This window comes from Coffea eugenioides, chromosome 9 (genome assembly GCF_003713205.1).
Source record: "Coffea eugenioides isolate CCC68of chromosome 9, Ceug_1.0, whole genome shotgun sequence".
NCBI classification, from domain to species: domain Eukaryota; kingdom Viridiplantae; phylum Streptophyta; class Magnoliopsida; order Gentianales; family Rubiaceae; genus Coffea; species Coffea eugenioides.
The window spans coordinates 12,745,342-12,817,430 of NC_040043.1; the positions used below are offsets into that span (position 1 = coordinate 12,745,342).

At 35.1% G+C, this 72,089-nt stretch overlaps 4 protein-coding genes across 5 annotated transcripts; 2 read left to right on the plus strand and 2 right to left on the minus strand.

Moving 5' to 3' along the window:
* Positions 1-10,314: 10,314 nt before the first annotated feature.
* Positions 10,315-13,085, plus strand: LOC113782223. The gene is made up of 4 exons (XM_027328126.1): positions 10,315-10,364; positions 11,336-11,743; positions 12,001-12,223; positions 12,828-13,085. Exons 1-4 carry the CDS (start codon positions 10,315-10,317, stop codon positions 13,083-13,085), a joined length of 939 nt encoding a protein of 312 aa, XP_027183927.1.
* A 13,316-nt stretch (positions 13,086-26,401) lies between these two features.
* LOC113783164 (accelerated cell death 11) lies at positions 26,402-32,495 on the minus strand. Its single transcript, XM_027329229.1, has 4 exons — positions 32,189-32,495; positions 31,098-31,270; positions 27,820-27,965; positions 26,402-27,202 (listed from the first exon to the last, which is right to left on the minus strand). The coding sequence occupies exons 1-4, from the start codon at positions 32,396-32,398 to the stop codon at positions 27,096-27,098; spliced, it is 636 nt and encodes a 211-aa protein (XP_027185030.1). The 5' UTR covers positions 32,399-32,495; the 3' UTR covers positions 26,402-27,095.
* Positions 32,496-54,175: 21,680 nt separating this feature from the next.
* Positions 54,176-57,933, plus strand: LOC113783805 (DNA-damage-repair/toleration protein DRT111, chloroplastic). Of its 2 annotated transcripts, none has more exons than XM_027330026.1 (2): positions 54,176-55,179; positions 57,423-57,933. In XM_027330026.1, exons 1-2 carry the CDS (start codon positions 54,301-54,303, stop codon positions 57,714-57,716), a joined length of 1,173 nt encoding a protein of 390 aa, XP_027185827.1. In that variant the 5' UTR covers positions 54,176-54,300; the 3' UTR covers positions 57,717-57,933. The 2 variants fall into 2 exon arrangements, with proteins under 2 accessions (XP_027185827.1, XP_027185828.1); XM_027330027.1 differs by lacking the exon at positions 57,423-57,933 and adding an exon at positions 56,322-56,620.
* Positions 57,934-67,458: 9,525 nt separating this feature from the next.
* LOC113782224 (beta-amylase 7-like) lies at positions 67,459-68,112 on the minus strand. The gene has a single exon (XM_027328128.1). It carries the CDS (start codon positions 68,110-68,112, stop codon positions 67,459-67,461), a length of 654 nt encoding a protein of 217 aa, XP_027183929.1.
* Positions 68,113-72,089: the final 3,977 nt, after the last annotated feature.

Consider the following 72,089-nt stretch of genomic DNA (forward strand, 5'->3'; position numbering starts at 1 on the left):
GCAGAGATTTCATTGTGGTGCTAAAGGAAATGATCCTGTGCACTTCATTTAGCCGTGGACCTCACATTAAGTTAATGACTTAGTGAGCCTCTCATATAAAGGGAATGGTCCTGGCCTTTCTTTTATATTAATATATATATATATATATATATATATATATATATCATCGAATGCTTCAAGTCTCAATTTCAATCTTTGACAAGCAAGTTTTCAATTGAATCTTGAAGTGGGGGCATTTGTAGGCAAAGAAAATTTATTTAATTTATTTAGTCAAAATTAAATAAATTGAATTGATCTTGATTAAATTAAATTAAATTGTAGAAGTCCATTATGTTTTGGACTGTCAAATTGGGCCAATATTATATGGGCTATTAAATCAAATTAAATTTGTAATGCCCATTTAAGTTGGAGTGAATTAATTAATTTATTAATTTACAATGGACTATTTAGATTGGCCCACTACTTAAGCCCAAGTTAAATAGATTTCTTGAGTGACAAGTGATCCAAAATGCAGAAAGGTTCTAAGGGTTTTCTTGAAGTTTTAGCCTCCATATTTTGGCTATAAATAAAGGTTTTCCCTCATGGCAAAAAAATAGAAAAATCCCTAACATTCGGATAAACTCTGTCAAATTCTCTCAAGAGCTTTTTCTTCTATCCAAGTCCAAATCAAGTCAGACAAATCCTCTTGCCATTGGTGTTGAAGACTTAGGAGTTCCAAGTGTTCGACGTCATCATCAAGTCATTCGTTTTCTACGCCGAAATTGTAGGAAACACCCTTTCGATTGGAGAACAAGCCTTTCGGCCCTTCAATTGAAGCTATTCGAAGAGAAGAATCAGGGGATTAATTTCTTTGATTCAAGAATTTTCAGAGATTGTAACCCACTTATTATTTAATTCAATAAATTTGATATTTGTGCAAGTTTTCTTGTCTTTTATTTCAGGCAACAAAATTTGTGCATACACTCATCTGGAAAGTGAATATGGCATAATCTTGGTTTGAAACTATACAACAAATCAATTGTACAAAGAAATTGTTGGCGAGGTAAATTTAACTATTTTGACTTATAAAGTCAAAAATTCAGCTTTTCAAAAATTTCTAGATAAAGCATGCTATTATTTTCAACAACATTTTGAGTAATCACTTCTTTTCTTTTTGTAGAAAAGAATAACTACATTTTAAGAATGGTTAAAGAACAATATCAAGGAGTATTACTAAGTTTCTTATAACCATAAAATTATAGATTTATTTCTACAAAAATTTTGGTTGAGGAAAAGGCCACAAGAACTACAATAAATTATGTTTTAGATATACGAATGGTAAAGAAAAAACCACCTATGAACTTTAACATTAAAATACAAGGTATGCAATTTCTTTTCTTTTCATTTTTCTTTTTTTTTGTGGAAAAATGTACCTAGTCTTTTTTTAAAAAAAAAAAATTGAACACTTTGGCGATAAGCAAAGAATGATCTTACAAAAGTTCAGAGCACCAGCAAATGCACATATTCTTATTAGTGAATGTTGGCATCCGTACCTTGGATCCGGCCTGATTTTGATGGTCTAAAAAATTCGTTTGACAAATTATTGCATATGTAGTAAGATGTGTATTAGGATTGTAACCATGTTAGTCATTGACATATTAGTTATTCAGTTTTCACTTTATAATTTATATTTATTTGAATTAACTGTATTTATTTAAATTACACATGTTATATATGCAGAATTTCGATTTCAAATCCAAATTATTATTGGTTTTCGTGTATCTCAAATTAATAGTGTATAAAGATTAATTCTAAAAAGAATTATTTTTAGACTGAATATTAAATTTACAAATAAAAAGAAAAAGAGAAAGCTATTAATTGACATTCATTATCACTTCCCCACGAGAAGAAGGTTACAAAACTGCTTAAAGATTTGGTTGAACTTAAGTCCAAAACTTCAAGCACTTGCCAAAATGCAACACTGCATGTTCTTGGCTTCTTCTTGCAAATATTTTTGTAACTGAAGCTTCTTGTTCTTTTCCTCCTTTCATCTCTACCTCGATAGAAAACTCACTTTTAATTTCTTCTTCTTCAACTCAAAAAACTTACAAAAAGTAATGGCCAATCCAGCTCCAGCACCAGCATGAGGTAATGATGGTGGCAATGGGAACTTAGCTGATTTTGGGGTCGACTTTGACCCTACTGATGCTGAACTGCTTGGTTTCTTGACGAATAAAATCCTGAGTCGACATGAATGTTTTCAAACCACATTTCCACAGCTAATGTTATTTGGAATTGACCTTGATCTACTCGCATTTGGTAATATAAACTTTTTCCCATTTTTGTATCCGTAAATTAACATGCAGTTCTTGTTTGGGGGTTTTACTCATTTTCTGGGATTTTAATTCTGATTATTGAGTTGCATGTTCTTTATTTTAGAGGGATCTCATATCTTGAGAACTTGTTTGATAGCTTATAATGTTTTTTACGAGCAATATGTGATTTAAGTGAATTATTTTGATTCTTGATTTTTTTCTTTGGCATGCGTGTTGATATAAGTCAACTATTTTAGGCTTAATTATACGTTTATGATTGCCCCCTAGCTGTGTATAAAAATCCTGGTCATATAAATCCAATACGAAATGATTAAATTTGTGCTCTTGAATCCCTTTTCCTTTAGGGTCTGGTTTGGGAAATGGAGTTTTCTTTATTTTTCTTTAAAAATATTTGTGTTTGTTTATATCCATTATACCAGGCTCCTTGGACTAGTTAGCTTATGATTTGTTTTGGATAATGTTTGTATTTTTTGTGTGGTAAGATGCGTCGTTTTTTTTTTTTTTTTGTCAACACAGAGACATCCTAGTCATTGCCAGACTAATTCCCTGGACTGTACAGAGCCCCGCCCAAGGATGTACAGCAATTTCGCGCAGTAGGATTCGAACTGGTGACCTACGGGATATTACCACATATGGTCACCAGCTGAGTTCCCGTCGTTTGATTGTATAATTAAAACCCCCTTTTTGTTGATGAACTACAGGACACACATTAAGACTTAGGACAGTGATAGGTTACAATTTTATCATTTATTTTATTATTAATTTCCCCTATTACCTGACCCGATATGGATTAATTGCTAGATTCTACTCACTTTTGATATTTTACATTTATTTCAGGGAGTAAAACGAAAATATCATAACAAGTGCCAATTTGACAGTCATTAGAAAGGAGTTCAAATAGCAGGCGTCCAGGGGCATTTTTGAAATATCAAGACGCGACTCTTTTTGGTAATTTGCGGAAGACAGTACTGGAAAAAGGGAACAAAAGACCGAAGTCTTCCTCACCGTTGGGGGGCGCCGCACAATAGCTAGGCATTAGAGTAGGAGCATCAGATAGGAAATAGGAATAGCAGGGAACTAGCACTAAAGGAGATTTAGCTTTTGACTTTTCTTCGCATAGGCTTTTGGTAGCTTTATTCACTCGTATGTCAAGACCAATTGAAACATTGAATGATTCTCTGTGAGACTGTGACTTCGCTTTTCGTCAACATTCGACGAGTTGAATTTGCCAAATTCCCAAGACAATGGCCGCGGCTTTCTTTTCAATTTTGTATGGGTTTTTTGCATCGAATATGAACTAATTTTCTCACTCTAGTCAAGGGACAACGGAGGCTTTGGCTCGCCTAAAAATTGTGAGATCGATTTAATTTTATCCTTTCCTTTTATTTATTGGTATTCGCATATTCCTTGATTGCAGTACTTATGATTATTTAATTAATTGATTGTCTTGGATCCGGATAATTAGTTAACTTGATAATCTATTGTTAATTAGGGCATTAAATCCGTAATTGTTTAATTGCCTCAAAATAGTGTCAACTGGCATGATTAGGTTTGTATCAGGAGAATACGCGGGCTAATTTAAAATAACCCTGATAGTGCGTTATCTGGTTAGAATAGGGCTCCTCTAATATGTAAGGCAATTGGGGAATTAAATCTTACGGGCGTACCTAAAATTATTTCCTAATTAGGGCAATGATTAACGGACGTACCTTAATCACCGACACAGTAAGGAGGGGTTGACTGTCATCGCTTGTTTGACAGTTATAACATATTTATGAGTAAATAATTGGAATTGCCTTTGTTTCAATGATCAATTAGGTGAACCATTGCTGAAGTTATTTTTTGACTAGATCATTAGTTATCATTCATTTGACTTTAGTAAATTGTTATTTAATTTTTAGTAGTTTCTTGGATTTTATTTGCATTTATTTGATTGTCACCTTCTATACAAAAATACCCCCTGGTTACTGTGAATTTGAAAAGAAACAGTTACACCCAATCCCTGTGGATCGACCCTACTTACCACTATCTATAGAAATTGACTTTAGTTAAGCAGGTTTTTATTCTTGCACAGGCCCGACACCTGTCAGAGAGCTATGTTCCACCTATTGCTGACACATTTATATTGTATTCTTGTACTCCTGCTACACAAGTCTAAGAGGATAAGTACTTGACAAGATGGAGCAAGAAAGGAATTCTAAGTCTAATCTGAAAACCCTGAAAGTAAGGTTAAAAGTCTATAAGAATGTTGAGAGGATATTTACTATCAAGATCCAGTGCTATTTGGCTGTTGAATCTGATAGATCAGTTCAGAAGTGCATGGATGGGCATGCATATCAGATCATTGCCAGTTAGGTAACAATCTTTATTTGTGGCCTGATCATTTTACTGTTTTTATCTCTAGCATTCTTTAGGCAGTCCATATGTTTTTTTCCTTGTCTTTTTGGGGGATAGGTAGAACTATCTACGTCTTTGTGAAGGGTTTGCTGGATGTATAAAAATTAGGGTCAAAAAGTTGGAGAGATTTGCTATTGTTCATCCCAGTCCGTATCTTTTGATGATTACAAAACAAATGGATTTTACTAATATTCCCTAAATAGATGTTTTCATATTTGAAGCAAAACAGACTAACATACGTTGAAGCATGTGTCGGACATACAAAAAGTCTGCATCGGCCGTCCGGCAACTTTCGAGTAATTTCGGACTCATAAGGAACTCACTCTCGGACGTCCGAAGATAATAAGTCAACACGCTCTAAACTCACTGACTTCGTTCGGACGAACAACACCTGAGTATCGGATGTCCGACAAACGGTACGACACTTCGGGCGCAAAGCATTGAATTACAGGACGTCCTAAACATTTCAAGAAAACTTCTTGAACTCACTGCCTGCGATCGGACGCGAAAAACCAGCCTATCGGACGTCCGACACCACCAACGGCTAGTTGACTCTTCAGCTGCCTTCTATCCGTTAACAACATTAATTGGAGTACTTTTTGGTCTCTTATAAATAGAAAAAGGTCAACCACTTTAGAATAACTTTTGCACATTGAGACTACATCAGATTTTGAGTGATTCAAGTGTGAGAATACTCCAAAAGAAGATTTGTATTCTTAGTTGTGTAATTTTCGATAAGCTTTTCAAGTGTGTTTCAATTTCTTCAATAGTGTAGCTTTGTGAAGGTTATCCGAGAGATTGTAAAACTTCCTTGCTTGATCAAGTGAGACTTGGGGCAAGGAGGAAGTGATCATTCCTTTGTACACAAGAGATTGGTTGTAAGTTGATCAACTTGAAAAGCTTGCTATATAAAGTGATATTCAAACTCAAGTGGAGTTTTGAAACTTGGTTTGCTATTCTATCTTTTTACTTACTGTCTTGCAATATAAACTGTCTATCTCTTCTACTCCCAAGCACTTGTGCCTATTCATCAATTACTCCATTGTGTGGTCCTTTAGAAAAAGAGGGCAAATTCTAGAAAAAGTGACTCACATCTTGCGTAGTTTTTAAACTATCTAATTCACCCCCCCTCTTAGGTTGTTTTCGATCCTTACAATTGGTATCAGAACTTGGTATTCTAGAGATTAAGCTCAATCGGCTTTGGAGTAAAAATAATAAACAATAATGTCATGTTCTTTAAGGGACAATCAATCACTAGACCTCCTATGTTCAATGGATCAAATTATGTGAGTTGGAAGGAGAGGATAATTATATTATTACAATCTATTGATATTGAGTTGTGGTTTATTGTCAATGAAGGTCCATATGATGCCTCTATTATTGATGAAAATACTAATAGATCGAGACCAAAAATAAGAAGTGAGCTGACTGTTGAAGATAGAACTCATCTCACTCTAAATGCCAAGGCGATGAATGTACTATACAGTGCTTTAGATTCAAATGAGTCTATTAGAGTCAAGGGCTGCAAATCTGTAAAAGATATTTGGGATAAACTTAGAGAAATTCATGAAGGAAGTGAGAATGTGAGAGAACAGAAGAAATCCATTCTGGTCACTAAGTATGAATTTTTTCAGATGGAACCTCATGAAAATATTGACAAGATGTATTATAGATTCAATAATCTTATTAAGGATTTAGAAGTGCTTGAGAAGGATTACTCTCTAGGTGAGAAAAATAGAAAAATTCTGAATGCATTATCGAAGGATTGGGAGAGTAAAGTGACTGCCATTGAGGAAGCCAAAGATCTAAATACCTTACCTATTGAATCTCTTATTAATTCACTGACTTCTTATGAGCTAAAACTCAAGTTTAAGGTGCAAGAAGATGAAGACACAAGGGTGAGAAAGAATATTGCTCTGAAGGCTTCACAAGATGAAGATGATACAGCCTTCCTGGATGGAGATGACATGGAAGGTGATGACAGTGATATTCCACTCATCACACGAGACTTCAAAAGAATACTCAACAAGAGAAGATTCAAAAAAGGTGGACCTAACAATTCCTTCCCAAATCAGTTCAACAACTTAAGAAACAAAGGAAAGTTAGAGTTCAACAAAAAGTAAACAGATAAGTGCTTTGAATGCAGCCAACCTGGACACTATGCAAATGAGTGTCCAATGAAGAAAAAGAAGGCGAGCAAAGTTGAATGAAAATTAAAGTTCAACAATTTTCAAATCACCTGAAATGACTGCAATTCAGAAGGTGAAGTTGAAGAAGAAGAGGAATCTGCCCAAGTGACTTTCATGGCCATTGGTGATGAAGAGGTAACCACGTGTAACTCTCAAACTGATAGTGATAGTGAATCTGATGATGATGTTAATTCATTTTTGAAAAAAATGCACAACAATTTGAAAGAATCCTATGTAGAAACAAGGAACTAAAACAGAAAATTAACTTTCTGATACAAGACAATGCAAGCCTTTTTCGACAAAACAAATGTCTGAGAAATGAAAATGAGAACCTGAAAAGGATTGAAAATATTTTGCATGCTGAACTTGATAGAAAAATAAACTTCTGTAACATGCTCAAAAATGAACAAAGTAACTTGAAAAGTAGAATGGATGATCTTAGTCAGATGTTTCAACATAAGAAATAAAACTGTTTTCAAAGCAATGGCGCAAAATCTCATTTTGGTACACATCATATAAGGCTGAATCAAAATGCAAATGAGTTTGCTATCCATAGGAAAAGGCAAGTCAAATTTATTAAACCTGTTCATTTGAATAACTCTTTAACTGAATGTAGCTTCTGTTGTCAATTTGGGTACATAAAAAGCAATTGTTATGTTAAGAAAAATATGAGAAATGGCATGAGATACATATGGATGGTTAGACATAAGGCTAACTCTTAAGGACCCAAAAAGTAAAGGGTACCAAATATTATCTTGTGGATCTCTGTGTAGGTGAACCTGGTGAACACTGTTAAGGAATCAAAGTGGTTCATTGATAGTGGATGTTCAAGACATATGACTAGTGATACATCACAGTTCATCAACCTCAAGCCAAAAGCAAGCGGAAAGGTAACTTTTGGAGATGACAACAAAGTCATAATTGTTGGCATTGGTGATGTTGGTAAGAATGGTCAAACCTTTGTTCACATGTTCTTTTAATTGACAATTTGAGCTATAACTTGCTAAGTGTTAGTCAATTGTGTGATAGGAATCTGTTTGTGTTATTTAAAAAGCACGAATGCCTTGTTCTTGACTCAAAGTTCAACACTGTTCTCAAAGGAAAAAGAGTAAATGACATTTATGTAGTTATTCTTGAAAAAGTTGATTCCTCTAGCCTTAGTTATCTCAAAGCAGCAAATGAGGACCCATGGCTGTGGCATAGAAGGCTCTGTCATTTCAATATGGATTTGCCAAAAGAAATTTTCAAAAAGGAACTTGTTTGAGGGCTTCCAAAAATCAAATTTGAAAAAGACCGAATCTGTGATGCTTGCCAATTTGGAAAACAAGTCAAGGTTTCTTTTAAACCCAAGAAATGTGTTTCTACTACAAAAAATCTAGAACTTTTACATCTTGATCTATTTGGTCCTACTCAAACCACAAACCTAGGTTGCAAAAGATTTTATTTTATTGTTGTTGATGATTATTCTAGATACACTTGGTTAATTTTTCTTGCACACAAAGATGATGCTTTCAAAAACTTTGTTTCTCTATTTGCAAAAGTTCAGAATCTGATTAGTTTGAAAATCATCAAAATAAGGAGTGACAATGGCTCAGAATTTCATTTCTGTGATTTTTCAAAATTTTGTGATAACAATGGTATTACACATGAATTTTTCATTGTAAGAGTCCCCCAACAAAATGGGGTTGTTGAAAGAAAAAATAGAACTCTTCAAGAAGCTGCTAGAACCATGCTTAGTGAATGTAATTTATCAAAGTATTTTTGGACTGAAACTATAAACACAGCCTGCTATACCATGAACAGAGTACTTTTAAGACCAATTTTAAACAAAACTTTCTATGAGCTGATGTTTGATAAAAAGTCTGTTGTTAGATATTTTAAAGTCTTTTGTTGCAAATGCTTCATTCTAAATATCAAGGAACACCTTGGAAAGTTTAATAAAAAATCTGATGAGGGAATTTTTTTGGGATATTGTGAGAATAAGAGAGGTTTTAGAGTCTATAATCGCAGGACTCTGGTTATAGAGGAAGGTATACACATTACTTTTGATGAATCTAGTGGTGACATTTCCATGAGTTGTGGTGAAAATGATGATGCAGGTGTTCAAGAAGAACTAAAGAAGCTAACAATCAGTGATCAAGGCACTGCTTCACCAGAGAATGATTCAAATGAAGATGAAACTCAAGACAGTCCAGCTAGGGAAAACAACGACAGAGACACTACCACTCCTAATGATCTTCCAAGAGCCTGAAAATTTGTCCAAAACCATCCTAAGGAATTCATCATTGGTGATCCATCTGAAAAGGTCAGAACACGTTCCTCTTCTAGACAACTAATAGATAATTTTACCTTGGTCTCACACTTTGAACCCAAAAATATTGTTGATGCATTAAAAGATGAGAACTGAATTTTAGTTATGGAAGAGGAGTTAAATCAATTTGAAAGAAATAAGGTTTGGACATTAGTTGCTAGACCACAAGATCATCCTATCATTGGCACCAAATGGGTTTTTAGAAACAAAATGAATGACAAAGGTGAGTTAGTAAGAAATAAGGCCAGACTGGTAGCTAAGGGATACACTCAGGAAGAAGGAATAGATTTTGATGAATCATTTGCACCTGTAGCTAGGCTAAAATCAATTAGAATGTTTTTGGCCTTCACATGTTTCAAGAACTTTAAATTATTTCAAATGGATGTTAAAAGTGCCTTCTTAAATGGATTTATTGATCAAGAAATTTATGTTGATCAACCTCCTGGTTTTGAAAATGAAATTTATCCAAATCATGTTTTTAAACTCTCAAAAGTTTTGTATGGATTAAAACAAGCTCCAAGAGCATGGTATGAACGTTTGAGTGATTTTTTGATTGAAAATGATTTTAAAATAGACATTGTGGATACTACTCTTTTCACTAAACAAAGTTCACGTGATCTTTTAATCGTGCAAATATATGTGGATGATATCATATTTGGTGCTACTAATGAGAGTTTGTGCAAGAATTTTTCAAATATCATGCAAAAAGAGTTTGAAATGAGCATGATGGGAGAATTAAATTTTTTTCTTGGACTCCAAGTGGTTCAAACCCAAGACGAAACATTCATCATTCAAACCAAATACACCAAGGAGCTGCTAAAAAGATTTGGAATGGATGATTCAAAACAAGTTAGAACACCTATGTGCACATCTACCAAGCTTAACAAGGATGAAGAAGGTACAAAAGTTGATGAAAAGAAACATAGAGGTATGATTGGTAGTTTGCTTTACTTAACTGCTAGTAGACCTGATATTATATTTGCTATGTGCCTATGTACTCGTTTTCAGTCTTGTCCAAAGGAATCACATTTGAATGCGGTAGAAAGAATCCTTAGATATCTAAAAGGAACCATGAATTTTGGCCTTTGGTATCCTAAGTGTCATGAACTTCCTCTGTTTGGATTCTTTGATGCTGACTTTGGTAGCTGTAGGGTAGATAGAAAAAGTACAACAGGTATATGTAACTTTCTTGGAAATTGCTTAGTGTCTTGGTTTAGCAAAAAATAAAATGCTATTTCATTGCCTACAACTGAGGCTGAATATGTTGCTACTGGTGCTTGTTGTGCTCAATTGTTGTGGATGAAAAACAAATTAAATGATTTTGGTTTAGTGTATGATTGTGTGCCTATGTATTGTGATACAACTAGTGTCATCAATTTGACAAAAAATCCATTCAACACTCTAAGACTAAGTACATAGACATAAAGCATCATTTCATTCGTAATCTTGTCCACCAGGGTACAATTTGTATTCAATATGTTTGTTCTAAAGATCAAATTGTCGATATCCTCACAAAAGCCCTCCCACTGGATCAATTTGTGTATCTGAGAACAAAATTGGGTGTTTCAGAAAAAATATTCTAAGATTTTTTTCTGGTCACTCTTTATCGGACGTCCAATAGGTTAAGACGGACGTCCGACAGTGTTCTTCATTCCTGTTCCAGAAAAATTTTGGTTCGGACGGTTGTGTCGGACGCTTCACTTCGTTCGGCCGTCCGACACTCAAAAATTGTGTCTTATAAAGAGATTCTCTGCGCCATTCAATTCATTCTTACCATTCATCTAGGACGCAACTCCTCACATTCTCTCAAAGTTTAAAATTCAAATTCGTCTGTCCCTGGAACAAGTACCAAGAAATCACTATGACCGACACATTCTCACACCTATTGCGAGTTTATTGCACTTCGTAACTTCCCCTAACTGCCAACTACACTATAAATCCCAATTACTACCCGAAACCCTAAATCACAAAAACTCACTCTCTGTGGACCATTTGTGCAGCCATTGTAGTTCATACTGAACTTTTCACCGTTTGTTACTCATTTGCATCACATCACACAACACAAACACCACAGCACTTCAATCATTGTGAGGATTATAGGGGGATCCGTGAGTCACTTTCAGACTGCGTGACGAAGAGGATGAAGATGTTCAAGTTATTGAACCCTCCATCAAATCACCCAAGAAGAAAACTGGAAATCAAGGTGGAAAAACAAAACAATCTGCAAGAAAAAAGCAGAATGTGCAGACTAGAGAGCTATCTGCTGAACCATCTGATGAGCAGATAGAGGAACAGCAATCTGAAGGGCATCCAGTGAGTGACAATGCAGTGGAACCAGTGCAGCCCACCAATGCAGATGTAACAGTAACCAAATTACCCAGGAAAGGAAAGAGAACTGCCAAAAGGAAGAGCAGTGCTCAACCCAAGGAAAAACAAACTGTTGATCCTTCCGGGGATCAGCAGAATGCAAAAAAAATTGTTGAGGAACAGCAAACTGAGGAACCATCTACCAGGAGGTCACCAAGGACAAGGTCCTGAGCAGCCTGAGACTCAAACTGCTACTGAACCCACTTCTCTACCCAAGTTCATCGACGATGAACCAGAGAAAGGTTTGAATGGATCTCGCAGAAGGGTTTCATCACCCAGAGGACCATTATCCCCTACAATTCCATAAGCTTGATCTTGAACCTGTTCTCAATCTATTTGAATTCCAAAAATGGACCCATCTTTTAACTATTCCAAACACTTACTATCCTGACATGCTCCATCAATTTTTTGCTAATCTTAGGAAAGGCAGATCACATACTGATCTCATTTCTCGTGTCAACTCTGTTAACATTGAACTGAATCCTGACATTGTTAACTCTGTTTTGGAAATCAAAATTGAAAGTGGTTTTAAAGGCAAAATTGCTAACTTCTTTTCATACAAAGAATTTCCCTCTGCATACCATCACGTTCATGTTGCAAAATTAATGACATACTTTCAATCTCACTTTAATACTCTTGCTGAGGTTTGATTGGAGGATTTTAGCCCTCAGAATCTGATTATTTTCACCAAAATTTCAAACTTGTTGGTGCCCACTGATGGCCACCGAATTGATGCAAATAAAATGGAACTTTACTTGTTCTACTGTTTTCTGGAAAAAATCTAAATTGATTTTGGTTTTGTCATGTGTAAGTTTCTGCTCAAGATAAATTCTGACAGCCATAGGAAACTGTCCTATGAAAAATTTCTGACTCCTATTTTTAATCATCTTGAAATCCCTTTTACTGGCAAATCCCCAAAAGAGAGTGCATCAACTGTGTTTTCAAAGGCTTACTTTGAAAGGAAAAATCTGAAATTTTTGAAGGTCACTGATGCTACAAAGAAACTGTCTCTGAGTTTAGGAGGAAAAATCTTCATGAAACCCCCGTCACCCCTAGGATTCCTCGTGACCAGTCAATGTATGTAACACCCTTCACCATTCATCCCAGAAAATCAGCCTCTAAATTTCCTTCATCCAACCTTGAGGTCATCACTTTACTTGAGGACCTCAAACAACATATCCTGCTTCTTAAAGATGGCTTGATGATGACTATGACTTCTGATCAACAAGCCACCTTCGTTGCCAAAAGGAATCTGCTCGTACCCCCATTCCTCCAGAAAATGAAAATGCACACCGAAAGAAGCCTAGAACTGAGCCAACCACTGAGGCTACCCCAGAATACCATGCCTCCAGTTCTCAACCACAGGACAAGGGACAAGCTCCGGCAACTGAAGAAAAAACTGAAGAAAAGGATGATGATGATGAGGATGAGGACACTGAGGAAGAAGACCCTGCTCAGTTTCGTCTGGTTAGAAGAAGGCCTGGATCCTCCAAGATCACATTTTAGGCACCTCTAGGCACATGCACCTCATGGTAGTTCATAATAGGATCTTGGCATCCTTTGCGTTTCAAACTTTATGTGTTTTGTATTAAGACTTCTACTTTCCCTTTCACTGCTGGTCTGTAAGAATATTTGGATATTTTGTGTGTTTTGAATTCGTGATTTGTTATTCCTATGGTTTTGGATGAACGTCTGACACTGTTTGTTGGACAATATTTTGGATGAATGTCTGCTGGCCTGTAATGAATTTGTTATTCCTATGATTTGTTGAACTCGTGATTTGTTGGATGAATGCTGGACAATATTGTTGGTAATATGGCCATGGTTGATTTAATGATGACAAAAAGGGGGAGAAATGGAATGGATTTGAATATGAATTCTCTATGTGAGGGGGATTCATCCTTTTCTGAATAAACATGGGTGAACATTATTCTGAAGGGAAGTTGTTCTTAAATTTTGTACTTAAGCAAAGAGGGGAGATGCATTTAGTAAGAGGGAGCTGTACTTAAATTTTTTGCTTCATCCATTATTTTATCATCATCAAAAAGGGGGAGATTGTTCATCCCAATCCGTATCTTTTGATGATTACAAAACAAATGAATGTTACTAATATTTCCTAAATAGATGTTTTCAGATTTGGAGCAAAATAGGCTAACATATGTTGAAGCATGTGTCGGACGTACAAAAAGTCTGCATCGGTCGTCCGGCAACCTTCGAGTAACTTCGGACGCATAAGGAACTCACTCTCGGACGTCCGAAGATAATAAGTCAACACGCTCTAAACTTACTGACTTCGTTCGGACGAACAACACCTGAGTACCGGACGTCCGACAAACGGTGCGACACTTCGGACGCAAAGCATTGAAGTACCGGACGTCCTAAACATTTCAAGAAAACGTTTTGAACTCACTGCCTGCAATCGGACACGGAAAACCGGCCTATCGGACGTCCGACACCACCAACGGCTAGTTGACTCTTCAACTGCCTTCTATCCGTTGACAGCATTAATTGGAGTACCTTTTGGTCTCTTATAAATAGAAAAAGGTCAACCACTTTAGAATAACTTTTGCACATTGAGACCAGATCAGATCTTGAGTGATTCAAGTGTGAGAATACTCCAAAAGAAGATTTGTATTCTTAGTTGTGTAATTTTCGATAAGTTTTTCAAGTGTGTTTCAATTTCTTCAATAGTGTAGATTTGTGAGGGTTATTCGAGAGATTGTAAAACTTCCTTGCTTGACCAAGTGAGGTTTGGGGCAAGGAGGAAGTGATCCTTCCTTTGTACACAAAAGATTGGTTGTAAGTTGATCAACTTGAAGAAACTTGTTATATAAAGTGATATTCAAACTCAAGTGGAGTTTTGAAACTTGGCTTGCTATTCTATCTTTTTACATACTGTCTTGCAATATAAACTGTCTATCTCTTCTACTCCCAAGCACTTGTGCCTATTCATCAATTGTTCCATTGTGTGGTCCTTTAGAAAAAGAGGGCAAGTTCTAGAAAAAGTGACTTACATCTTGGGTAGGTTTTAAACTACCTAATTCACCCCCCTTTTAGGTTGTCTTCGATCCTTACAGCTATGTTCTACAAGAATGGAGATTATCTGATTGGTAATTGGGAAGTCTAAGAATCTTTCTTACACCAAATGAGATTTTAGTCTAGTATATTTCCCAGTCACCTATTTCTGGTTGGAAAAAGAAATAACATTGGCATTTTCCTTTTAAGCTTCTTTTCTCCTGGCACAGGGTTACAGAACACATAGCTTCACAACGTCAGAGCTCAAAGATAGCTTGAGGTTGGAGAAGTTTAAAACACAAGTCTTCAACGTCTCTTTTCCTCTTGGTAAGGTTGGAGATGCAAATGCCACTCAAATTCTTTATCTGAAACATCACTCTGTTGTAAATGTTTTTCTTATTTACTTAATTTCTATGTTCTTCTTTGTTTCACTCCCTGTACATTGACTCCTAGGTCACATTTTTAGAAACCTAATAACAGCTATGAAGCATGAACAGTGTCTTTGTTTGTTGAAACTTCTTACCAGCGGAAATGTTCTAGATCATACTTGGTAACTAATTGATAAGTGACTAATTTACGTAATAATTGTATGACATTTTATATTAATTTTAGTCACTTTGGTTATATTATTGGAAGAAAATGAATCATTTTGGCTATAATTGGTGAAAAATATTCTTAAGTGATTAAATGAGATTTTTATCACTTTTTACTTGGATTTTGTGCATTTTGATAGTTTTGACACATTTTCGTATTTTGGCAGTAACGTGAGCTACGATGATCGTATTGAGATGATTCTTGAACCCATTTGAAGATAAGAGATAGATCTACAACTTTGGTGAAGACATTTGAATCCATTTTGAAGGTTTTCCAAGTCAAAAAAACCGAATTACAGTACCTAATTTCTATTGGTCAAAGCTTGAAACAGGGCATTGAGCAGTCAAGGGTATTTCAGTCATTTCTCAGCCTACACAAATCGAAATGAGGTGATTCTTAATGCATTGGAAAGCTAACTCAAAGAGCTACAAGTTTTATGTTTTGGTCAAGAGTTAAATCAGCTTCTATCATCAAGAAAGGTTCAGTTGAAGTTGAGGCAAAATTGGAGCAGAGCTAGAAATTGAACAGAAATTGCACAAAACGTCACTGTAGCAATCTAGCCGGAAATTGGCCAGATTTATGGCCGGATTTCTGGCTGGATTGTGGTCAGAGAAGGAGGCTCTTTACGCGAAAAACTCAATTTCACCTCCAACAAGTCACATGTAATGCCAGACATGTGACAAGCACTTTGCAGCTGTAAAAGGGAGGTGTAAGCCCCATTCCTTGACTACCTTTCATCTTTATATAGCCAAAACTTGTAAGATTGAAGGAGAGACATACGGGGAGAAGCTTGGAGTCTGCAAAAATATAGTTCTTCCATTTTTCTTAGTGTAGGATAGCTTTAGTTTTAGACAGTTTATCCTTTCTTGTATGTTAGCTACATGAAGAGGAAGATGGAGAATGAAGAAGGCAAGGAAATGAACTCATGTGACAAGGGTTACATTCCTTCCAAACTCTTTATATTTTGTACTTGATTTTATTGTTTGGTTAATATACAAGTCTGGATTTTATGTTATTTATGTGTCTTTAAAGTTTATGCCTTAGGTTTGGTTGAACTTCCTACGATTATTAGTGTTTATTATTTGGCTATTTGATTGCTATTATTTGAGCAAGTTATTTAGTACTTTAACTCTTTAAAATCATGATTAATCTGGTACCATTAATTGTGATTATCTAAGGTGTTGTTTCTGCAATGAAAATTGAGATTTAACACTGGTTCAAGAAGTGCTAAATATAGGGAGTACACTCACAAGAGTAGAGGTGCACCTATGTGGTTTTAGTGATTAATTTCATGTAATTTCATTGAAAAAATGAACTTGTAGCTAATTTCATAACCATGAAAATAGGTATGGATTAGTTATAAGTATAGTTGATTCACTATGAAAGTAGGTTTCATGTGCAGAAGGAAATTATACCATAACTAGCCTAGATAGTAGTACTCAATGATCCAAATATAGCACTTGCATGAGTAGTTAGGGATACCATAACCTAAGGAGTTTTCATTTGTTATTTTGCATAAGTCCAGTAGGTTTAATTTCTTATAATTCATTGATAGTCTAAATAATAGAGAAGCTTTAGTAACACCGGTAATTGTTCAATCTTTCTCGTGGGATCAACTCGATATATACCCTAAATTACTAATTGACCTGTATACTTGCAGTAAAACGGGTGTATTTCAGATTTTTTAATTTGTACGTATAGCAAAAGCCCATCACCAATCTCCAAATCTTTCAAATTTGTCCTAGATTTTAGTCTTCCTTAAATTTAGTGGACTCAACTAGAGCCTATAATAGCTCCAACAAGTATTAGAGATCAATTTTTATGTAACATCTAATCTAATTTTGTCTTGAAGACTTCTTCTTTGCCTTATTTTATGCGTTTTCTTCATTAACTGCATTTCATCTTTAGGTTTTTTCCTCCTGTTTATCTTTCTTTGTTAATCAAGCTTCAGCATGTGATTCTTGTTGCACTCCAGGAAGGGAATGATTTTCTGCTAGGACCATAGCTCTGCAGGAAATATGCTTGAGCTGCGATTGAGGAATAAAAAGTAAGAAAAACTTTAAAAGCCCTTTTTAAGCCTTTTGTAAAAGACAATCTGATCAGTCTCCAGAAAGGTGGCAAGATGATGCTTTGTGTTATTCTTATAATCTCACTTTCTGCTTCCTTTTTTGATCAATTGCTGCAACGTGAGAAAGGGAAGAAACATAGTACATGCTACTTTGTAAAAAGAAAAGAATTAAGAGATCTTTGGACTATCATAATTAGCTTATGGAGCATCTTGCTCAACGTCACAATTATCTTACATGTTTCATTTTTTCTTGGCCATTGAGTTTTCTTGATAATTTACCATTTGAAAGGGATCACATTGGTGGAGTGAGCACCAACTTTGTAACTTTGGGAGTTCCTAAACTCTATTTATCAATGTGATACATAATTTGGCCTTTCTTATTCTAAAACCAATAACAAATTACTTGTTACTAAAAAGAGAAATTGAAGCAAATTGGGTAGAACATGTTTGACTAATCATAGATATTCTTTTATCAGTGAAAGTTTATGCACTTTGTCATTCATCTGCCGCACAGGTGTTTGTTTTTATTTTTGCCACTTTTTTCTTTTATTTGTGCAGATATTATTACTTATGGTAATGCGAAAAGATGGTTTTTTACACCATAAAGCCAACAAAACAGTAATCTGTTTAATGGAGATGCTTACTGAGGCCCTAAATCAAAACTGGGAATCCGTGTTCGTGGCATGGTGGAAGGCCGCAAAAGAGAATTCATATATTATTGTGGAATGCAACTTGAGGGAAACAGACTGACTGTGCATGCCAAGATATAGTGTAAATCCCACATTTTATGCAGCAACTGTAGTGGATAATCAAATTAAACATATGCTTATCCTCTTCCATGACTTGATGTTTCTTTTTCTATGCCAAATTAGTTCCCTTATATCTAAATTTCCATAAGAAAATGTTTTTGTGTTAGGACTGGCCTAGAAAAAAGACAAATAACAAAGACATAATAAAGAAATAGAGACATCAAAATTTTACGTGGTTCGGTCAATTTAAACTACGTCCACGGGTGAGGGAGGAGCAAAATTTCTACTATGAAGAAGGAAATACAAAAGCCGTAGGAAAGTGGTTCTTAGGCCAAAAAAGCACTTACAAAAGGTTTAAGAAATATTCCTAAACTCAAAATAAGAGAGTCTAAAATATTTGACTACAAATGGGTTAGATGACACAAGAAACTAATAGCCCATATAATGCTCTCTTGAGTGGTGCATTTAATCCTATCATAGGACCCCTATATTTATAGGTAACAAAGGAAAGAATTTCCTTTGCTTCTGTCGATGTGGGATAAGGGAGAAACTCCCTTATGCACTACCGATGTGGGACACGCCACATCAACAAATCTTCACCTTGGCGTGTCCCCAACATCGATAATAATAAAACTGCTCCACCTTCCCACATAAGTCCCAACGGGCCATATCACGAACAACGAATACCAACCAAATCCAAATAATGTTTGAACTTATAAAGTGGAAGATGTTTTGTAAACATATCGGTTGGATTGTCCTTTGTATTGATTTTCTGAATAAGGACCTTTCCCTCAGCAATGATATCCCGAATGAAGTGACACTTCACATCAATGTGCTTCGTCCGCTCATGATACATCTGATTTTTAGTCAAGTGTATGACATTTTAACTATCACAGTGAATAACAGTAACACCTTGATGTAGACTAAGCTCGCTAAACAAACTCTTCAACCACAAGGTTTCTTTGATTGCCTCGATCACAGCCATATATTTTGCTTCTGTAGTAGACAAAACTACGACAGATTGTAGAATAGCTTTCCAACTGACAGCACAACCGCCAATGCAAAATACATAGCCTGAAAATGATCTTCTCCTGTCAAGATCCCCAACATAGTCTGAGTCTATAAAACCATCCAAAGTGTTATTATTTCCTCCAAACTCCAAACATGCATTTGAAGTACCTCGCAAGTATCTGAGAATCCACTTCACACCCTGCCAATGTGCTTTACCAGGGCAAGAATCACACTTTGAAACTGCAGTTAAGTAGTGAGTTTGAAATGAAAGATTTGAGAGCAACTAAAAAAATTCTTGGCATGGATATCAAGCGAGATTGAGGAGTAGGAAAGTTGTTCTTGACCCAAAAAAATTATCTTGAGAAAGTCTTGGAGCGTTTTGGCATGAAAGATGCTAAACCAATATCTACTCCTCTTGCTAACCATATTCGATTTTCTGCTACTCAATCACCACAATCAGATGAAGAGGAAGATTATATGGTACGAGTTCCTTATTCTAATACAGTAGACAGTATTATGTATGCAATGGTTTGTACTCGTCCAAATATCTTATATGCAGTCAGTGTTGTTAGCAGATATATGTCTTGCCCTGGTAAAACACATTGGCAGGGTGTGAAGTGGATTCTCAGATACTTGCGAGGTATTTCAAATGCATGTTTGGAGTTTGGAAAAAATAATAATACTTTGGATGGCTTTGTAGACTCAGACTACGTTGGGGATTTGGACAGGAAAATATCACTTTCAGACTATGTATTTTGCATTGGCGGTTATGCTGTCAGTTGAAAAGCTACTCTACAACCTGTTGTAGCTTTGCAACCTGTCGTAACTTTGTCTACTACATAAGCAGAATATATTGCTGTGACCGAGGCAATCAAAGAAGCCTTGTGGTTGAAGAGTTTGTTTAGCGAGCTTAGTCTACATCAAGGTGTTACTGTTATTCACTGTGATAGTCAAAGTGCCATACACTTGACTAAAGATCAGATGTATCATGAGAGGACGAAACACATTGATGTGAAGTATCACTTCATTCGGGATATCATTGCTGAGGGAAAGGTTATTATTCAGAAAATCAATACCAAGGACAATCCATCCGATATGTTTACAAAATATCTTCCACTTTATAAGTTCAAACAGTACTTGGACTTGGTTGATGTTCGTTGTTCGTGATATGGCCCGTTGGGGCTTATGCGGAGAAGGTAGAGCACTTTTATTATTATCGATGTTGGGGACACGCCAAGGTAGAGATTTGTTGATGTGGCGTGTCCTACATCGGTAGTGCATAAGGGAGTTTCTCCCTTATCCCACATCAATCGAAGCAAAGAAAATTCTTTCCTTTGTTACCTATAAATATAGGGGTCCTATGATAGGATTAAGTACATCACTCAAAAGAGTATTATATGGGCCATTTGTTTCTTGGATCATCTAACCCATTTGTAGTCAAATATTTTAGACTCTCTTATTTTGAGTTTAGGAATATTTCCTAAATCTTTTGTAAGTACCTTTTTTGCTTAGGAATCATTTTCCTACGGCTTTTATATTTCCTTCTTCATAGTAGAAATTTTGCTCCTCCCTCACCTGTGGACGTAGGTTAAATTGATCGAGCCACGTAAAATTTTGGTGTCTCTATTTCTTTATTATGTCTTTGTTATTTGTCTATTTCCTTGACCAGTCCTAACAAACTCATTCACATGCATGTATGCTGGACACCCAAAAAATTTTAAATTGGAGTAATCAGCAGGAGGACCTGACCAAATTTTCTCAGGAGTTTTGAAATCAAGAGATGCAGAAGGAGAACGGTTGACAATATAACAGGTCATATTGATCGCCTCTGCCCAAAAGTCGTTTGTCAACCCTACATTGGAGATCATACATCTCGCTCTCTCTAAAAGCGTTCTGTTCATACGTTCGACCACACCATTTTGTTGAGACATCATTCTGATAGTGTGATACCAAACAATTCCTTCATTTTTGCAAAATCTATCAAATTCACCTTCACAAAATTCCATGTCATTATCTGTTCTCAACCGCTTAATATGTTTTCCTGTTTGTTTCTCAATCAAAACTTTCCATTGCTTGAAAGTTAGGAAAACATCATTTTTATACTTAAGAAAATATACCCAAATTTTTCTTGAATAATCATCAATGAAAGTCAACATGTACTTAACACCTCCTTTAGAAGGAGTATGAGAAGACCCCCAGAGGTCTGAATGAATGTAATCCAAAATTCCTTTTATCCTGTGAACTGCCGGCAACTAGAAGCTAACTCTCTTCTGCTTTCCAAAAATACAATGTTCACAGAATTCCATCTTTTCAATACTTTGACTACCAAGAAAACCTCGTTTGCATAAAATAGATAAGTCTTTCTCACTCATGTGCCCCAATCTCATGCGCCACAATTTGGTGAAATCAGAATCAGACAAAGTTGATGTTGAAACAGCAGCAATACCTGTAACAGTAGATCCATGTAAAATATACAAAGTACCAGATCTGTGTACTTTCATAACAACAAGAGCACCTCGAGTGATTTTGAGAACTCCACCTCCTGCTGAATACCTGCACCCAATAGACTCAAGAGTACCCAAAGAGATGAGATTTTTCTTCAAATCTGGAACATGTCTAACATCTGTGAGCGTCCTCACAATACCATCGTACATTTTAATTCAGATTGTACCTTTACCAACAACTTTACAAACAGCGTTGTTACCCATTAAGACAACTCCACCTTCAGTTGATTCATATGTTGAAAACCAGTCCCTATTGGGACACATACGATATGAACAATCCGAATCTAAAATCTACTCATTGTTAGATCTAAAATTATTTTCCGTTGCACAGAAAATGGTTCCATCATTCTCATCAACTGCAATACTAGTCTCGGTGGTCTCACTCTTTTTCTCCTTTTGCTTTTCTTTATTTTTCAATTTAAAGCAATCAGAGATAACATGGTCCTTCCTTTTACAATAGTTGCACGCCACATTTTTATGCCTGGATTTGGATCTACTTCTATTTTCTGTATTTTTCTTTTTAGATCTACCCCGAATAAATAAGCCATTGGCTTGACTCCTACTAGTTTTCCCAATAATATCCCTATCTATCTGCTCTTTAGATTTTAATGCATATTTAATTTTCCGATACGAAATTGTTTCTTTTTCATAAATCATAGTATCGCGAAAATGTTTAAAAGACTGGGAAAGGGAACACAAAAGTAATAGGGTCTAATCTTCATCATCAATTTTCGAATCTATATTCTCCAAATCCATAATAATGGAATCAAATTTATCAGGGTGGGAGATTATAGAAGTACCTTCAGACATCCGAAGCATATACAGACTCTGTTTCAAATATAGCCGATTCTCAACTATCTTCTTCATATACAAGGCTTTCAATTTGTCCCACATAACCTTGGTCGTAGTCTCCGTTGCTACCTCATGCAATACCTCATTGGAGAGAATTAAGATTATGCTGGATCTGGCCTTCTTATCCATTTCAACGAAATCCGCATCATTTACATCTTCTGGCTTGTTCTCAATTCCCTGAATTGCCAAATCAACTCCGTCGTGTATCAGAATTGCCTCTATCTTGAGTTGCCACATACCGAAATTGACATTCCTGTTGAATTTCTCGACAACCGTCTTTGTTATTGTCATTACTGCCACAAAATCTGTAATTATATCACCAGGTACGTGGGCCCACTGGATAAGATAGGCCCCACAGGTGGGCCCACTGGATAAGATAGGCCCTACAGGTGGACCAATTGGCCCCATAAATGGACCCCACACGGCCCCACGGAAGACCCCACAAGTGGACCCTACACGGCCCAACGGACGAATCCCACAAGCGGACCCTACACGATCCCACAAACGGGTCCTACTGGATTAACAAGCTCGAGAAAATCTTTTCTGGTGTAGAAGATCAGATTATACTGCAACCACAGAGCATACTCAGAATAATCTCAAACTCTGATACCAGTTTGTTAGGACTGGCTCAGGAAATAGACAAATAACAAAGACATAATAAAGAAATAGAGACACCAAAATTTTACGTGGTTCGATCAATTTAACCTATGTCCACGGACGAAGGAGCAAAATTTTTATTATGAAGAAGGAAATACATAAGCCAGAGGAAAGTGGCTTCTAGGCCAAAAAGGCACTCATAAAAGGTTTAGAAAATATTCCTAAACTCAAAATAAGAGAGTCTAAAATATTTGACTACAAATGGGCTAAATGACCCAAGAATCCAATAGTCCATATAATGCTCTCTTGAGTGGTGCACTTAATCCTATCATAGGAGCCCTATATTTATATGTAACAAAGAAAAGAATTTCCTTTGCTTCTCTCGATGTGGGATAAGGGAGAAACTCCCTTATGCACTACCGATGTGGGACACGTCACATCAACATTTTGTACTTCTGCCTTTTCCTTTGACTCGAACTTACCTTCAAAGTTGTGCTATATTCTCATAATTAATGGCATTGTCTTTCTTCTTACAGGTAGCAAAACTTGTGCTGTGCAAGATATTTTGAAGGACGACTCCACCCACTCAAAGCGACAGAAACAATAGAAGAAGTCGAGAGCTCTGGGACACTAGATGATCAACCATGGAGATTCTGTAAGGGGATGTTGTTTGTAACTGATGAACCTCAAACCTTTTAGTATAAACTCCTTTGACTAAGAGCCATCATGTAAGTTTTTAGCTGTTAACGTTGCTTGTCCTACCTTGTGCATCACAACATACAGTGGATATATCCTTACGAAGGTCTTGTATTAAAAGGTATGCTGCAGATTGGCAACAACAATAGCAATTGACATGGTTTCTCCTGCCTTATGTTGCATTAATGCAGTGCTTTTTTCTTGTTGTTTTCAGTTTTACTGTGGCCTTGTCCAATTCTATCCTGGCAATTGCTCTGCTCTTAATTGCCCTTTCTATCTACCATATATTGATGCTTCATGCAGTTAAACTGCAGATAAGGGAATACTTTATAGTGCCAAGATTTTGGATGATAACTGACACTGTAGCACATCAGCGTCTGAGCTGATTGTCAACATTTTGCCTTTTTCACTGCCTTCAATCATACAAAGGTATTATTGACTTCTATAGTTACTATTATACCCATCTCTACCTACCTTATCCTTTTATCGGCTAGGGAGCTAGTGTTATGTTTCGATCTTGGTATAGTTTTCCATTCTTGAATTCTTATAGTTTTTTTTACTACATTCAAACGCAGAAATGTCTTGTTAGTTTCTCCAATGACCATTATGCGTCCATAATTCATTGTTAATCCTACTCAAAAGCTTCTTGTTTTAGGCGAGGTGGGAGGAACAAGGGAATGAATGAGCAAGTTATTTGTACTTCAAATTTGGTGTTATCTATCTATCATTTAATCTAATATTTGATTAAAATTTAGGGCTGTCAATAAGGTTGGGATGGCTGGAAATTGGCTCATTTGACCTGAAAGAAAATGGGTTCAACCTATTATAATTCTGGATAGGTCAAAGTTTGGGCTTATGTTTGAGGCCGATCAAAATGTGAGCCGAGTTTGGACTACATAGAATTAGTTCGATTAAAGCCCAACCCATTATATATATATGCACCCTAATATATATAACTATAAATGTATTATTTTTAAACATGCAATGTATAATTAGACTATTAGTAATTAGTAGAAAAGGAATTAGATTCATTAGATAAATATATTTTTCATGTTTTGTCACTATTTTTCATGTATTTTAAAAGAATTAGATACAATTATTGTTAGAAAATTTTTGGTTTATGTATTTTTAATGAATTTAGTATTGGTGTATGTGTAGTTTTAATGTTGTAGATTTCAAATTAACTTTACTACTAAATAATTATAGTAATTATACTAAGAAAATTAAAGAATAATAAGTGAGTTTGGCCTCATCCCAAATTAGTCTTAAAACCTGAATGTATTGTGAGTCAAGCATGAATTTCATATATATGAGCTCGAAACTTATGAAGCTAAACCCAGATATCTTACTAACTAGATGAATCAAGTCTGAGTTTATTAAGATCCGGCTCAGATGACCCAATTGATTGACAGTAGTAGATTAAATTAATGCTTTTATATCACCTTGTGATGATGGGTTTTCCTACTTCTTAAGTACGTTGCACGTTTGCCTTCTCTATTTTCATCAATTCCCAGCTTATTGCACTTCCACCGCCCTTTTGGCTTTTGGCTAGTAGTGTTTGTGCTCTTCATTCTACAACTTTTAGTACTTCACTGACTAGTAGTCTTTGGTGGCTGATATTTGGTATTCTCACCAAAAACTTTTGCGCAGTTATATTGTTTTTTTCTTATTGTTTTCTTTTGTTTTTTTGGGCAATTATACTGTGATATGGCCATGGTCACAAATAGTCACAGCAAACAAAATGCCTTTGTTCTTTTTAAAAGAGATGCAAAACCAATATAAAATGTCATCATTGGGAATTTTCTTCATCAGATGTTAGTTTTGTGCTGCAAGCATCCGTCACTTATGTACTAAATCAGTAGCCCAAGCGGCTACTTCAATTCTGCAATGCACGGTCTATAGAGTATAGACCCTTACCTTTTTTACATAACAAAAAGGGTAAAATACCAAAAAATTTCTTGTGGTTTACCGAATGTTCAATTTCACTCCCTTTGATTTAAAAACCTATACTATAGTTGCCTGTGGTTTCAACTAAATCAAAAATTGAACGTAAAGCATCCAATCTACCGGTTATACGTGAAATATTAATATTGTCCCTATATAAATGAACTCCCTATGGTTGTCGAATGTTCAATTTAACTTCTTCTAATTTGAAAAACTACACTATAGTTCTTTGCGGTTTCGACTAAATTGAAAATTAAATGAAAACATTTCACATATGGTAGAGACAATATTGATATTTCACATACAATCAATAGATTGGATATTTTTTGTCAAAATTTTAATTTAGTCGAAATCACAAAGAGTTATAATGTAAATTTTCAGATCAGAGGATGTTAAATTGAACATTTATCAAACCACGGTAGTTTTTTGATATTTACTTGTAGCTTGCTGATCTTGAGCCATGGTTTGATCAAGCGACTGCGTTGGACCCCTTTGTCAACTTGTTTCAACAGGCGACTAGCCTCACTATCCTCCGCATCACTTTATCTTTTGGGCTCGATCATGAATATCGTAGCTAACACTTGGAAATTTCAACAGCTAACTAATGACTACATCTTTGGGCTCAATTGCAAAGTCCTAGTTCTTGCTGACAAGCCACCCGTTCTTAATAAAAACGAAATCCGTGAATCTCTAATGTCTAACAACTTGACTAGTCTTAAGAATATAAAAAATTTTTAAAAAAATTACCTAGTAAATAATACTAAATTCTAGAGGCTAGATACAAAAGGTAACTTGAATATAGAACAAAATCCTAGGAAAGCAATGTAATTAATTGCTTAATGTCTCTACACATAAAGTAACTATAAATGCATCTTCATGGGTAATCCATACAAACCGAAATACTGTCTTCTTCTATTCTTCCCTTATTACACTTTCAATGAAACATGAACAGGGCACTTCCAGCCACTTGAACAGAAAATACATACACATTCCACAATAGATGGTCATTTTCCCAACCGTCAAACAAGACTTTCTTTCGTGACAAAACCAAGACAATGATCCCTGCGTTCGGTAATTTACACGCTACGATTTCCTGTTGATTTCTCGTTAACAGCTGTTTGTTAAAATGGCGCAAGGGTCTCCGCTTGCCTCAGAATGACTTGACAACAATGCCATTATTTCAAACAAAGACAAACCCTAGGGACAGCTCAACAATGAGAAAATCAGTTCAGAAGAAATGGTTCTAAGATCTTCGACTCCTGGGGCGATTCATACTGCCAGGTGGGAACAATAGAACCTTTTGTAATGGAGCATCACTAACATTATTCACTCAAATTGATTATCTTGGTTCAGTAATCCAAGTCTAAGAAGAAGGAGATGGTAACAAGCTAATTGCTGGCATGCTTATGTCAAACAAAGGATATATGACAAGTATGGTAAAGCTTCCATTTGAGACACAAACAAAAAATGTGGTACATACAAAAATTTACCAATCTATACCCAGATCTCGAGATGTGAAGAGTTTGTCAACGTACAAGATGATAGGGGCAACTGAGTCTATATAAATTTGCATCTTTGTCTTTGCTGAGATTTCTGAAAACAAGAGTACCAAAACATTGCCGTTAAACAGATACTGAAAAGTGATATAAGTGTCAATGAAGAAGCATCTGCAACAGAACATCAATTCTATGCTTAAGGAAAAAAATCAAGGGGAATTTGAATATCTGGTCATGTTAGTTGGAGTGTGCAGACCAATAGTGCATTGACAATTTGGCGCTTGCACAAATTATCTTATCATGTATAAATTATACAGTCTAATCCACTAGTGTGAAGTCAGTTCTAATAGTGATAGCATTGTCCCCTTTTTTTCCATGGTTATCACCCCTCCAGCAAAAACAAAATTCATTACCTAGACCTCCACATACAGGTTTATAGCCAACTAATTGACTTCAGAAAAATTCCACAGGGTGAACTAACAGAATGAGGCAAACAAGGTCAGGAACCAAATGTGTAAAACACATTACATGGCCAAACCTAGTTCAGTTTGACTAGCCAAATGAATTCACAATTAGTCAACATCAGACAGCAAGACAATTTGACAAGTCACCAAATTCCACATACAGTATCGGTGGAAATAAGCTAAAATGCATTTCACATTTTTGCCGAGTATGGTGCCAGCACAGAAGTTAAGATATGAATTACAAACTCACCATCTTCATTGAGTTTCTTCAGTAGTTGAGCCCTTGTAGGAAGTGCATACATCCCCGCCGCCACAGCTTTCCTAATAGCCCATGCATGGTATGGAGCAAATACCTGTGCATAAGCTGTTGAAGCTGGATCCTTCAGGGAATTTCCACTGCCAATATTGGGTTTTCAAATTTTAGAATTAATTAATAGAAATTATGAAAAATAAACATCACAAGAGAATATTTTTAAGTTCTAATGAAATTCATAACAAGTATCTCCTTAGAAAGAAATGGAGTAAAACTCATATCATTTGATAATAAATTCCTTACTTCGTACTATTAAGTAAATATAAGAGTAACTTGGGCAGAGTAATTTGGGCACAATAACAGGAAAACAGATGCATGTATTATCATTTACCAGATATTTTTCTTTCACTCAACTGCTAAATAAAAACTAATCAGGTGGAACTAAGATTCTGTGAGCAAACACATTTACTTTCTTACTTACCACTTCTCCTACACAACACTGCAGGTATTCTTTCTTAATTGAACACAAATACCTTAACCTTGCTTAAGGTTACTGTAGAACAATTTTAGGATCACTTACTCTGATTTACATGGTGAGTTCTGGTTTAAATTTTCCTAAACTTCCGCACTTGAACTGTCAGAGGTAAAACTAATCCCCATAACTCCATATCCCAGATATCAATAGTAATCTTCCCTCATTATTGAAACTTCAACAACTTGAAAGTTCACAAAACACATGAGCCATTTAATCATGACAAACATCCTTATCCCGCACATGCAAAATGAATTCAATTTGGTTAAGTACAAAACAATCAAACCTCTGGTCACCATTAACCGTAATCCAGAAAATGACTGCAAATGTTCTATGTAAGATAAAAATTCTATCAACAAACTGAGAAAAAATAACAAAAATAACATTATGTATATGCGTTTCCATGACCAACATGGAAACACACAGTAAGGAGATCAATTTGCTGAGTTTGTCCAAGCACCCTCTTACACATTTCCCCTTCATTCAGAAAAAGGATACAGCAAGAGAAAAACAAAGAAGAAGATTAACATAACATGTAGCTCGTACTGTTGTGGAAGCTTAATAGCTTCATTTTCTATCTTCAGCAAGAAAATTCCAGGAGCAGGCATGGATACAATTTTCTCATGATACAAATGAAGTATGCAAGGGAGTATTTCAAAAAATAATCTTGAATAAGTTCAATACAAACATTCTGTATACCTCAGTATATGTCATTTAGCAGTATCTCAATACCAATAGAAAGGAAAAAACAAAGAATTCTACCATATGCACATATTTGAGCGCCAAAACTGAAGCTAAGCCACTCCAGAACTTCCACTATTTATCTATTGTAGATCTATAAAATGTTCGCTCACAGACTCCACTTTAGAATCAATATCCTCAAAATCACAAAGAAATACCAACTCCTAGCAATGTCCTCAAGAAATTCTCCCAGTTCATCCTGCCTACTCATTATGCCCTTTTACAGGGAAGAACCTAGAAAATCAGAACTAGCAGGTAATGATTACACAAAGGCTAACTTTAATTTACCTAAAACACCCATCACGTTTTCCTAAGGATACTTTTGCATGGCATTCAAGTATGAAGTGGAATACCGAGCAATCTTGGAACCTCTCCATCCAAAATACTGTTTGACATCAAAATTTTGCAATAACCAAAGAAATCAAGTGTCGAATTAACACAGAATTTCTTGAGTGATACGATGCAACTGAAACATCATATTCCATATCAAATTGCAAAGACAAGCGACTGAGACATTCATGTGCCTTCTGACATCAAATCTTACCAAAAAGTGACAAACTATTAGTTAATAGATCTGTCTTGTATGTCTTAATTTCTTGTAACAGTCCTCTAACAGTCTAAGAAACATGTAAATGCAGTCCAGCTTCCACCTGTACTAATTTCACAACCTCAAGCAGTCAGTGAAGCCACAGTTTCAGTCATTTGTCTAAAACCTCCTTCGTCAGGTGAAGATATCATATGCACCATTGAAAGCAACAAATTGCTTAATTTTTTTAAAAATGCAAGATTTCAGCCCTTCCAAGCTCTGGATTGCTATTTATGAGCAATGGTTCATTGGAATGACATTGCCAATGCAACAAATTCTGAATAGTTAGGTTCTTCTGACTTGCAAGACTAATAGCATTCCCACCCAAGTATGCAAAACCAGACTTCTTGATTCCTCCTCCATTTTTCAAGATCCTAAAAATCATTAAGATCACAAAAGATCCTCCATTTCTAGTAATTATGAAGCTCAAACACCAAGATTTAAAGCAATTTAACAAAAGCTATATGGACTAATTTCTTGAGATCTACACAACCTACAATAATAGGTCATGTATACAACTTTTGTAGATACTATCAGTACTGGTCTTTCAACTAGTAGTTTGACAACAAAAATACATAATACAGGTAATGAACACCAACTATATCTTCCACAAAAAATTTCACTATAACTAAGTAACTTGCAAACCAAATTGGTCAGAGCTCTCTTTCTCCAGTCAATCAGCGATAAAAAGAAACACTATAAACAAACAAAGATCAACTTCCACTTTATCAAACTTCAAACTGTCACAGGTTGAACAAAATCCCAACAAATCACAATATAAGCAACTATAACATTTGCACAAGCACACATCTGTAATAATTACAAGTTGCTAGGAAATAAGCTCATGATAGATGTTCTATACCTTGGCAGCTGGTGCATCACTGAGAAGCTGGTTTTCTTTTCAAACAAAAGAAAAGAATACACTACTTTAACAAAGTGTGAGCAGCTCTTTGGATTACACTTTTTGTGTTAACCAAAGATGGCCTTATGGAAAAGGCCATAACCTTTACAAACTAAAAATGCTCTAGTTCAAAACAAATCCCCACAAGTTCCTTTCGACCTTTTTTTTCATGCAAAAAAATTCTCTGAAATTAAAAAATTGCATAGGGTGTTCATTCAACACTAGTCCATATATGTCTGATTCAGCGCATAGACTTATTATTTTCCAATAAATGATTTCATGTCATATCAGTGAAAAAACAAGAAACACCATACTCAATGTGTTTCTCGTACTATCTTATTCTGGTCATCTTCAACTATCTAGCTTAAACAATCACACTATGATCAATATCAGATAACATCAACTTCAACAAAACATCATATGAGAGGTGTTATCCTAGCATTAGTTTATGTATTTTTCTAATCATCATATTGAATTTATGATTTCAAAAAAATTTCTACAGAAAGCGAACATACTCTGATGATAAAATCTGTTCAAATAAAACTTTGACCATATCCAGTCCGCGCTTCACTCTTAACAAGTTCCTAGTATGACTTCCTGCCTTCCTGACACAATTTGCTTCGATGTCCCTCTCCATCATGACTTGTAAAGTTGCAACTGATTTAGATGTCTCTGCCAGATCATCCACCTATTGTCCAACACCAAAAATTGAATTATAAAACTAACTTTCAACAGAAATTCATGGCAATGTGTTTGTGCATTTCACTAACCCAAATCAAGAAAAATAATGAAAAACTTCTTCCATCACAAATGTCAAAATGTAAAAAGCAGATACATTAAGAACATCCCGATAAAATTAAACACAGATACGAACATGAACAGAAAGAAAGAACTTGACAATTCAAATAACATTCGTTAGCAATTCAAATATGCCCCTCCATTTAAAGAAGGCAATGTAATGCCTTCTTAATATAAGCAAACATAAGGCAATGTAATGCCATTAAAGAACAAAAAGTAAAACACAAATGCAGTGCGGCATTGTAATTCAACGCGAATATAACAGACTGTAATCAATCAGTTGAAGTATGACACTTTTGAGCCTATAGCTTGTATGCAGAAAATTACTGATGCCATATCACTTTCATCTTACACATTCCACACAACCCCACTTCAGTGATAAGAAAAGACTTCTTTCTTTTTCTCTTTCGCCATTCTGATAATCAGCCAAGTGTCCATGTTAATGCCAAATTCAGCTTGTACTGAAGAGTACCCATTCTTTCTCTTTACAATCATATTCGGCATTTCAGAGTTTTTCATCAATTAAATCGCATACAAAAGACATAAAATTTGACCTCAATTGCTCAAGTATTGTATCTCTATGTATCTATTCAAACAACAGGCAAACAAACTATGATCAATTCGACATTTTTTATTTAATTAAACTGCATTCAATTACAGACCAAGATAACAAAAATCCCTTCTTTTCCACAACAATTCTCTTAAAAAGAACCAATTGAACCCAAAAGAAATCCCAGTGAACAAAAAACCAAATTAACGTGAAACATTACAATAATAAAAAGACAGTGGGATTAAAAGGGCACTATACTTTGGCGACATAGTCCATTTCCGCAAACTTGAAAGCGATTCCAAGACAACGAAAGAGAGGGGAGACGAGAGAGCAAGCCTGGGAGAAGGGACCGACTCCGAGGTGGGCTTCATCGAGGCTATTTTGGGAATTCAGACTATCGGACAGGGCTTTGAAGGCCTCCGACATCTGCCTCAGCGGCTTCCCTTCCATATGAGGATTGATCGCCATTTTTGGAGTTGACAAACGAAGAAGAAAGGAATATTATCAGAGCTGGAATTATGCCGGGAGACAACGCTAAGTTGATGCTGTTTTCTGCAGTTTTTATATTCCTTCTCAGTGGGTGGTGAATGGCATTTTTTGGAGAATAGAATCGAATCAAATTACGTAGAATTAGAGTAATTTTTTAATTCATTTTGGAATTTAGTATTTTTAAATTCGTTTTGGGTTATGCACAAAAATATGTTTGTACCGGCATTATTTGCACAAGAATTCTTTGCTTGCATCACCAACATTCCTCCCAGACACCTTTTTATATTTTTTATTTCACATATATTATAATATAAAAAGTGTTATAGTAATTATTTCAAATAAATTTTTAGTTTGTATTTTATCTAACTTATCTCACATGTCAAGTCAAGGTTGGCTCATTCATCTAGCGAATCACACAATTGTATTTTAATTTGATCTATTTAAATGGTTAATATTGTAAACACTAATAGTGTATAAATTAATGAGTTTTTATCAGTTTACTCCCTTAAATTATATCCCAACTATTAGTTTAGTCCCTAACATTAATTTTTAGTCACTTAAGTCCATCTGTTAAGTCAAAGTAGATAATTGACCATTAACCCACTTAAAAATTGCCCCGCTAACTAACTAAAAGTTTTGTGAAAACTTTTATGACAAAAATACCCTCCCCTCGTGCTTTAACTATAAAACAAGGATTAGAAGGCTTTTCTCTCTTCTATTTTATTAAATTATTATCAAAATTTCTTATTTTGTGCAATACCTTATTCAAGACATTGCAAATATGATGATATTGAAGTGTGGAATTTCATAACCTGTTTGCACGTCATTCCGCAAAGACAATCTTAGAAAATTTTATCATTATTCTATTATAAGCTCTATTTGTTCTCAAGTGATATATTAGTAAAAAAAATTTTCCCTAGTGGTCCTTTTCTTTTCATAATTTTCCAAAGTATAAGAACATGCGAGTTTTTCCAAATTGAAGCAATTCTCACACATTAAGGAATTGGGAACCGGACATTATTAGTTCAAATTTTCGCTTCAAGTCATTCAAGCTTGATTTCCTTGATTTTGTCTGTTGATCCATCGTCAAACACTTGATTTCTTTCTAGGGTTTCTATGAGGGAGAATGGCGAGAGTTTGGGTTGCTAATGACGAAGAAGAAATTAGAAAAGTGGTTTCGATTTTTTTGTTTTGTCGTCCCGCCACTTCATATAGGGCATTTTTGAGAATGAAATTTCTTTTTTAGGGTTTCATAGGCATATTTGTCCATTCATAATTAAGTTGGATCTAAACATGTCTTTTCTCATGAATCCATCTTGCTTGACCGTTAGTCCAAGGAGTTAAGTGACTAAAAGTTAACGTTAAGGACTAAACTAATAGTTGGGATATAGTTTAAGGGGGTAAAGTGATAAAAATCCTAAATTAATGAATATAGATGCGTGTCACTTAATTTAATTTTAATTTCAATTTCAATTTTTACACATGTGATATGCATCTATACACACTATTATATACTTGTGCTAAATGCACATTTGATGCGTGTAATAAAGAACTACATAATATTTAGGGTTAATTGCATTTTGCACTCTCGAACTATCAGCGAATTGCAGTGTGTACCCCGAACTTTTAATTGCAGCAATCTAGTGCCTTCAATTATCCATCTTTTGCAGATCACCACATGAAAACCAATTTCCATCAAATTCAACCAGAATCATCCAATCCAAAAATAATGAAAAGACATTTTGAACCCTTGGTTTATTTTTGTCCCCAAAATGCCCTTCTTTATCTGATAATCATTCCTGTCCAAATATCAAAATCCTATGTTCATCCTTAATCTATCTTCCCAAATTAACGTAAAACTCTCCTCATCTTGCAGCAATTACATCTAAAGGTGCGGCTACTTTGTACTTCATCAAATAATAATTGGTGCATCATTAATGATGGAACAAATTATCGCAATATAGTGATGGGAGTTTCTAGGAAGCCTCCTAAAATTCTCAAAATCAATTTTATCTTGCAAGACAAGAGTGCTGTCATCCGATGGTTTACAGGAAGTGGTACTATGATCATTGATCATGGACCAGTATTTGTTACCTTTATATGCAATGAAGATACATTCCAAATTCTATCAATGTTATCCAAGTGAATCCAAATTCTCTTTATTTTATCCTATAAACTTAAAATGAGTCCATTAAGTATCATGTATCAATGCGTTAAGTCCAAGATGCTAAATAGTTAAGATAAGGGTAAAATACACTAAACCCCCTTGTGGTTTGGGTTATTATCATAAAACCTCCTCATTGTTTAAAAACCCCCAAAGAACCCCCTCGTGGTTTGGACTAATTTGGGCAATGAACGGAAATCGTCCAATTTGACGGAAAGTGAATTACACACGCTTGACAAGCGAGTGTGATAACAATACATCAAGGGTAATGTGGTAATTTTATGTTTTCTTTTCTTTTCTTTTTTTTCCCTTGTTCTTCCTTTTTCTTCTTTCTCCTAAACCATTTGGAGTAGAAAAACTGAAGCAAAACTGAAGCAAAATCAACACCAACCTTTGTTAATCTTACTTTTCCTTTTTTCTTCTTTCCTTCTCTATTTCTTTTCCCTCTCTCTCCCATCTACTGGTGCAGCAAACCAGAAAGCAAAAATGGAAGTGTGTGAGCAGTAACTTTCTTCGAGTTGTGAAAAGGAAAAAAAAAAAGCAAAAAAATTTTTGACTTTGAAAGACTGAGAAAGAAACAGCAAGCAGGAAGATTGAGCACCAGAAAATCCTTTGACAAAGAATTAATGGCATCCACTATCTTCATACAGGTTCGGCGTAAGGGATCATTCATCGTGACATCAAATCAACAAACATTTTGCTTGATGAGAGTTATGTTGCTAAGGTTGTAGATTTTGGACTATCAAGGTTTGGCCCATGTCTGAATGAGACCCATGTAAGCACAGGTGTAAAAGGAAGTTTTGGCTACCTTGATCCAGAGTATTTTTGCAGGCAGCAGCTTACAAACAAGTTAGATGTTTACTCATTCGGGGTCATGCTATTTGAGGTTCTCTGTGCTAGGCCTGCCGTGGATTCATTGTTATCCCGAGAGCAAGTAAATTTAGGTTAATGGGCACTGGAATGGCAGAAGAAGGGGCTGCTTGAGCAGATTATAGATCCGCATCGTAGAGGTCAAATAAGACCAGCCTCTTTGAAAAAATTTGGGGAGACAGCAGAGAAATGCTTGGCAGACTACGGGGTACATAGGCCTACCATGGGGGATGTGTTGTATGCTACTAAAGTGGAGTAGTATATTTTGCTCTTTCATGGAGTTTTTTGAGATGGGATGATAACAGTAATAAATTCCTCCATGAATATGCAAGATTTGAGAAAATTAAGAAAGTAAAATTTGGGTATTGTCTTGATTTGGATTTTCAGTTGAATGGTGGCTATGGTAATTGGTGGCTGTTCTACTGTTGTCGAAGGAAAAAGTGGAGATTTGGAGAAGATGATAAGTTTTGAAATTTTCAAATGAGCCACTTAATGTTTCTTTATTCACAAATGAAGTGAGAAAGTTTTTAAAATCTTATTTAAATCTTGAACTAACTTTTAGTATAGGTTGAAACAAGGTTAATATAGGAATTTCATATTTTCCATCAAATTGGACGATTTCCGTTCATTGCCCAAATTAGTCCAAACCACAAGGGGGTTCTTTGGGGGTTTTCAAACAATAATGAGGTTTTATGATAATAACCCAAACCACAAGGGGGTTTAGTGTATTTTACCCTTAAGATAACTAGTCTATGACAATTATCTAGGTTCAGTATAGAAGAAAAAATATTGTGATAGATTTCAAGGAACTCTTTACAATTCAAGTTTAGCTACAGAAATCAAGGCCAACAATTGACTAGAATGTCTTGCTCATAAAAGCTATCCAGAAATTACACATCTAAACTTTTGGGAAATTGGCCACCAGGGAGAACCATGTGTTTATACTCTGAAATCTTGCCATCTACCAATATCATTTATTATATTTTCCTCAATGCAGTGAATTGTGATGTATTCAATTAACATTCTCTATTGTAGGTTGGAATGTACAACATTGAATTAATTCTAAAAGACGGTATAGGAATATCCTACATCTATAGTTCATCTAACAATTGTCTACTATACAGATTAACTAGGACCTTGGACCATCTAGTAATGCCTAGACCTATCATATTTGGCAAATGATGGCTGATTTAAATTCATTGTTATCTCATCTTTACTGTCGTTTTCTCGAATTTTCTGTGAAGATCTCTCTCTTGGATTTCGACCCAATCCTTGGCTCCTATTTCACATTGTTCGATGCTATGTCCTTTTATGCAATCATGTAAGTTGCTGTCAAGAACGATTGAAGTGTTAGAGAAGTGTTTGCATATCATTTCAAGTGATTAGTCAAATTATTGCTTAATCTTGTTTTTTGGAAGAGTTATTGTAGCATATCTTGCTACTACTAATGCTTGGAAAGGAAGCACGCCACATTCTCCTCCTGTCGTCCTCCTTTTTATTCTGAAAATGTCTATATCAGACTTGAACAGTTCTTAAAAACTTCCAACTTATAGATCCTAAGTTGATCATTTCTCAGTGAAATTTCCCACTGACTTTTCATTCTACAATTAACAGAGGACTAAATGCTGTAAGAAAGAACCTGTCGAGGCACCATAAGCCATCCAAACGTAGTAAAAGTATTCAAATCAATCATTATTTATAGCAATCCAACAGCTAAATACTAAATCAAAAGCATACTAATCCATCATATTTTTAGCAATAAAACTAGCATAGTAGATAACATAAATAGGGATCATAAGTTCCCACACAAAATCGAAATCCTAAACAAAAAACAACAAATTGTAACCACAAAAAATCTTCAAAACAATCAACGAAAATGCTTAGAAAGCAACATGTTCTGAGTTGGATTGAGATGGTCCCTTGTAGGAAGGTGTAATGTTACTAGATACTTGACTAGAACTTGTTCCAACTTCAGTTCTTTGTCCTGAATTGCCACTAGAAACTGGAGTTTGCCTGAACATTGCTCCCCGAAACCTTGTTCGCCTTATAATGACCTATATAGTTCAAATGAATGTAAATTAAAATCAGAAATGATATCATTTTTGTATTGACCTTTAACATGATATATTTAAGTAACCAAATACATGTGTATTTGAAGTTGGTTGAGGAGGCTGAAATAGTTGGACTGGGTAAGGGTACATTGAAGTTGTAGAGTTGGACTGATTTGCACCTAGTTGGGACCTTGAGTTGCTACATTCTGGGTTGGTTGTAAGGTCCTTGGTTGACTTAGACAAGCAGGAGTATTTTGGTTGGTTTTTTTATTTCCAGGTCTTGAATAATCTCTTCTTATACCATATGAGCTTTCTCTTTTCCTACTTATAGGGAATTCACCGGTGAATGACAATCCATCAGGACCAAGAGGATTACCTCCTCCACTTATTCTTCCCCTTCCTCTTCAAACACCCCTACCTATATTTACTCCTCTAGTTGAACCTCTACCTCTAGCATAGGTGAAAGGAATGTCAATTATTGCAACTCTAGTTTCTATGATTTTTGCTTACCTTTGTCCTTCCAATTAGCAGCAATACCTGATTTCTTCCCTTTGTTAGCATCCTAACCAAGCAAAAGACAAATAGTTTGAAATTAAAGTATGATGAGAACATATTATGACAAAATAAAGTGGGTGTATTAAAAGACTTAACCTGTTTTCGAGGTTCTTTGCATCTTCTCTTATTGTGTCCATGTGCACCATAGTTACCACATTTTGCTTATTCATAATGCCTACTAATTGAAGTAGCACTTTTCAACTCATCTGGTGCTTTCTTTCGTGACTTTTTTGGCCTACCAGGTTTAAAGGGCGGCATAATAGGATCATATTCATCTTCAACCAACATGCTTTCATCTAAAATAGGTGTGATCATATGCTGATATGTCAGTCCCTATGCATGTCTACTATACCAGGGATGAACATATTCTAGAATATTAACGTTCATATGTATAAGAACTGCAGCTACGTGAACACATGGTATTCTAGTTAAATCATATTTTCTACAAGTATAAGATCTCTTCCTAATGTCAACAATGGAATTTTCAACTCCAATTACAACCTCAAAGATCTCTTTGCCAGCAAGTGTAACATCACATGTAGTTGCTCCGAGTCTTGTCTTCTCAATTTTCTCCATAATCCTAGGACAAATGTCACCAATAAATATAGTAAATGGCTCATTTTTCTCTTGAAACCTTTTCATCAGTTGCCTCCTGATCACTTCCATCATTATGAGTATAGGTTTATCCCTTGATTCTTTAATAAACTAGTTGAAAAACTCACATACATTGTTGCTTAATAAATCACACTTGGGCCTGCATGAGAAGTGAGATCTAGCCCATGTGTTTGAAGAAATCTTCATCAACCAGTCATAGGCAACTTGATTTGTATTCTTCAAAATATTCATATGTTTCTTGAATTCCTCCATAGTATATGCTGATGCAGCAAGCCAGAGTAGTTTCTTCAAGTCATTTCGTTTATACAATAGTTTAAAAGTTGCATAGAAGTGTTTGATGTAGAACCTATGTTCTGCTCTAGGCATGATTTCATTGAAAGTCTCAACAAGTCCCTAAAAAATTGAATACTCACAGAATTAAGAAAACCAGTAGTAGCAAAATATTTTAAAAAAAATTGAATGAGTGGTATTACCTTCTGCATATCTGATATAAATACCCACCCCATATCTTCTGGTCTTCCAAGTATATCAATCATCAACCTGAGAAACCACATCCAAGAATCTTTACATTCAACTTCTACTATAGCCATGGCAAGTGGATACATTTGGTTGTTTGCATCTCTACTCACTGCAGCAATTAATTGCCTTCCAAATGGTCACTTCAAGTGACATGCTCCAAGCCTATGACAGGTCTACACCTAGCCAAAAATACTCTTTTTTTGTGCATCAAACATAATGAACATTCTCTGAAAATGTGTAGGTGTAGTAGGTATTGTTCTTTGAACCTCAACTTTAGCCACACTTCCATTGTTCTGCCTCATTACCATCTCACAATAAGATCAAACATAATGAATATTCCCAACACATATGTCCAGATTCACAACACAATAAAAGAATCCAAAGCATTAGCTTCATGCAAACACCATGCATGAAATCGAAAAACTGTATTACCTATTTCAACTTCGAATAAGAAGGATTTGTCCTTTGATTTCAACACTACTCTTTCTTAGCCCTTGTCTTGCCAGTCGATCAAGCTATTCGGACACAGTAAGATCTAATAATGCCTTCTTTTTTATTTTTTGCTAAAAGAGCAGCATTTGAGAGTCTAAGAGAGATAATAAGTGACTGATAGAGAAAAGCATAAATACAAATGAAGCTAAGGCGAGATAAATGTGTTTAAAAGTTTGAGGTGCACACTGCAATTCGATGATAGTTCAAGGGTGCAAAATGCAATTAACCTTAATATTTGTGGTAATATATTTTATATAAAATGTTCATTGCTGAAACCAATTTTAAACTTTGAATTTTTTTTATAAAATAATTCTGGTACTTTTAATGCTTAGGGCTAGTTACATTGAAAACATATCCTTAAATAGTTAAAAGGAAAAAATGCTCATAAGTAGTTATCTTGACAACATGTGTATGAGTAATTAAAGCAAATGTAGTTTTATATGGACCAAAATAAATGTAGATTTCATAAGGGCAAAAATAAAAGTGAATAAATATTTACCTCAAACTCCTTTCTCTCCCTTTATATATATTATAGATGCTATCATGTATACAAGATTAACTCTTATTTAAAACCCCAAACTCAAGATCTAGATTGAGTTTAGCTCATTTAACACCAAAAACAAAAATCAATATTTTTAAATCTAGAGCGGAGAGTGAATTGGTAGAGCTTTCAGTTTGTTGTTCGGCCAATTCAATTATTTCAACCCTGGTTCAAAGATTTAATCATTTTTATTTATTTTAGCATTAAAAATTTTGAATAAAACTAAAATTTTTAATATATATATAATTAGTGAAATCCAGTTGAATCTTCAATCAGTTCTTGACTAGGTTTGAGCGATTCAAATTTTGGGTTAATCATTAATCCAGATCAAAAGCATGGCTGATTTGCAATTCAACTAGTCGAGTTGGTCTATCCAATCTGATTTTCAAAACATTGGAAAAAAAAGCTCTCACAAAGTTGAATAAACTTAAGCAGAAATGTGCTTAAAAGTATAATATGCCTTGGTTCTAATTTTAGGGTGAAAAAAAGAAATCAAACTCAGTATGCAATGATTAATCATTTCCCAATTATTGTTATCTGGTAATATATTATTTATGATGAATTAAGTTGTCTAATAACAAACCTATGATTTTGAAACAACTTATCTGTCCTTGGTGTGAGCCCAAACAAGCTACCCGTGAGCCAAATTTGATTCATTTAATATTCAAGACTCATTTGGTGCTCAAACTCGGCTCTTTTATTTCAACGAACTAGCTAAGGTCGAGCTTATAGAATCGAAGCTAGCCGTGTCCAAGTAGCTCAGTTTGTTTTACAACTTTAGTCATGTGAATTTTAGTACAAATTTCTAGAAGATCATGTGATTTTGGGTTAAAAGCGTTAAATTCCCCTAAATTTTACCCTTAGTTGAACTTTACCTCAACTCAATAAATAGGTACTTTACTCCTCACTTTATATTTTAGGATAAAAGTGCTCATTCCATATTATTTTTATTTTTATTTCTTTTTCCTATTTTTTGCCCTTTTTTTACTGGTCACGCTTCTTTATATTTTCTAATTTTTCTCCCTTTTCTCATATAATCAAGTACTTTCTTCTCTTTACTATTATTATTTATATATTAATTTTAATCTTCTTAAACTTATTCGTTATTTATTTCTATCTTTTTTACTTTTTATTATTGAAAGTAATAATGATCACAAGGTCCATGTTATAACAAAGTATATGTTGTTTGTGTGCATAGACTATTTCATATATTATTTAAATCAATGCATCCAAAGTTAGAATAAATTAATTTTTAATAACAATAGTAATAAATTCATATTGTAATAACATAGTGGTTACTCAATATATATAAAAATAAAGTAAACAAACATTTAGTTACTTTAATTTTTTTAGTATACTTTTAAATATTAATTAATTTAAAGTTCTAGTTTGCTAATATTTTTTTAAATAGGCAAATTGCTAGTAATATACACTTTTTGATTATGATAGGCATATATCAGTGTTTTATACTACATAGTTTGTCTTGAATTTTCTAATAGTGTAAATAAAAAAGAATGAAATTAGAAGCAGAAGATAATTACTATATTATAATAAGCACAGAAATTAGTAATGCTAATAGGAAAGTGAAACAAAATAATAACATGAGAAAAGTGAAAAAATAAAATTGTTAAAAAATAAAAAATAAAAAAGTAGTGGAAAAAAAAAGGAAATACAGAAACAAAATAAAATACTAAGGGCACTTCTGTCTTAAATATCAACTAGGGGCAAGGAGTTTGTTTAATGAGTTAAAGAGGGTAAAGCACAACAAAGAGTGAAGTTCAAAGAGGTTTAGTGCATTTAACCCTATGATTTTTAGTACAAATTTCTAGAATCTCAATAAAGTTATCAATGATACAAATCTGTAGTTCCTTCACTATATAATTGATCCTTAGCGTATATCAAACCTCTATATTCTCTAGTAAGATAGTGTTATAGTTCAATATTGAATGCAAATTCTAAAGCCACCGTAATAATAGGAATTCTCCATTGCACTGATAAGGATACTCAAAATGTCTCATGCTATTAATGAAACCACTAGATACCAACTTTTTGTACATGTGTCATAGATCCAATAGTAATAGTATATATACTATTAGTGTATACAAATTTTACTCATAAAGGATTAATCGTTCCTACACTAACAGTGTATATACTGTCAACTTTGAATGAATAACAAAAGTGACAGTTAGGGGTATGCAACGAATTCGAATTGGGTAATTCGGAAATTTGAATTCAGAATTTTTAGAAATTTAGGCATTTGAAATTTCGATCGATTTCAATTTCGATTTCACTAGTTTCGAATTTGAATTCGTTTTTGAATCAATTCGGAATTCAATAAACACTGAATTTAGGACTTGTTATCTGTTGTTACTTGATTTGAAACATAGAAACATAGACATAAACTAAACTTGACATAGGGCAACCGATTGACCACTTCAAAACAACTTCACACAAGTCACAACTAGAGTCATATGAAAATGAAATACAGCCATTCCTCACAATCTAGTCATTACAAACTTAACATTCACTCACTAGTTATTACAGTCTAAAGTTGAAATAGAAACAAACATCAAATGTCAAATATCACAAATATCAACAACAATTCTAGCCCAAATTTGATATAAATAAGGCAGCAACTATTCCAAATAAACTACAAGTGTAAAATAACATTCCATATTTGCAACTTCCAAGGGATCAAGGAATAGGCCTAGACAGTCAAAACTCCAATTTCTATACTCCAAATCACTATTTGAGGACTCAAAGATCAACAATCGTGGGTTCTACACCTCCCTTGACCAAACCTGTTATTCGAGAAAGAAAAAAAGAATGAAGTACCTTAATAGCATTTATGAATTGAAAAAATATTTCAAGTTTCTAAATAATAAAGTAGATAATTTACCAGATTTAAATTTCTCAAGGTCCACCAATTTTTCTTCTACACTCAACTCCATTTTCGATGCTCGAAGCCAATCTTGAACACATATCAAGGCTTGCACAATTCTTGAAATTAAAGAACTTCTAAATTGGTCAAGAACACATCCCTCGATACTGAAGGCAGATTCAGAAGCAACTACAGAGATTGGGATAGCCAACACATCACTAGCCATTTTCGAAAGTATTGAAAATAAAAAACTATTACCCTTCCATCAATTCAAGATATCCAACTCGGGATCATCATCCTCACAATCCTCACTCAAATATTTGTCAAGTTCAGATTTAGCATTCTTTCCTCCAAGTTCTACTTTTATTTTCTTGAACTCCATTTTATATCTATCATTCATCTTTTTGGAGGTATCTCTATCAAAGGATTGGAAGAGATCAAAGGAGGTATCTCTATCAAAGGAAGAGATGCAATTTTCAGATTCACTAGGAAGTGAAGAAGTGGAGGATTGGGAAATAATAGTTGACCCAGTAGGAGTATTGAGTCTCTTGTACCCAGCAAACAACTCATACATTGCATCTTTGGTAGGTGAGCCACAACAGCACCCTCAGTGTCACCATACATTTTACAAGCAATGAACTCAAAATACTCAAATTTTGTCCTAGGATCAAGCATGTAAACAATAAAAATCAACATGTTCATTTTTTCCACTCTTTCCCAATACTTATCATACTTGTCTTTCATCGTTTTTGCCATTCCATTCAAGTCAAGATTATCACTTTCTGCCATTTCCTTTAGGATGCCATTAATGCGACTAAGCTCATTGGTAAGATTATTAGATGTCGCATATTTGTGTTAGGATCCAGACACGGAACAAACAACTATTGAGATATCAAGTACACAACAATTTAATGATAAACAAGCTACAAGTATAAAAGATAAACGACACACAATATTTAACGTGATTCAACTTCACCATTGATCCTACATCCACGGAGAGAAACCTGTTCTTTATTATGAGAGGAAAACCTTATACAATAATACATGTTGAACCCAATCCCAACCCTTGTATACCATCTCTCATCTTCCAAGAACCCTCTCTCACATCCCATGTATAAGGCTACATGATGCCCTTGTGTGCTCTTGTGTGTCTCTTGTGTAGTATGCCAACCCACCTACTTATAGGGAACATTATTTGGCCAAAACTCAAATAACAATAGGAAACCAATTCTAATTCCTAGACTTGTACAGAATAGGAAATAACTTCTAATCCTAAACTAAATAGAAAATTCCTTGACTACTACTTCAAGTAACTAAAACCAATTAGAAAACTAATTACTTCCATACAAAACAAGAAATCTACCTAAGAAAAACTAAGCCAATTTCCTAACAATTTGGAGTCAGAACCCTTTACTGAAGAATTATGTGAACTTCTGGCTATTAATTCAAGCAAATTAATTCAGGAAATTTAAAGGCTATAAAGTACTAGAGTCTGGACTCTAGAGTGGTACCTTGCTGACGTTGTTGTCATTAATGGCTAGTCGGACCCCAGAGACTCCGTTAGAGCAAATGGTGAATGGAGACGATGGTGAAGCCGGCGTGTATGCTTGAAACCATGAGAGTGAAGACTGGAGAGGGCAAATACAAGATGCAGTGACCTAGCCAGCAAGAGAGTGAGTAACAGAGACTGAGAGAGTGAATGGTGAGGGCTTGAAAATGAAGACTGAAGCTCGGCTGCAGCTTACAAGACGGTGAAGGAAAGCTAGAATTAGGTTTGGACAACAGGGTCAGCCGAAGGTTTGGGAATTAGTTTTGTTCTTTTTGCCTTTTAGGAGTTTTGTTTTGTATTTCTAATTTTTGTATTATAAGTTTTACAACAAGAAATTCTAAGACTTATTAAGGCTTATTATTGTATTGTCATATAATATAATTATTAGTTAGAGTATTATTATGTAATATAAATTTTATATTAGATATACATATATATATAACATACAAATTTGAAATTGAATGAGGTATTCGATTTCCGATTTTGCATTGTGAATTTGAAATAGGAAATTCTGTTTTGACAAAACATATTCCTAAATTCGAGCCAAATTCATAGATTTAAAATGAAAACCCCGATTCCCTTTTCGTTTTCCACTTTTCTGATTTCAAAAGTTTCGAATTTAATTCTAATTCGGTCAATAATCCAGTTTTTTTCTGACAGTGTATACACATACCAATGACTATTCATGAACTAAGTTTTGAAATTGTTTTTTAATGGTAGGCATTTGCATGGATTTTTACTTAAAGCACATTACACGTACTATATAATGGTTTATATGTTTTCATTTTTCTGAATTTTTATGTTATTCTAAAGTTTATGTATCTTACTAAATATGATGTGAACACTAGTGAATTAATGGTGCAGACTATGAATGTTTCTATTTAGCCTTTTCCCTAATCAAACTGTTAAGTTTTACTACCTCCATCCCAAAATTTGGGACGTTTTTTGGGAAACATACTTTTTATGTACAGTAGCATTATGGGGACACACTTATCTGACTCTTCCAATCGTATCCTTTGCTGTTTACGGAGTAAAACAACAAGCTGTTGGGGAGCACTTATATTGCCATTTAGTCACTTTGACTAAAAGACAAATACAAGTTAAAGTAAAACACATAACCGTTTGCAACTCTAGCTATTTCTCTATCTATTTGGGTTTCATAAAATCAACAAGATAAGCTCCAGAAGATTGACAATGGAAAAAGGTAAGATTTCTACAATTCCGTCTATCACTTTGTTGGTGCTTATCATTTTTATTTTTGTTTTGTTTTATGATATTTTGATCAATTTGAAGTAGATAATCTTGAAACTTAACATAATTTAGCTAATCTTTTATTTGGCGCCATTTGTTATTACTCCTTTTTTTGCTTGAAATTTGGCGGTTCATTGAAAATATGTAGATGCATTTCATTAAACATTTTTGTTCTCACGTTTCTTATAAAGAGAGTTTGGAAGCTGATAATTCTGACGTCTTTATACTCTATATAATGAGATTATAGAGAGATTTGTCTATTGCACATATTCTGTTTGATAGTATTCCACAGTGAACATGGATAATCATAGTTTTCAAAATTATGAAATCTCTAGGAAAAAGTTGACAAATCAGCAAAGGCAAGCCATATTTGAAGCATTATTGCAATATAGTTATGGTGGGCAACTAGAAAGAGGAGTAACCAAAGTTATTGCAACTCAATTCAAAATCAGCATGAGAATAGTGCAAAGAATTTGGGAAGAGCAAAGTCTTCAATCATTAATGAAGGTTCGGTTGACATCTCTCCCAGGTTTCCTAAAAGGGCAGGACGCAAGAGGATAGAGATAGACTTCAGCACTATCATGGAAATACTTCTACAGTGTCGAACAAATATTCGTTCTCTATCAACCAAAATGAAAGTTTCCAAGTCCACTCTTCATCGACGAATAAACAAAGGTGTTATCAAACCACATTCAAATGCATTAAAGCCTCACCTTACTAAGACAATAAATTGGTTAGACTCAAATTTTGTTTGTCACTACTTCAACAAGAGAGTCTTAATGATGCACCTGTTTTCAAAACATGTTCAATATGGTTCATATCGATGAAAAGTGATTTTATATGAATAAAGAGTCTGAGAAATACTACCTGCATCCTAAAGAAGAACACCCTATGAGGACTTGTAGGAGTAAAAAGTTTATTGTTAAGGTTATGTTTCTAGCTGCAGTTGCTCGACCTCGCTTTGATTGTTCTAGAAACAAGCATTTTGATGGAAAAATTGGAATATTTCCTTTTGCCTTCAAAGAACCAGCTAAAAGGAATTGCAAAAATCATGTTGCTGGTACTCTAGAAACAAAGCCTATCCTATTAGTGACCAAGGAAGTGTATAGAAGGTCTTAATTGAAAATGTTTTGCCTGTAATTCGTGCTAAATAGCCACAAAGTGATGTTATCAACCCTATCTTCATCCAACAAGATAATGCAAAACCACTTATTGATCCAATGGATGTTGAGTTCATAGAAGCTGCCACAAGAGAAGGTTTTGATGTTCGTTTATCATTTCAACCGCCTAATAGCCCTGATATGAATGTTCTTGATCTTGGGTATTTTAAAGCCATTCAATCACTCCAGCATCAAGAAGCACCTAACTCTATTGATGAACTAATTTCTGCTGTTCAAAGTCTTTCGATGAATTATTGTCTGAAAGTCTCAACAATGTGTTCTTAACCTTACAACTATGTATGCTTGAGGTGATGAAGAATTTCGGAGGGGATAATTACAAAGTTCCACATATTGGGAAGCAACGGTTGATAAAAGATGGAAATCTTCCTTTGCAAATTGGATGTGATAAGGAACTTATTGACAAAATCATCCATTATCTACAAAGCATGAATCTACTAGTATTGGTTAGAATTTCCATAATATTTAAACTTTGCTAACTTCTAAATTATGATAAAGGTAATGATAATGCTATCTAACTTATGATTGATTTCTTTTTCTCTATTTTGTTTTGAAGGTATATCAAGTCATGGATCAAGCTTCTGGATTTGGATTATGCTAATGTTTTTTGTGCAGAACAGGGGACTTGACTTTTGCTACTAATGCTTTTGTACAAAACAGGGGACTTAACTTTTGCTAGACTTTTGCTACTAATGCTTTTGTACAAAACAGGGGGCTTGACTTTTGCTACTAAGTTATTTTTGAGGGTTGCTTATAAGATTTGGTTGTTGCTCAAATCTATTTTAGGGGCATAGATTTTGTATTTTGTTGATTTGTATAGACGACCATGAACTCTTGGAAGCAATGAGCAGTAAACATTATTTTAGTCTTGGTGCTTTCAAATTAATGCCTTGCTTGGATGTTTAGGACTTCAACATAATACGCACTAGTTGATCATTTTTGTTTTTTTTCTTTGACATTTTTTCACTATATTTATTTGTTTGTTTGATACTAGAGGCAAGTTTAAGAGCAAGAACACGAGTTAGAGGACAAATTTTACCTTTTCTTTTTTCACCTTTACATTAAAAAAATTAAATAGTGATAAACAAAAAGGTAAGAAATGCATCTAGCATTCTTTATTTGTTTATCCAAAAAAAATTTTGAATTGCATTATTGTAAGAAATTTGTTATTTTGTTAAAAAAAAGATAGAAAGACAAGAAACAAAACTTTCATTGCATCTGCAAACACTTGTGCAGCTTGAAAAGAGTAAAGAAAAGAAAAAAAAAATGAAAAGCAAGGAAAGAGAAGAAAAAAAGAAAAAAACAAAGATTTGAAGCGCAAGAAAAGAAACGGAAGTGAAAAACGCAAGGAGCTAAAGTTCCGATGATGTGTTATGGCAGGGCCCTCCACAATTGTTTAGTGCAATTTGATAGTAGAATCTTGACTTTTCAATAGAAGGGCATAACTGGAAAGCAATTTTAAAAGTGGTTTGACTTTTTCAAAGTGACTCAAATTTTGGGACAAGCAAAAAGTGGATATATGACATTAACAATAGGACGGAGGAAGTACATATTAAAAAGGGACATGCTATTTTAAACAATTTTACAATAATAATTTATTTACCATTTGCATGTTTTATTGGTTAGGGCTAATTAATTTACCTAAATTCTTTTGATAATTTAGAAGATGGTATAAGTATCTTCATATACTAAGTACTATGTAAATAACAGTGAATTCATGGTAAGGACTATGAATTGTTTTTTTCATTTTTTTCTTTTCTCGATAAATTGTTCTACTCCTATGTGAGTTAAAATCGGATGAACGCACTTAAGTTGGATCTATCATATAAAGAGAAAAAAATACATACACACACACACACAAAATGCACAAAAAAATCACTAGAACAAAATTGGAATTATTAATGTAATCATGTTATTTGTTAATGTTAACTTATTTTTATATTATAATTATGTTGACGAAAATACCTAGACATGTTAATGGGTAAGGTCTTATTCAAATCATCATATTTTTTACGAGTTTGGTTTTATTTTTCAAACCTAGAAGCTATAACAGAATCATGGATACAAGTAGGGTTTGGAGTTCTATGACTTAGACTCTCACATAGACCTAGACTTATGATTATTTATTAATATTTAAAGAAAATATAGTTAATTAAAGTAATTCATACTTTTAGTTTGTCTTTCATGTGTGCAACATTCTTGAATGTTAATTTTGTTATTTGAAAATGGTAATTGACTTATATATGTATGCTATCTTTAAATGAACATTTATTCTTTGTTTTTAAATAGTGCCCTGAGTGGGTCTAGGTCTTCATTTTCTAACCCCTTAAGTTGTAGATGATTGCTTGGGTCAAGGCTTAGGTTTGGATATAGTGGATTTAGTGACATATCTAAAAATAATATTGAATCCATGTGGATTAGGTATTTTAAGGGTATTTTTAAAAAATTTTACTATAATTCTGTCTATTAAAATTATAGTATTTTAAAAAATTTTACTATAAATATATTTTTGGGGTGTTTTTAAATTTTTAAATTTTATTTAAATAGTTTTAAAAAAATTTTGTACTTTCTCAACAACCACCCATCACCACCACCCCTCCCCACCTCTTGCCATCACCACTACTTTTCACCTTTCACAGCCACTCTCTCCCTCCATCACCACCTCTCTCCCTCTCTTTCTTCCTTCTCTCCCTTCCTCTTTTCTCTTCCTCCATCCCCCTCCTCTCCTTTTGCAGCCTTCATCCCTTCCCTTGGGAATGGCAATGAGGTAGCGCCCGCTCCCCGTCCCGTTGCCCACTAGTCCCACGCCCCGACCTATTCCATCTTGCTTCCCTCGTAGGGCACTCGCCTCGCCCACTATTATTCTATTTTTCTTTGAGAAAAAAATTGTTATCGTGTTAAGTGTAATTAGGAATTTAGTATAAATGTATTAGTAAATTTAGCATAATTAATTAATAATTTCTATTAGTATACATGTATAATTATTAGTATAATTGAGAATATTAATTATATTATATATACTAATATACATTATATAATATTTATAACTAATAATATCATTATTATAAGTTTGTAATTAATTAGATATACATGTAATTATATATATTTAAATCTTTTAATGAGTGGCGGGGCAAGGGATCGAGAAAGGGGTAATGTCCCCTATCCCGCCCCACTCCCTACCCCATTAGCCCCCACAAACACCTGTCCCAATTATCATTTCTACCTCCCCTCCCTTCCGTGACTAGATCCCACCCCTTCTCTCCCCTCCATCCCCTTATGGCCCCTTCCTATACCCCTTCCCTTCCGTCCTAGGACCAAATCCTTTTGGATTGTTTTTCGAAGGTGTTTTTGAGTTAGTTTTAGTGTAAACTTGTGGCCCTATTTGCCAAATGAATATTTCGAATGCAATAGTTTCCGGAAAAACTCCAACTCAAGCAGAGCCATTAAGTGTTATTAGTTTTTTTTTGGAACATTTTTCATTAAATTTGCAGTCTTTTTTTTGGGTCAAAATTGTAATGAAACATTTAATCCACACCTGAGAAATTTTTTTTTTTTTTTTTTGAAGAATAGCTGAGTAAAAACGTTAAAGTATAGTGCCATTGACATATTAGGCCAATAATATTTGCCAAAAGAAAAATGGATAATTTCAAAAACCTCCCCTGAGATTTCTAATAATTATACCACCTCTCTTAAGGTTTGAAAAATTGTGAAATCTTTCCCTAAAAAGTATGTTTGGCAATAATTGATGATGTAAGCAAAAAAATCTGATGAATATCTAATATTACCCCTCTCTAATATGTAAAACAAATTAAATGATAAAAACTCAATTGGCACCATTATCCATTAGGTGAAAATTTCAAGTTAGTTTTTTGAAGGAAAATTTAAGGTATGTTTTGAACACATACTTTTTTGGTACTTTGGACTTTTTTTTGTTAAGTAATTTTTTAAGATACTCATTTTAACAAATGCCTCCCCAATTGGTTGGTGACTTTTTGTAAATTGATAGGATAATTTCAGAAACCTCTCCTTGAGGTTTCTAATTATTTTACTGGTCTTCCTTTAGGTTTTAAAAATTACGCTAACCTCCCTTGAGGTTTATTATCTTGTAACATTTACGTCCAATAACAATTAAAAAGTGATATTAGGAGAGAGAAGACAACATGATTCCACCATTGCCCTTTTTCTACCATATTATTTGGTTACTCTATACTAGTCCACACATTAAAGAAAAACACTAGAATTTACTATATATCATCACGGATCAAATCAAATATAACATCAAAAAATAGTATATCATTCTATATAAATAATATAAGATTCAAATTACTCTTTTTATTTACAAACCCATTGTCAAATATGATCAATAACAAAATAATTAGAAAAATCTGCAACCAAAACAATACAAAGAGCGAATTTTAATATCATAAAAATCTCAACAACTAACATTAATACGTTGACAGGGATATTTATGATGTTAAAGTTCGCTCTCTGTAATGTTTCGGCTGCAATTTTTTTATTATTTGTTATTGATTATATTTAACAATGGATATGTAGATGAAAAAAGTAATTTGGATCTTGCATTAAATAAAAAATATATAATAATATACTATATTTTGATGTTATATGTGATTTGATCCCTAATGATAAATAGCAAATTTTAATATTTTTGTTTAATGTGTAGATTGGTATTAAATTAACTAAATAATATAGTAGATGAGGGGCAATAATGGAATCATATTATCTTCTCTCTCCTAATATCATTTTTTAATTACTAGTTGAGCCTAAATGCTACAAGATCATTAATCTCAAGGGAGAATATAATTTTTAAATCTTGAAGGGAGGCCATTGAAATGAGTAAAACACATTAAACTGCCATGTAATTTACAAAAAAAGGACATGGAACACCACCTATCATTCAAGAACACTCAAATAACCCCCTTGTACTTTGGACCCATATGAATTTGGAATGAAAATCATCCAAATTGACAATGTGTGGATTACACGTGCTTGATAAGTGAGTGCACTTGGTAGTGTAGGAAGGAATTTTAGGAATTATACTTCCATTCTTAGTTTCTTTCCTTTTTTTTTTTTTTACTTTTCTTTCATTTTAATCTTTTTACTCCATTTTCCCTTTTTTTTTCTTTTTTTCTTCTTCTTCTAACTCCCATACATCACGTTATCAATCCAGATTCCAGAAGCCATGTGTTTCTCTTTTTTCTTTTTAAATTTTTTAATGTTTATTTTCCTTCTCCTTCACCTGGTGCAACAAACTAGAACCACTACCATTGGCTGCCATTGTCGCCACCTCCACCAGTAGATGCCACCCCCGTTGATGAGTACTGTCATTAGCAGAATTTGGTGAAATTCACAAACCAAACTTTGTTGTATGCAAAGATCACAATTTTGATGTCGGATTTGGCCAAAAAGAATCAAAAAGTAACAAAATTGGCCATGAAAGTGATAGGATTTTTGTAAATATTTCATGTTCCTTCCTTCTGGTTCCACGCCATATATACCACTAGTCTCTATCCCCTCTCACTACCACCAACGCTCATTTCCTTCTTCTCGTCTTTCTCTTTTTCCTCGTTCTCCATAACAATCAAGCATATCTCAAATTTTAGACCCAATTTAGGTTCAACACTATCAATTATTACTTAACTTTCGTGAAATTTACACCACTGAACTCCATTAACAAATATCCTGAGAGATATCAGGACATTAAGTAGCTCCTTTTGGCGTTGTACTTTCTCCTTTGTTAAGCGAGAAATCAACACATGTAGTCATGGTTTGGCGAAATTCGCCACTAACCTTATCAACGAAACTAGGTGGAAGAATAGCTTCCCTGTGTGGACCTCTACGGCTGCACAAACTGATTATCTGGCAGTTGCCAGCTAGTATGTACATGTCTTTGTATGTATCAAAGATTTTGATGATATAAATGAATGACTTTTGACAAAAAAAAAAAAAAAAAAAAAAAAAAAAAACCTCCATTAACAAATATAGTTAGCAAACACGCCAGCCCCATTCAAGGAAATTATCCTTGATGATGGTTTACTGGAATGGAACGAAACACCAGAGAGAGAGAGAGAGAGAGTATAAGGTAATAATACGGACCTCCAAAAGTATTTGATGAGTAGAATCAAGAAAATCTCAAGAGTATTTTGATGAATAATTTGTGTAGATTTGCAAACTAATCGAATGTCCCAACGCATCACAAAAGAATCATGCAAACAAGCATTTTTTTTCCTCTTTGTTACCTTGGCGATGAATATGGTGACCACGGTGAAGATGATGATGGAAGTAGCACTTGCTGGTATTGGCAAGATTGAAGAAAGGAAGGAAAGAGAAGGAAAATTGACGGAAAACAAAAAAAAAAAAAAAAAAAACAACAACAAATGTTCTGAACTTGTGACGCAAGTAATGGTTGGAGAAGACCAAGTCTTTTTTTAATTAACTTTGGCCCCTCAATTTACTTTTTTATTAGAATAAAGTAAGAAAGTTTTTAAAATTTCAATTGAGCCTTGAATAAACTAACGCTACAATTTGCAATCAAGGATAGTATAAGAAATTTTCATCCTTCCTTCAATTCAAATGATTTCCGTCCAAAGTTCATATCAATCCAAAGCACAAAGAGTTTATTTTTGTGTTTTTGAATGATAAGGCGATTCCATGTCCTTTTCATAAATCATAGGGGTTTACTGTATTTTACCCCCAGTGAAATAGTTAAAAATATCATGAGAGATGTCTAAAATTATCTCTAAATTAATTAATAAATCTAGTCAAAAAAATTGGGAAAAGAGTATAATATATTAGATTAGACGACATTACAGTTTTAAGATAAAGAAGTGTTACCAAAAATGGATTTCCATTTTTCTCTTTTAAACTTATTTTCAATTAAAATTTATAAAGTTTGTAAAGATTATCATACAGTTTTTTTATAGTAATAAGGGAGGTAAGTATAATTTTTCAAACCTTAGGGGACATGATCGTAATTTTTTGAAACCTCAAGGGAGGTTTCTGAAATTATTCCAAAGAAAAACAATTCTTTTTGGTAAACCCATCCGCCGATCCCTCCGTTGTAGAACTTCAAATCAGGAGCCCCGTCCCTTTATCGCCCTATTTGTTCGAAAAAATCCCCAAAATCTTTTAAACCCTAATTTCCCAATTCCCCGCACTCTCTTTCACACAGTCACACACTAAAACAGTAGTAGTAAAATGTTAGGTGGCTTATACGGCGACCTACCACCACCGTCCTCCTCCGCCGACGATGATAAGGCCACGTCCACCTCCACCACCAATGTCTGGTCTAGCACCAGCAAATTGGCGCCACCCACCCTGCGGAAACCCTTGCCCCCTCCCCAAACCATCCTCAAATCTCAGCCAAAACCAAAACCCCTGCCCCAATTGATATCTAAGCCCCCTGCCGACGAAAATGTAAACCCTAACCCCAATAAGGAGATGATGAGCACGGTGCCGTTTCAGCCGGCTTTGGTGGGCGTTACGAGTTCGGTGATGGAAGAGTACGACCCAGCTAGACCGAATGACTATGAGGAGTATAAGAGAGAGAAGAAACGGAAGCAAGCGGAGGCAGAGATGAGGAGAGAGTTGGAGGAGAGGGAGAGGAGGGAGAGGGAGAAGGAGGAGAAGGAGAGGAGGGAAAGAGAGAGGGAGAGAGAACGGGATTTGAATATTTCCGGTGAGGAGGCTTGGCGGCGCAGGGCGGCAATGAGTGGAGGAGGAGGAGGAGGAGGAGGAGGGCAAAGATCGCCGTCACCTCCAGTGAGTGGAGGGAATGGGGCTGGAGAAGGGTTTAGTATTGGGAAATCGGAGAGTGGAGGGTTAGGTCTGAGTGCGGAAGGGAAAATGACTGCAGCGCAAAGGATGATGGCAAAAATGGGGTGGAAACAAGGGCAGGGATTGGGCAAACAAGAGCAGGGTATTACAACGCCATTGATGGTGAAGAAGACGGATAGACGAGCTGGATCAATTGTGAATGCTAGTGCTTCTAAACAGCAAGAGCAGCCCCCTGATAAGAAGGTCAAGAGTGTGAGCTTTAACGGGCCACCTACTCGGGTTTTGTTACTGAGGAATATGGTATGTTTTACCCGTTGTGTTTGCGCATTTACTTGAGTTTTTATTTATGCTGAGGTGAACACCTTTGGTTCACAGGGAACGGTTAGCCTTTTGTCATAAGTGAGTTATTTTCTTCTTTCTGCCCGAGAAGTTGTGAATGAGTTGAAAGATGTTATAAAGCAGTGTAGTTTGAGCTTAGAAAATGCTATTAGTTCACCTTAACTTGGATCTATTGATCATGCAAAGGCTGGATTTTACAATTCCTTGGAAATTATAGAGCATTGTACATAATGATGAATACTAACTTCTGAGCACTGACCACTAAGGACATTAACTGCTTATCCTATATTTGCTAGTGTTACTTCCTGGAAACTTTGAGTTCTTGAAGTGTTTGCGGGCATATAATAATAGGACAGAGGACATTAAGATTGATGTTGATTTTCATTGAAGGCTGGGTAATGAGTTTTACAAGTGTTCATGTTTACAATTTTTTTAAGTTTCGCATAAAGGTGGAAATACATCAGTACAGAAACCTGTTCCAAAATTTTATAATATGAATATTTATGTGGTGGCTACTGATTGAAATCTTGAATACTAGGCAATCTGAGTTGAATTATCTGTTTCCTAGAACAATGAATTCTAGTTGACAATGCTGCTCGATGCTTCCCATATTTCCCCCCCCCCCCCCCCGGCGCCTTCCCTTCTCACGTTACTATATGTTTGTTGATATTATAAGAATTCAATGTGGGGATGGGAGCTCTATTGGGTGTAGTCAGATACTTAATCAATGCTGTTACATTGAAGAAGGAATAAAGGAAGAACTATGTAGCATGGTTCTGACTAGTAAGAAAGACAAAGGGTGAAGAAGAAAAGAAAGGGTGCAAAAGAAAATTCTCTCTGTGATTTTTTTTTTTTTGATGAAAAGAGATTAGACAAGACATCAACATGCTTACGGATTCTTTTGGGAAGCTGGGTTGTAGTAATTCATAAAGCATATACTATGTGTTGAAAACTCAAGGGCCTTATAAAAGATCAACACAACTTTCAGAGTTTTTCCTTTTTTAATTCTAAAATAAAATTATTTTTTTTCCTACTGTCGTAGATGATATGAATATTTTGTCCAAAATATATGTTTATTATTCTTTGTGAATCCAATTTTGCAGTTCAGAATTACTACTGAACAAGTGATGTTACTCTCCAGTTTCATTCTTTATGCTCGTTCTAGTGGCCTAGTCATTGGGGAATCATGCAGCTGACCTACATAGCTTCTTTTATCCACTACATACACCTTAGTCCTTGTAAAACAGGATGCTATTGTGGTTGATGATTTTGGGCCCTTAGAGGACTAAAAGTTCTGGTAGGCTGTGTGCTTTGTAGTCAATGGATATATTTGTAATGTTAAGTGAATTGTTCTTGGATGTAATGATGCTGTAACAGTATTTTCAATGTCTCATTTATGGCATACTGGTTTTTCGGTTTTTTGGTAAATCTGCTTGTGAGTTAGCATTATAAATGTTTATTGACCATAAGTATAGAATAGTTTTGGTACCTGATGTAGCCAGTGCTTATCTTGAGGCCGTCCATCCGCCATACTTTCTTGGAAATACATGCGGACACATCAAGATATCCTTTTGCTTCTTGTTGCTGTACTTTCTCATTCCAGTTATGAAACGGGGGGTGCTTCCCGCTGTTTTCCTTGAACATCCATTGTATAGACTGTCTAGGTTAAGTGCCATTGCATTCAGGCTGGGAGCTGATCATGTTTAACCAAAGATAATAACTTAATGTTTTACTTGTAGAAACTGCAAACAAGTTCAATACGTGCTATTTGTATAACTAGGGAATGTTATGTTTGTCAATTGGACAACTAATTATGTACTCTCAGTTATTCATTTGGACTTTTAGGGAAGCCTGAAGATGGTATTAGTGTTGCACTGTGCTTATGAATATTGATATGATATATTTGCATATGATGTGTATGTGTGTCGTTCACTTGTTTGATTGGCTTTTGGTTTTGCATTTGGTTTGCAAATCAAATTGAAGGCATTTTGTAAGTGTAGTTGTTCTGATGGATCTCTGGATATAACGCAATAATGTTGGTGGTTAGAATTGCTCCAGATCTCTGAAACTGATGCTTGCAACCTAGCTTGCTTGAATAAATGCCTGCTGTTTGCTATTTGTCTGTCTGTCTTATGAATCTCTCTGTAACTTGGGGAAACCGGTGTTGAAAGAGATAATAATGCTGGAAGTTTTTCTTATTAAAGGTTGGCCCTGGAGAGGTAGACGATGATTTGGAAGGTGAGATAGCAGAAGAGTGCCAGAAGTATGGTACAGTGAATCGAGTCCTAATATTTGAGATAACAGAGCCAAATTTCCCTCATGATGAAGCAGTTCGTATCTTTGTTCAGTTTGAGAGAGCAGAACAATCAACCAAAGCCCTTATTGACCTAGAAGGTCGCTTTTTTGGGGGGCGCGTTGTTCACGCCTGCTTCTATGATGAAGAGAGGTTTGCTAAAAACGAGTTGGCTCCCTTGCCAGGAGAAATCCCTGGCTTTTGAACTGAATGGTTCAAGCATATGCTTATAAGCTTTCGCTGCTTTGGGGCTATGCTCTCATATGGGTATAGGTATAGTTAAGTTCCTTATTGAAATACGTGTAGTTTATGCTTCGATCTGTTAAGTACTTGCTTGATTGACAACATTTGGCTTGCCATTCTTTGAGCATAGCTGTGGTTTCTCTAATCTCAACATAATTTTGAAATTGTTATTACGAGTTTCTACTCATATTTGAATGTTTTCTTGCACAAGGGTTCTGGATGGAGGTGAGAATGGTTTTCAACAGAAATATATTGTGAACAGGTATCTTGGGAGGAAAACATCTAGTCCCTGTATTATGAGTGACCAACTAATATTTATAGGAGTACAAACCTAACCGACTATTTACAAGAATACCCTTACTAATATATTATCTACAAGAATACTAATATTCTCCTAACACTCCCCCTCAAGTTGGAGCATATATATCATAAGCACCCAACTTGTTACAAAGGTATTTCACCCTAGAGCCCCCTAAACTCTTGGTAAACAAATCAGCCAATTGATCTGCAGACGGTACATGAGATGTCTTGATGACTCCATCAAGTAATTTCTCTCGAATGAAATGACAATCAACTTCAATATGTTTTGTCCTTTCATGAAACACTGGATTAGACGCAATATGGACAGCCGCCTGATTATCACACACTAAATTCATAGGCTGTTTATACTCAAACCCAATTTCAAGTAACATGCTTTTCAACCAAACCAACTCACACACAGTGTGAGCCATAGCACGGTATTCAGATTCTGCACTTGATCTGGAGACAACTGTTTGCTTCTTACTCTTCCACGACACTAAATTACCACCAACAAACACACAATATCCTGTGGTCGATCTTCGATCTGAGGCAGAACCGGCCCAATCTGCATCACTATATCCTTCAATATCAGTGTGTCCATGATTTTGATACAGCAACCCTTTTCCAGGAGCACCCTTAAGATACCTGAGAATCCGTATAACAGCATCCCAATGACTAGTACGAGGGGTATCAAGAAATTGACTCACAACACTCACTGCAAACGAAATGTCAGGTCTCGTTACAGTGAGATAATTTAACTTACCCACAAGTTTTCGATATTGCTTAGGATCATCAAGTAATGCTCCTTGATCTCTTGCTAATTTCACATTGGGATCCATAGGAGTATCCACAGGTCGGCAACCTAACATCCCAACTTCACTCAACATATCGAGTACATATTTCCTTTGACATAAATAAATCCCATATTTAGACCGAGCTACCTCAATACCCAGAAAATACTGTAAATGACCTAAATCCTTTGTCTGAAAGTTTGCCTGCAGATTGGATTTAAGTTTCTGGATCCCCACAACATCATCACCTGTAATCACAATATCATCCACATAAACAACTAATAAAATTTTACCAGCATTAGAATGCCGATAAAATACAGAGTGATCTACTCCACATCTCGTCAGACCGAACTCCATGACCACACTACTAAACCGGCCAAACCAAGCCCTTGGAGACTGTTTCAATCCATATAAGGATTTTTTCAAACGACAAACCAACTGCGAATTCTCCCCCTGAACAACAAATCCAGGAGGTTGTTCCATATATACCTCTTCTTTCAAATCTCCATGCAGAAATGCATTTTTCACATCCAACTGATGCAATGACCAATTGTAAGTTGCTGCCAAAGAGATAAGAAGGCGAACCGAGGTAATCTTTGCAACAGGAGAAAATGTTTCTAAGTAGTCTACTCCATACACTTGAGTAAATCCTCGAGCTACCAAACGAGCCTTCAATCTATCAATAGAACCATTAGGCTGCACATTTATAGTGTACACCCATTTACAACCAACAACAGGCTTACCTGAAGGACGAGGGACAAGATCCCAAATACTATTTTGTTCCAAAGCAGACATCTCTTCTTGCATAGCTAATCTCCAACCAGGATGATTAAGAGCATAGGTAATAGACTTAGGAATGGAGATAGAATCAAGGGAAGCAACAAAAGAAGAATATGACATAGAGAGACGAGAATAAGACACAAAATTAGAAATAGGATAGGAAGTACAATGTCTCTTACCTTTGCGTAAAGCAATAGGAAGATCTAACTCAGAGGAGGGCGTCATACCTGAATTTGAAGATTGAGAGTTAATTGGTGAAGTGCGTGGCATATCAGGAACTTTCTCAACCATGGAACGACGAGAGTAAACTTGAAGATGAGGACGAGATAATCGAGCTATGGAATCTGGTGGACTAGATAACTCAGGTAATAAAGGGGAAGGGACTGGTAAAACAGGAGAAGAAAAAGAGGGACACTGGTCTAACTCACAAGGCATACTGTGTTTGATAAAATATGGAGTAGATTTAAAGAAAGTAACATCAGCACAAGTAAAAAATCGATTTAAAACTGGACTGTAACATCTATACCCTTTTTGCGCTCGTGTGTATCCTAAGAAAATACACTTAATAGCACGAGAATCTAATTTATCCACCCCGGGAGTAAGCTGATGAACAAAGCACACACATCCAAAAATACGAGGAGGTAATTTAAACACAGGTTCATGAGGAAAAAGAATGGAGTGAGGTAATTGACCTCCAAGAATATTAGATGGCATGCGATTAATTAAATAACATGCAGTTAGAACTGCATCACTCCAAAATTGTTTGGGCACATTCATGTGCAACAACAGTGTTCGAGCAATTTCGATTAAATGTCCAATTTTTCTTTCAGCAACTCCATTCTGTTGTGGAGTGTGAGGACAAGAGGACTGATGAATAATACCAGACTTACTCATAAAGGTATTAAAAGGAGTGGAAAAATATTCTTTCGCATTATCACTGCGAAGTATACGTACCGGCACACCAAATTGATTCTTTATTTCTGCAACAAATGCACAAAAAATGGAATATAGGTCTGAACGATCTTTCATTAAATAAAGCCAGGTAACTCTTGAAAAATCATCAACAAAGATTACAAAATATTTAAAACCTAACTTTGAAGTGACTCGACTAGGACCCCAAACATCAGAATGAACTAACAAAAACGGTTCAGAAACCCGTTTATTGACTCTAGGAGCAAAAGAAACACGATGATGCTTTCCTAACTGACAAGACTCACATTCTAACGAAGATAATTGACTCAAAGTAGGAACCAACTTTTTCAAATTTTGTAAAGATGGATGACATAAACGACAGTGAATTTCAAGAGGAGAAACAGTAGCAGGACATGCTATCGGACCATTGAAATTGAGAAAGTAAAGACCATTATGCTCATGCCCTCCACCAATCGTCCTCTTTGTCTTCAAATCCTGAATGACAACAGAATCAGGAGAGAAAGTAACTGTACACTGTAGAAATTTAGTGAGTTTACTAACAGACATTAGATTAAAGGGCAAATTGGGTACGTAAAGAACAGAAGACAGCGGAAGTGATGGATTAATTTCTACAGTGCCTAGTCCTTTAACTTTAGTGGTAGATCCATCAGCTAAAGTAATATGAGGAAAGGGAGTAGACTCTTGAAAATTAGAAAAAATTTTAGAGGTACCTGACATATGATCAGTAGCCCCGGAATCAATAATCCATGAGTCATTACCTTTTTGTGCTAAAGAAGCAGAGGGAAGAGATGTGTGATTTGTAGCTTGGTACTGTAGGAATTTAACATAATCTTCCTCAGATATAGTAACAGTCTTCTGGGACCCATGTGCTGAAAAACTCGATTCAATTTGATCAGTGGTAACCGCATTAACAAACCTTTCAACCATGACGAATAGCACGTCAAACCAAAGACAGGGTCAAAACTCGAGACGAACAGTACGCGTGAACAGTGCGCCGTAAACAGTACCGGCGTGAACAGTGCGCCGTGAACAGTAACGCGTGAACTGTGTGCCGTGAACAGTAACGGCGTGAACAGTGCCGCGATGAACAGTGCGGCGTGAACAGTACTTTTGCTAGATGTTTAACCTGAACCCTAGGACTCTTGCTCTGATACCATGTGAACAGGTATCTTGGGAGGAAAACATCTAGTCCCTGTATTATGAGTGACCAACTAGTATTTATAGGAGTACAAACCTAACCGACTATTTACAAGAATACCCTTACTAATATATTATCTACAAGAATACTAATATTCTCCTAACATATATATTAATAAAACTTTATATATTGCTACAATGCACTTCGGTGCTGTAGCAAATGTGGTGTTTAGACGCCCTCCGGGGCTTGGTCTGGTGGTTGGGGTTGCTGAAGATGGGGCTTAGGTCCTTGGTTCGAGCCTTGCTGCCAGCAAGTTGTGGACGGTGGGGAAATAATCTACGGGGTCCACTCCCTGTTGGACACCCCTAAAAAAAAAAGTCTATTAAAAAAAATGTGGTGTTTAGACATCCTAAAGGATCAGAAATTCTGTTTTAACTTGATAAGCCCGGTGATCTACGAGGCCACTTATTATTCATGTGATAGGAGTATGGCATAGCCGCAAGGCTTTTAAGCTATCTAAAAGTGTAGTTGTGTATTAAGTTTCCCCACTCTAAAAATTGCTTTGTAAAGCCAGTCTTCAAATTGAGATTATAAGCAGCATGGCAATTTCATGAATCTTGAAAGATATTCAAAGGGCTCAACAATCAAATTCATTCTTTTGACGCTGGCAACTCAATAATGGTGCTAATGAATCATCTCATTGTAATCTGAAGTTTCTTTATATGCAGTTGGGACTTAGGAGATAGTAATCAAAGATGAAAATGACAATTTAATTTGTTTTTGATGTAAGATTTACCCGGTTGCAAGAAAAGCAAGATTTACAACCAAAGTAACGGGGAAAAGAAACAAAGAAACTATTGAATACCAATTCGCATTAAGTAATTCAGTGTCCTTTCACGTACGTAAGCATAAGAAGACCAATAATCCAATTTATAGTTAGCGATAATTGCATAAATCTCCCCCAAAGTTTTTGATGCACTCACCTTCCCTGAGGTTCAAAAATAGCACTGACTTCCCCTAGCATGAATTTGGGGTCTACTGCTGAAGAGTTTAAGGTTGTTAGTGAAAAAACTTGGGTCAAAAAAAATTAGGCCAGTTAGTGTATGATAACTAATTAAACAAGATTAATGGTTTTTTCTTACTCGATAAGACACCACAAGTGCACTTACAAAATGGCACCACGAAATGACACCAATTAATGCTCCAACATGGCATCATTTTGTGATTGACAGCATTTGAGAGGACAATCTAAATTGTATGCTATTTGCATAGAAGAGAAGCAGAAGCAAGAAAAATGCAGGGGAAAGAAACCTCCAGACAAGGCTCCATAAAAGAATAAGTTCTTGTGGTTTTAGTTGAACTAACTTCATCTTAAACATTCAAGAAACAGAAGGAGAAAGAAAGCAAAAATCAAGGCAAAATCTGAGAATTTTTTTGCTAAAAATTTGCAGGATTCAGGAGACAACAGATAGCAATTCTTTGTCATCTCAACTTAATACACAAAGTTGTGGTGTTAGTTGTTATATGATGAAACCATTGCGTCAATCACAAGAGAACATAACTATGTATGAAATATGGTAACTTGTGTAAAATCGATATATTATAAAGCATGACAATATGAAACTCTCTTATATTAATCACAGATGAATTTTCTTACTTGATCAACAGTCTTTTATATTGAATATAGAGGATTGATAGTTAGGTGCTGATGATGAATGATATGTGTGGCTCCTATTAGCTCCTGGGCCAAAACTATAGTTGATGCTTCATTTGTCATTTGTTTTATCATTAGTGTTATTTTGTATAGCTATTGAGATTAAGAGATAGGTAATATGGATTAGAATTCAAGACTAGTTTATTTTGCTGAATCTTATGTTCCAAATTTCATGAATGAATTTGTTGCTTTTTTGCTACTATTGGATTATGTCATGTAATGTGTTGGTTGTAGAATTCGATAGATTAAAATGTGTTGGTACAAAGCAACTTCTTCATGTTGTTGCTGCTATACTTGTTTTCTTTGCACTTACATCCCTTGAGTTTCACTAATTGTCTCCAACTTTAAATATTTTTTATTCCTTTGCTAATATAACTTCACAAGAGGCAAAAAGGGTACATATGGAACAAAATTACTATCTCACTTCTCAAAAGGCTTTTTTAATGGCACCTTCTCTGACATGGGCTGAATTTGCTATCAAAGCCTTAAGTTCAGGGGAGATCAGTGCTATTTTTCAAACCACCGGAAAGGCGAGTGCAACTATTAGAAACTTCAGGGGAGGTTTTTGCAATTATTCCTTATAGTTAATAGTCAATTTTCCAGAAGCAATTAGACGCGCTGACAGATTTGTGGGTACGAGGTAAAGCAATGGGAAAATCGCCAATTTAGCAATCCTTAGTTTTACTCGATTCTTTTGTTTCAAAACTAGGTTGTACCATTCCCTCTTCAATTCCTCTGTGGTAATATAAATTTATTATTTCAAAACTAGGTTGTGCCATTTCGAGGTTGGCGATGGCCACATTCCCACTCCAAAAACAAAAATAAACAAAATCATGTCAACTTTAAAAAAGTACAAGTTAGTATGCATCATCTTGAATTTAATTATTTTCCAAACAATTGCACCCTCTAAATTTTTTACACATTCCTCCACCCTTTTCATTGCTTCCTGATAGAGTGAAACTATATAATTGGAAAAGAAAAAAAATAACAACCTAAACTTCTTAGGGTTCGTTTGGTTCATAGGATGACATGAGATTAGATTACTAATCCTATATCATCCCATGTTTGGTTGCATTTTATACAAGTGATGATACATCTCATCCGAAAAAATTAATCCTAATAAGATAATCCCATGAGAGGAGGGGGTATGAATTATTTCGGAATGAATAAGAGGTGAGATGATAACAGTTTGGACTTATTTACTATAATGTTTTATTCTAATAATTGTGTAAACTTACCTTTTCACTATAATATTAAGGTTTTGATAAGTGCATTAAGACTAACAGTTTTCTCCCTGGAGTTTGTTGTTAACAAAGCGTTTTCAATTTATCCATTCAGACCATCAACTTATTGGACCGATAGCTGATGACCATCTGCCCTAATCCATTTGTCTGAATCATGAACATGCCATTTGTGATGTAATCAACTTCCTTCAAATAAATAGTTTCATCTTTAATGAGAGTAGGCAAAACCTCAAGATAAATAAGCAAAGAGGTTTTCTGTCTTCCAAAGACCATGAAGCGATTAAGGTTCCATAACAGCCGATTGTAAGTTTTATATGGATGATCCTTATACTGTAGTAAGTAAGAAGTTAAACCCATGTTTTCTTGCCAATAGTTATAGAAATATTAGAGCACCTCGACAAGTGCTTTCAATCATTGCTTGGTAATTGGCAGTGACAAGTGCCTAGAACCATCATCCTGTATATAGGGATAATGTTTTTCTTTCATTTCCCCAATCTCTCCCAACAAAATCTCAGTTAACAACTCGAACCCTTCGGGTCTTCTTCCCAAATCTCACCAATTCATCAACCCTTGCTATATAACAAAGATGATAGATGGGGGAGATGTATAAGGTGGTGAGTGCCATGGCTCCTTTGTATGCAGCGTTAGTCTTGGGCTACGCTTCTGTGAAGTGGTGGCACATGTTTAAACCCTATCACATAGATATTGGCTTATGGGCAATTTGCAGCAAAAAAGGAAGCTTTTCTTCGTCCATCACCACATTAATTTTCTTTAGGTTTTTTGAACAACTTTCTCGTTCTTGGGGTGCCATTGTTAAAAGCCATGTATGGAAACCTTGGAAATGATCTTGTTGTTCAGTCCTATGCAATCCAGGCTCTGTTCTGGATCACTACTTGACTTTTTATGCTAGAATTGAGACGTGCAATATTTGAGGCTAAAGCAAAGTCCATAAATGGCGATTCACATGGTCAGGTGGAAATCATGATGGAAGGAGATACCATCAATGGTGATTCACAGTCACTTTAGGTGCTGATCACATGCCAGCTTTTGTGGTTGGCCAGGTTATGTTCTGGACAGATTATCAGTTCAAAGTGCTGGGGTATATAATCCTGTCAGGAAATGCATGCAAGTCTGGGATTTGCCATGAAAGAGCGGCTGTAGTAGGTTTTAGGGCCTTTCTGAAGGGAGAATTCACCATGCTAGAACTGATCTGAACAATTTGGAGACATGGGTTTTGGAGGATTACACCAGCATTGGGTGGCTGTCTGGGTGGGTCTTGAAGCTTCCATGAGAGAAAGAAATCCAGGAGAATTTATTCACCCCAATATTATGGGCATTATGGAGTTTCACCCTTGGAACAGTCAGTTGATTTTGCTCTGCAATTTTTTGACTCCTCATTGGTACAACTTTGAAAATGGCAAATTAAAGAAGGCAGCCTGATATGCAATTACATTTGCTAAGGGTGGCCCTATAACCGGTGTGCCTGATGAGCTGACCCTTTTTCTTTGTGGCTATATTAGGTGATGATTATTGGTGAATTTTGCAGTAGGATAATTTAGATCAATTTTAGTTCAATGATTGATTCGTTCTCTCCTGCATAAAGAACTCAAGAGGTTAAAAAAAGTGGACTCAGATCAATCTGTCCTCTTAGATGAAACAAAATTTTTTTGAATTGTATTTACATATAATTTGATGTCTATTAGTAGTAATGGGAGTGTTATATGGTAGTTAGTCTTTATTTGAGCAATATACCATTCTTTAACGAACGAATGAATGCAGCGCTCATGAATAACCTAACTAGATCAGATTAATTGCCTTTTCCTGAGTCTCTTTTTTCTCTCTTTCTTGGGGAATTCAGATTCATTACATCAAAGAAAATTACCAGTGTACTTCCACTTTGGACATTTTGAGCATTTTTATGGCCTTCAGAGGGAGGGAAAAGAAAAAATCTTCACCTCTTTCTTTAATTTCTAGTTTATATGATCTTTTAACTTTCCTACATTTTTAAAAAAAAAAAATTTCTCATTTCTTTGAGAAAAGGATTTCGAAATATTTCTCTCAGAGAGTTTTTCTCTTTTTTTTTGTTTTTAAAAAAAAAAAATTCTCTCAAAGAGTTATCATAAACTTCTGCCAACATTAAGAGGTAATTTGCAACGTGGATGACTGTTAGAAGGTCACAAGGCTTTTGATCAGACCCATATTTTGCGCCCTTTTCTTTTTTGCCCCTTCCGTTTGTATAAATTTTGTGGTTAAGGCCCGAAATTTTCTTACTCTTTTCTTCTCAAAACTTGCCTTTTCTTTAGTGATTATATTTTGATGGAATAGCTTTTCCAAATTTGCAGTGAATTTTCTCTCTTCGTCTCACAAATAGAATAATGCAAGACAAAAAAGGAAAAATTATGAGAAGACGAAGAACAATTACCAATCAGATAAATATAACTTATTTAAAAAAAACATAAAAAGACTCGTCTCTACGCATTAAAGATAATTCTACCATACAAAAATAAATAAATAATATCAATGCAAAAGCAAGATGCCATATTGCATTCCACTGTTTAACGAAATTAGTCCCATACATATATTTACCTAAATAAGCATTCATTAAAGGCCCCAAATAGTGACGTAGAAACTTCTAATATTAAATCACCCCAGAATATAGAGAAAAAAATCCCAAACAAAAAAGTCAGAAAACATAAAACTTATCCCAATGTGAATTAGAGGGGAAATTCAGGGGCAACACTTTAAATATAAAACAAAAGCTGGGCAGTCGGTCTCAGTCAACAGTCAAACTGTCACATTAGACCTCAAGTACGACGTCGTGGAGACCCAGCTGGAGTGTTCTGATTGGAAGCCCTGGCCTCCATCCACTGCACCTCCATGTACGTCGACGGCGACCACGCCGCAGCCACCTGTCCTTGTCCCTGCTTATTCTCCCCTGCTCCGGCCGTCATATAATGGGTCCCACCACCCCTTTCACCACCACCACCGCACATGTACGTCGCCACCAGAGAATGATGATCACGGTATATATCAGTGGTGGTGGTGGTGGGCTTAGAAAGGGAGTCTCCGGCAGTGGTTAAACGGCTAGGAGAGGCCGTAGTTGAACATTCTCCAATGGTGGCGGAACCCATGAAGCTGCTTTTCTTGGAGTTGCCACAAAGAGGGCAGACATTGGAAGTGGTAGTAATGGTGGAGGCGGAGCGGTAAGTGGTGCCATCGGGCTCGACGATCCAGCCGGCTTCTTGAGCGAGGTGGCGAAGGACTTGGTTGATGTCGGCCCGAGGGAAGAGTGGGTAGCCACCGTGCTTGCGGAGGCCGTGGAAGATCTTGGTTGTGATGGACCTTCTTTGTCTTTCCCTCAGCTTTGTCCTCTCCTTCTCAACAGCACTCCTCATGCTCCCACCTCCTCCTCCACCGCTGCTGCTTCTCTGGTCGCCGGCGCCGCCAGCTTCTTTCATCTTGTTTTGGGTAGTATTATGTATCAAGAGTGCTAAACGTTGCTACTTCGTCTTTAGGATGCCATGGTGGGTAATAAAAGTGGGGTTTTAGGGAGCATGGCCTGTGGAGCATGAAGTGGGAACTGAGTCAAGCTTTTTGCATGATATTTGGGGGTAAATTCCAAAATTGACCAGTTGAGGAGCCTTTTGTTTTTCCTTTCTTTTTTTACCCTTTTTTTTTTGGCTCCACTTCATCTCTTTTTCATTTTTTAAAATTTTTTCCAGCAAAAGAGGGACGAGCCTTAATAAAAGGGGAGAAACAGATAGATTTAAATTCAAGACCTGTAATTCTAGTTCATCTCAAATTAAATTTTTTTTTCTTTTTTTAGTATAAGTGGGAGATTTTGAACATGGGATCTCTCATTCATAATCCCTTTCCCGTACAATTTTACACATTCCTCCTCCAAGTATTTTAGTTATACTTGAAAGGAATGATTGCATTATATAAATATATAAGGAGCACTTGCAAAACATGTTTATATGAAATTTTTTGCATTTAAGCAGTTTGCTTCATAATTATTTTCATAATGATTGTGCTTCACATTCTAAAATGTTAGGTCATACCGTTAAAAACTATTCAACCTATTAGAAGAATTATCAAAGTTTGGTTAAGTGCCCTAAGGAGTACTTTAATAAGAATAAAAGAAGCAGTTAAATTGGATTTTTTTTATTGCAAATATATCTCTAATATATTTTTTTTCACAAGTAAAAGATTAGATGGATTCGATTCCGATCATTGTCACGGATTAAAGCATGCCTCCAGGATCATGAGTCACTTACAGAGATTCTTACAGATTGCTTATCAATACAGTTCTCGTATCGACAGCGAGATTCAAACATATGAATCCTTATCTCTAGTGTATGGCTAGGATCTATACAACGAATCATGCACATTGTCAATTGTATGTACAGACCATCCAACAATTTGAAGTTGTTGAAGTTAAAATTTATTTGTGCTCATATGAAGTATTGTCCGCTTTCGATTTATTGGATCTTATGGTGTTGTCCTTTAAAAACGTCTCACATGGAAAGAACAAACTCTTACTTTATGAGTTAACTATCAACTAATGTGGAATCTTTGACCCTTCTCCTTACATCACCAGAAATCAAAACAAGCTTTGGGTTCGCGGATGAGACTAATTTAACCTCTAAGCCAATTTGGCCATTGTTTCACTTCATTATCCGCTTTATGTTCTGGGCAAAATTATTGAAAGTGAGAAGCAACCTACAAATTTTTGCGCTTGAATTGCACGTTAAATCACATAGAAAGAGCTTTAAAATCCATTTCTATTCTGGCCATATGCTATTTGTTATCGTTCTTCATCCGTGCATTACTAGATTATGTGCCGAACACAAGAAATTAATGGTAGCTGTGAACGATTGCATTTGTTGTTGTGGAACGTGTATCAAGATTATTCTCATTTTTCAATATATATATACATAATTTCTAAATCTAGATATATTTTTTTATTCCTTTTCAAGGTAGAATTTCTAATTATAGAGTTGGTTAGTTAACATTGTATATTGATCTAGAATAGCTAATTATGTTAAGGGTTCACAAGCTATTTACAGTTCTAAAAATTCAAAGGTTTTATAGAAGGGTTGAGTTTCTCTAAGGGAGCGTTCGGTTCATGGACTGGATGGCAGGGGATTACTTATTCTTGGATTATTCATCCTAGTTTGAGTCATTCTCGGATGAGTGATATTATTATCCAATGTTTGGTTAGTTTTATGTTAGATGGGATGTCTAAAATAGTAGCCTCAACGTGCATTTGATTGGAGATAAGGTAGGATTACTTATTTATAGATCAAAATACCCTCCTTGACAAACCTACAATTAGGGGTATTAATCGGGTTTTAGTAAGCCCAAACTTAGCTTTTAGCAGGGGTAAAGTAGTCAAAAATTTTAGCAGGGGCAAATTAGTCAAATTATTAAATTTATCAATAATAAGGATAAATTAGTCCAAATTTAAGTTATTTCATTAAAATGGGCAAATTAGTTCAAAACATAAAAAAAATTTTATTAGAAAGGGAAAATTTGTCTGAAACTTTAGTTTTTTCATTAATATGGGCAAATGAATAAAAAGTTTAGTTTAGTTAATAGTATGGACAAATCAGTTCAAAATTATGGTATATCATTAATATGGAAAAATTAGTCCAAATTTTAATTTTTTTTATTAGCAGGAGTAGATTTGTCCAAAGCTTTGTTATGTTATTAATAGGGAAAATTAGTCCAAACTTTAAATAATATTAGTGAGAAGGTAAGTTTCTACCATTGTTAGAATAAAGCATTGTTCTATTAGAAGGGACAAATAAGTCCAAATTGTCATCATTCCACCTCTTATTCGTCCTAGAATAACACATACTACCTCCGGTTTCCTTGATGGAATTATTTTATCCTCCATATAGGGGATTAATTTGGTTAGGTAAAATATATCATCCATTATATAAAACGCAACCAAACATGGGATGACATAGGATTTGTAATCCAATTCCGTGTAATCCACCCTAAAGGCTTGGGTTTGAGTCTAGGCCTCTAGGGGTGACAAACAGCGAGCTGCTTGACTTGAACTCGAGTTTGACAGAGAATGAAATTAACTCGAATATGGCTATTAAATTGAACTCGACCGTTTAGGTAGTAGTTCTCACCATTTTCCAAATATGAATACCAATCAAAAAATAACAAGAAGTTATAAAATAGAAGTTAGCTATTGAAATGGAAAAAATATGACAAACTGTAATATTTTAATAGATAAAGGTGTTAATGGAAATTATATATCTCATAGATTGGCTAAGAACTTACCTACTTATCAATTACAAGATTCTTATCAATATACAAATTTTAATGGAAAAACTTATGAAATAAAGGAAACTATGAAACATTACTTCTTTAATACAGGACTAAATATACTCTTAGGAAATAATTTTCTCCAACTATTTCATAAAGTTGTATTCTAGACTTTACAATTTCAAATACATTTTAAAATTCCTTGTGACCACTGGATCGTCATTTCCTGTCTTAAACATGGTTATTCCTATAAAATTCCTATAACTTTTCAGCCTCGCGCAGGTCAGTATGGTGATATTGGATATTCAGAAAAACATTCTACTCGAAAGCTCATCCAACTTCATATATCAACACTAAGATAAAGAATAGTGGTTGTTTGTCATCCCTAATTGAAATATATCTAGAACAAAATAAATTTTTACTAGGATTTTGATACGTGTAGATATTGACTTCAACTTAATTTATTGATCATTAGATAGAATTGTAAGAATTCTATAAAGATATTGTATAAAAGTATGATTTCTTCTATTCTCTTTTGAGAATTGGAGGATTTTTTATTGGGTGGGTTCAAAAGAAGGATTTTTTGTCTGCCTTAAGTGTTCTCCTTTTCCTTAGTTATTTTCCTTACTTGCACCAATAACTCAATCAAAATGCAATTATCTCCAAGAAAAAAAAGTCTGTTATGCTTAATATTTTTTTTATCTAGATTTGTCTTTATTCAACCCTTTATTTGAGTAGTTTTTTTTTTCAAAAAATTGCCTAAGACCTGTACATATAAAATTGTTAAACTACCTAAAAACCTATAATTTTAGAAGAAATTATATGTCTTACCACTCGATCTCAAGCTCGGGGTTGAATACACCTGTATTCAAGCTTGATTCAATTGATTGCCACCACCGTTTGACCATCTATCTAGAATAATTAATGCGTAGATAAAAAAAACTCAATGTGTGCTTGTTTATGACTAGTAATTTTATTACTTAAAAATATATCTCACATTTTTATTTCAAAAAAAACTATTTAAACAGATTTATACTTAGTAGGTGCACCTCTTAACTAGTAAAGTTAGCAACTGCCCCATCAAGTTTAGAGTAAATTGTCGAAAAGGTCATCAAGTTTTTCAAAATTGCATCAATTGCTCACTAAACTC

What these genes read in the sequence shown, in the direction of transcription:
- LOC113783805 (XM_027330026.1), top strand. Translation starts at nt 54,301, where the DNA reads ATGTTAGGTGGCTTATACGGCGACCTACCACCACCGTCCTCCTCCGCC. An exon ending in TTTTGTTACTGAGGAATATG is followed by an intron (nt 55,180 to 57,422) that starts GTATGTTTTACC and finishes TTCTTATTAAAG; the next exon opens with GTTGGCCCTGGAGAGGTAGA.
- LOC113782223 (XM_027328126.1), top strand. Translation starts at nt 10,315, where the DNA reads ATGAACTTCCTCTGTTTGGATTCTTTGATGCTGACTTTGGTAGCTGTA. An exon ending in CTGACTTTGGTAGCTGTAGG is followed by an intron (nt 10,365 to 11,335) that starts GTAGATAGAAAA and finishes AGTCACTTTCAG; the next exon opens with ACTGCGTGACGAAGAGGATG. An exon ending in AGGAGGTCACCAAGGACAAG is followed by an intron (nt 11,744 to 12,000) that starts GTCCTGAGCAGC and finishes TGCTAATCTTAG; the next exon opens with GAAAGGCAGATCACATACTG.
- LOC113782224 (XM_027328128.1), bottom strand. Translation starts at nt 68,112, where the DNA reads ATGAAAGAAGCTGGCGGCGCCGGCGACCAGAGAAGCAGCAGCGGTGGA.
- LOC113783164 (XM_027329229.1), bottom strand. Translation starts at nt 32,398, where the DNA reads ATGGCGATCAATCCTCATATGGAAGGGAAGCCGCTGAGGCAGATGTCG. An exon ending in AAATGGACTATGTCGCCAAA is followed by an intron (nt 31,271 to 32,188) that starts GTATAGTGCCCT and finishes GTTGGACAATAG; the next exon opens with GTGGATGATCTGGCAGAGAC. An exon ending in GAAGAAACTCAATGAAGATG is followed by an intron (nt 27,203 to 27,819) that starts GTGAGTTTGTAA and finishes TCTTGTTTTCAG; the next exon opens with AAATCTCAGCAAAGACAAAG.